Source organism: Mesoplodon densirostris, chromosome 1 (assembly GCF_025265405.1).
Source record: "Mesoplodon densirostris isolate mMesDen1 chromosome 1, mMesDen1 primary haplotype, whole genome shotgun sequence".
Taxonomy (NCBI): Eukaryota; Metazoa; Chordata; class Mammalia; order Artiodactyla; family Ziphiidae; genus Mesoplodon; species Mesoplodon densirostris.
In genome coordinates this window covers 12,336,362-12,407,970 of record NC_082661.1, presented here as the reverse complement: position 1 = coordinate 12,407,970, position 71,609 = coordinate 12,336,362, and the positions used below count along the sequence as shown (strand labels likewise).

General features: G+C 48.1%; 1 protein-coding gene across 2 annotated transcripts; it reads right to left on the bottom strand.

Moving 5' to 3' along the window:
- Positions 1-18,416: 18,416 nt before the first annotated feature.
- Positions 18,417-56,382, bottom strand: RGS10 (regulator of G protein signaling 10). Of its 2 annotated transcripts, none has more exons than XM_060098416.1 (6): positions 56,209-56,382; positions 55,624-55,722; positions 44,742-44,860; positions 43,254-43,340; positions 32,818-32,961; positions 18,417-18,767 (listed from the first exon to the last, which is right to left on the bottom strand). In XM_060098416.1, exons 2-6 carry the CDS (start codon positions 55,670-55,672, stop codon positions 18,621-18,623), a joined length of 546 nt encoding a protein of 181 aa, XP_059954399.1. In that variant the 5' UTR covers positions 55,673-55,722; positions 56,209-56,382; the 3' UTR covers positions 18,417-18,620. The 2 variants fall into 2 exon arrangements, with proteins under 2 accessions (XP_059954399.1, XP_059954408.1); XM_060098425.1 differs by having other exon boundaries at positions 55,624-55,719.
- Between the last annotated feature and the right edge of the window lie 15,227 nt (positions 56,383-71,609).

The window sequence follows — 71,609 nt, the reverse complement described above, 5'->3', positions numbered from 1 at the left end:
TCTGAGTGAATGGGAAAAGCTTAGGCAATTTAAAGACAATGCAGCAAACAAGGGCAAGGCGATGACGACAGCCTTGGACTCAGTCCCTCGCGGGGCCCCGGCCATAGGCGGTTTTCGGAAAAGGCCTGGTCCTCTCTGTGGCTGGTCTTGAAGTTGGGTGCTGGGACATTTCTAGAGGACTGGGAGGGGGTTAGTGACATCACACCTCTTTGTACCATAGTTTGTGCAAATTCTGAAAGGAGTGAAGGAATGAAAGGAAGAAGGAATACATTTTTTAAATAATCTTTTTGTTCTCTAAAGTATGGATTTGAGCCTTGTCTCTGTCCTCCTGAAGCTGCTTACTAGGTGTTTCTCTGTTCATTTTCCCCCTATGCTTCATGCACCCACTGCCCAGGTCTGAGGTCGCCACTGGCGATTTTTTTCTGTTAGCCCATTGCCCAGTTGAGGATGTGTTTATGGTTTTTTTGAATGACCTCCCCCACCCCGGTCCTATGAATTAAAGAGAGATAGACAGACAGATGAGATAAATATAGAGAGATAGATTGATATTTATATGTATCTCTCTCTATATATATCTGTATCCGTTGATTGACCTATAGACAAAGGAAACGATCAGAGACCAGGAATTGAAGGCTCTGTCACTTACCTGCCCAGAGACCCCTTCTGGTCTTCAGCGATATTAGGGCCCACCCCTGCCTTGGAGTGCTCAGGGGTGTGCTGGAAAATATTTAACAACAGGCTCCTGGGGGAAGGGGCGGGGGGGAAGCCCTGATTGTAGCCTTTGCTGATTTCTGTGGTGTAAACATTCCCACCATGGCTGATGTCACACTACCAATGTGACGTCACTGAGTGTGGAGTTGGGAAGAGATGCACATAACTGGCTCTCACATACCTGGCTGTGTTTGCTGGATCCAGCACACCACACAGGAGATCATTATGGGGTGAATACAGATGGCCTCTGTCCACTGCAGCCATAGGGGTTTGAGGCCCTTTCCTCTCAGCCGGCTCTTACCCTTTCCCCTCAATTCCTGGTCCACCTTTGACCCCTCCTCTTCCTCCAGCAAGTACAGACCAGAGGGTCAACCGTCCTTATCAATCTGCCAAACAGACCACAGCCAGAACAACAGGCCTTTTTTTTTTTTTAAGACAGAACTATAAACCAAACCACGTAAATGTATTATTTTCCCCAGATATGTAAAAAGAAAGTGTATACTTGTTACTGAAAGCAGACAGTGAGGGAAAGGACAGGGTGGCAGCCGCTGAGGGAACAGACCCACGGAGGTGGCCCAGCCCCAGAAGGTCATGGCCTGTAACTTGTGGAGTTTGTGGTTGATGCGGTGGGGTTGCCTCAGGAAAGGAGGATGTGTCAGAGTGGGCGACAGCGGGCCAGCCCAGAGCCCTGGGAGGTCCCACAGGGAAAGGGAGGCCGTCACACGGATGCCAGGCCAGGCTGGGGAAAGGAGCCCCAAGCACAGTCTGAGAGTCTCTGAGTACAAGGAGGTCACATCGGAAGCTCATTTAACATTGAGGTTCAACTCCACGCACTCAAGAGAGAGAAGTGACCTTTTTAATAGTTGAGGCAATTCCACGAACCATCCCATGCAGGAGCATACTCCCTGAGCGAGGGGGACACGTGGGTCTGATCAGCTAGTGTTACTGCCCTACTTGGGGAGATCATCTTGCCCCTGTGTGTAAGTCTGCTGTTTAAAGACGTGCATGTTTCACCCAGCCTGGCCCCTCCATAGAGGCGACTACTGGGCTAGGACCTGTCCTCAGACCCAGGAGTCTGTCTCACCCTGGAGGGAAACCAGACTGGTCTGTCTTCAACACAGTGCCTTTCTGCAGGGGTTTCCAAGGGAAATTTGGACAAAGCACGATTTTCATCTGATGGGAAGGAGCAGAGAGAAGGGGGCAATGAGGCTCATGAACATGAGGGAGGGAGAGGATAGGAGACTGTGGAGTAAAGTCAGTCCCAGCAAAGCCAAAGTCACCACTGTCTGACCTCGCCTTGACCCTTAGGGAGCTGAACAGCCTCCATCTCACCTTCACTGAGACTTTCACCCCTCTCCACTTTATGTGAAATGAGGAGCATAAGGCTCCCCCTTAGAAAAATTGGGGACCCCTGAACCAGATGTGCACTCTTTCCCCAGCATATAAGATGCTTTGGGGTGGTGCTCAGACACAAACAATATTGTCAACGTTCTAGGAGACTGATTTCCTCCCCATTAATTTGTGAATCTTTCTGGCTATCTTACAGGGAAAGCTGCCACACCAAGTCCCATGGAGCAGGGGGCTTAAACAACAGAAATTCATTTTCTCACAGTTCTGGAGACTAGAAGGCCAAGAGCAAGATGTCTGCAGGGTTGGTTCCTTCCTGTCTCCTTGGCTTGCAGACAGTCGTCCCGTCTTCTCCCTGTGTCATCACATGGCCTCCCCTCTGTGCACTCCTGCATCCTAATCGCCTCTTTTTAAAAAGACACCAGTCAGATTGGACTAGGGTCCCCCCCAATGGCCTCATTTTAACTTAATCACGTCTTCGGATTTCAACACATGCATTTCAGGGGGACACAGTTCAGCCCATAACACCCCAGTTTAGTGCTGACATCACTCTCTCCCGACCTTCTCTCCTTTTTAGAAAAGAGAGAGAAGACCTCAGGCTTAGAGACTTGAAGCCAAAAGAACCCGAGTCAGAGCTAATCATGTCATGTTTCCATCAACTGTACATTGTCTTCTAGGACATTTGACACTGATTGGCCACTTACAGCAGTGATTTAATTTAATTTTTTAAAATAAGTACACTTGACAAGTGAGTGAACTCTTCAGTATTATGAAGTGCATTATGAAGCTGGTACACAGAGGATTAAAGTTTGGGGAAATGTGATCTAGCCTAAGAGGCTTAGCAAATGGGATTGGATTGATGCCCAGTGGCTGGCTGTGTTAGAGCAAGAACTGGAACCCAGGGCCCTACCCCCAAGCCCAGATCCTTTGCAGCAGACCCAGTGCTATGCCAATGGGCATTTGGTGTCATGCTCTGGGGGAGTGGAGCTCTGTGGTTTGGTGTCTTAGTCCGTTTAGGCTGCTATAACAAAATACCATAGACTGGGTGGTTTGTAAACAACAAACACTGGGCTTCCCTGGTGGCATAGTGGTTAAGAATCCGCTTGCCAATGCAGGGGACATGGGTTCAAGCACTGATCTGGGAAGATCCCACACGCTGCGGAGCAACCAATCTCATGAGCCACAACTGCTGAGCCTGCATGCCGCAACTACTGAAGCCCACACGCCTAGAGCCCGTGCTCCGCAACAAAGAGAAGCCACCACAATGAGAAGCCCGTGCACAGCAACGAAGACCCAACACAGCCAAAAATAAATAAAATAAATAAATTTTAAAAAACAACAACAAACATTTATTTCTCACGGTTCTGGAGGCTGGAAATCCAAGATCAGTCTGCCAGCAGCCTTCTTCTGGGTTACAGATTACTGACTTCTCACTGTTACCACATGGCAGAAGGGGCTCAGGTTCTCTCTGGGTCCCTTGCATAAGGGCACTAATTATTGATGAGGGTCCCACCTTCATGACCTAATCACCTCTGGAAGGCCCCCACCTCCTCATACCATCCCCCTTGGGGATTAGGATTTCAACATATGGATTCGAGAGCCGGGAGAACACAAACATTCAGACCATAGCATTTAGAGAGAATGGTCTTACAGGTGAGCCCACCATGTCCAGGCTGCAACACACTGGACACATTCCTTAAACTCTCTGTGCCACTGTGTCTTTATCCACAGGGCTGTGGTAGAATTTAAAATGCTAATATACATATGTGCTTAGCCTAGTACCTGGTCTGCAGCGAGGCCTTGATTAATATTAGCTATTGATCACGACCATAAAAAGAATCATGCAACATCCTCTGAAAAAACTGAACCCCAAGTGTGTGTGTTTATTTTTTAAAGAAAAAAATCTAGAAACAAACATCCTGTGAGCACTTCCCATACATGTACTCAAGCACAGGTAAGCACCCGCTCTGGGCAATGAATGGAACCAGTGAACCGTGAATGAGTAATCTGTTTCCATCTGATGCTCCTGGGGCACATGTTAAAATGCAGATCCCTGGACCCAGAACAGGGACTCTAGGAGGAGGGCTTGGGAATCTGTTTTAACAAGTGCCCTGCATCATTCTGATGTGCTCTATGTGTCAGAACCACTGACCTAGAGCCAAACTTGTCTGCCTGTATGGCCTGTGGGCTGGTCAGCCTTTTGACAAGGCCCATTGTGGGCCCTCCTAGCTACAAGATGAAAAACCACCTTTCTCAAAAATGTACATTGTTGGAAGTATTCTCCCATAATTGACTGTAATATGGAGATACGGGGTGGGGGGTTGTTTTTGCTTTGTTTGTTTCTTTTTTTTTTTTTTTTGCGGTATATGGACCTCTCACTGTTGTGGCCTCTCCCGTTGCGGAGCACAGGCTCCGCATGCACAGGCTCAGCGGCCATGGCTCACGGGCCCAGCTGCTCCGCAGCATGTGGGATCTTCCTGGACCAGGGCACGAACCCGTGTCCCCTGCATCGGCAGGCGGACTCTCAACCACTGCACCACCAGGGAAGCCCTGTTTCTTTTTTTAAGTGAAGTCTTTTATTTTGAGAGAACTGTAGCTTCACACACAGTGGTAAATAATAGAGAGAGAGAAAGAGAGACCCCATGTACCCTTCATCCAGCTTCCCCTAGCAGTGACGTCTTACAAAACTCTAGTACAGCACCACAACCAGGACAGTGACATGGATGCTGTCAACTTACAGGACACACCCATCAGCACAAGGATCCTTCATGCTTCCACTCCTGCCCCACCAGATCCTTGACCCCTGACAGCCACAAAATAGAAAGGGAGGCCACTGCAGAGGGCACACAATGCAAAGCCACCAGCTCAGCAGTAGGAAGGAGAACCAATGGGCTGAGGGCATGGCAGCCTGAGCCAAGGGGGCTCAATTTTTTAGGAAAATGCTTCAGAGACAAATCTGTTTAAGGGGAAGCCTTAAACAAGGTGTGCGTGAAATTGAAATCTATAAAGACCCAAGGGTGAGGTAGAAAGGATGCGGGAATGGGCATCAGGGTCCCATGCTTTCTGCCGGCCTCTACCTGGGGGAACGGCAGGGGGAGACAGGGGTGTGGGGGGGGAGTGGAGGCGGGGGCTGGGTGGAAACCCAGGGGGAGGTCAGATGATTTCTGCTTCTCAACATCCGAAACGAAGGAATCAAGAGATCAGCCAGCCCCTTCCCTCTCTAGACCGCTGTGATAAACTTTTGCCCAATGAGTAGCATCTTGGAACCTGTTTTTTCTACAGTTAAAGAAAAAAAAACAGTCCAGTGAACTGGTTTCACCTCTGAAGAAACTCTGTGGTTTCTACAGCTTGAACTTGAGCAAAACTGGAACATCAGAAAATTCTTTCCTTCTGTGGCATCTCTTAAAATCTTCCAGTGAGATGCCTGATCTGTTCCCTCACCCTGTTTCCATAAAGAAAGCTGGGTGAATGAGGTTGTCTCAAAAAATATATTTTATTGTCCCTCTTTCTGCTCCCTCTGCCCCCTTCCACCACCCTTGCCTCCTCTGGGACCCACAGAAGGAGGGTTCCTGCTGGAGGGGGTGACCTTCAAGCCAGTCTCTTCTTGAGATGAGCTGCCCAGCAGTTTGTTTGCTTTTCTTTTTCATCTAAACTCCAAATACCACAGAACCAGCACCTGCAATTTTCCCTAACACATCCTTTGAACTTGCTGCAAGTTAAACCATAGAAGGTTTCATTTCTCAGCTGCAATGTATGTCGCCTTCCCTCACCCAATTTGCTTCCAAGAAACACCCCGTGTTCCTCCTTTCCTACCCCGCCTCCCAACAACAACAACAAAATGGAAATACAAACTTCAACAGCGCCCTTGCTTGACTCTATGTAAACAGCATAGCGAGAATAAAGCCCAGGCTCCCTCTCCCTTCTTCCTCTCACTTCTGAGCCGGGAACACCATAAATAGGGACCTCGCTGAGGGGCAGATAAGGTACATCCAGGCGGGAGAGATGTAATTAGCGGCATCGTTCCTTTGTGTGTGCAGAAGACAGCAGAATGCCGCCACCCACATGATGCTTTGGCAAATGTACTGTCACTCATTTTCACAAACAATTCAATGGGTTTTTAAAAAGTGCCTACAACAGGCAAAGAAAGGCAGGGGGAAAAAAAACAGAATGACAACTTAGCCAGTGTTCCAAAGTTACTTGAGCGTTGCTTTGGGGACAGCGAAGCCAAACTGACTTGATGACTCCTCAAGCCAAAGTTCAGATGGTCAGAGAGCCTGGGGTTCACGGGACAGGCAGGGGGCAAAGCGCCAGATTCACAGTCAGAAAAATTAAGCTTGAATACCCCTGTGTTCTTCATGCGGCTGTCACATGCCTCTGAGTCTTACTTTTCCCATCTGCTTAATGGGCATATTGATACCAGTGTTTTACCTCTAGACTTCTGGTGAGGCTCAAAGGAGATCACTTGGAAGAGTGAGTGCTTTGGGATCTCTAGCATAGGTACTGTTGTTTAAGGAAGCCAGAATGGCAAATCACCCTGCAACACTGAGCATTAACTCTTCCACAGGGGCAACCCCTCTGGCGTCCCTTCATTAAGAACAAGGGTTAATAAAGTAACCCAGAACCTACACGCTCCAGTCTCAAAGCAGCTGCACGGTTGACGAGGCACAGCCCAATGTGTTTTCCTTTTATTTCCTCCAAACCCTGAAGGAGATCCAAATACCAAGTTCTGGGAACTTGTTAAAATCCCTGTTTCTCTCCCACCCTCTCCGCTCACCCCCGGCAGTCGCCCTGGCACCCCTCCATGCTCCTCTCTCCCCTCTTCCCCACCTGTCTGTAGGATGGAGCTCCATCTAGCCTCTCTGGCCTAGAAAGAATCCTTTTTACGTGTGAGGTGGTGATCTAGCTGGCAGTGATGGGATTCTTGAGGGCAGCTGGTTACAGAGGAAGACTCCGGGGTTAATATTTATTTTTTATACCAAGGCGACTGTTTCTTTTGATGGTGTCCTCAAAGCTCTCCGGGGCCCAGACTTAAGAGTTTGTGCAAATGTTGAAAGCAAATTATGCCTTTGGGGATTTTTTTTCTCTTAAATCTCCCTTTTAAGCTCATTTCCTGCTTTCCCTCAGGGTGAACATGAAGATTTGAGTTCCTGCTTTTCTTGAGAAGCATCTTCCAGAACATAAACCCGCAGCCTCTCAGAGCTGAAAGAGGCTTCAGGGTTCAGCTAGTCCAATCGCAGGTGATGTCTGAAGGCCCTGTCCCATGCCCCACAGGAGGGTGCCCAGCCTCTGCTTGGATGCCTCCAGGGAGGGGGTATTCTCCTCCTACTTGAGGCTCAGCAGATGATGTCTGACTTCTTCCCAAGTAAGCCCTCCCTGAGGGGTACTCTGGCCTCTGTGTCCAGGCTCCACACTTTCCCACCCGACACACCCAGCTCCCAGGGGAGGTTGTAGGAAGGAAATGACCCAGAAATACCCACGTCTCCTGTACAGGAGATGCCCCAAATGTCTGAGGAGATGCAAGTTTTGAAGGAGAATGATTTAACCTTGATCAACCAGAATTCCAGTGGCTTCTTCTCAGATTCACAGCTGAAGTTGTTTCCGAGAAGGGAATTGGAAAAGCCCTGAAGTCAAGAGCATGGGCCGCAGCCGGGACTGCTGAGAGAGGCCAGCTCCCAGCATTTCAATTGAGACGTTTAAATATTCACCAAGGAAATATTGATATTCTCATGGGGAAAAAGCACTCAACTCCCCTTGCCTACTGAGATTGAGGGAAATGGCCTCTTTGGTGTGGAATGGGAGGGGAGAGTCAATATCCCTGGAAAACTGCAGTGACAGGGTTTAAATACACCCTGATGTTAAGTCATGCCTTGGAGATACATTATTTATGTCCCTTTCCTCTCAGTGGCTGGAGAAACTCAAGGGCAGGGCTGGCCTTGTTCATCTCTGGGTCCCACACTGCCTGGAGCTCAGGGACTGTCACATGAGATGTATTCAACCAGCACCTATTCAAGAGAACAGGTTTTCTAGAGAGGGGCCTTCACAAGGCCACTGAATCACTCTATTGGCTGGATTAAGACCCAGGCCTTGTTCCTTGAAACTTTATATTGTCTTTTTCCATTTTCTTCTCTGAGAGTGAACTCTGAGTCAGAGATGACCTCAGAGGACTTGTCCTAACACAGTGTCTTTGGGTTACTTACACCACCAGGGATGCTCCCCCTTTTTTTTTTTTGCAGTACGCGGGCCTCTCACTGTTGTGGCCTCTCCCGTTGCGAAGCACAGGCTCCGGACGCACAGGCTCAGCGGCCATGGCTCACGGGCCCAGCCGCTCCGCGGCACGTGGGATCCTCCCGGACCGGGGCACGAACCCGTGTCCCCTGCATCAGCAGGCGGACTCTCAACCACTGCGCCACCAGGGAAGCCTGGATGCTCCCTTTTTAAACAGGTACCTGAAACCCCCCAGGTCAGTTTCCCTGGGGCGGGGCTCAGGAGTGTTCTTTGTAGTAAGGTTCCCAGATGTTTCTGATGAGGTTAGGAAGCACTGCTCTAGGTAAGGAGCTGGTGTTCTCTGTTGAGACAAACCTGTGCTCGTTCACTTTGTCTTCTGGCCGCTTGTAATCCTTGCAGCTGAAGTTAGCAGATGCTGGATTCATACTGTGGTTCCCAAACTGCCCACCTAGGCACCCAGAGGCCACCGCAAACTGACAGGAGTGCCAGAGGATATCTTACACTTTCAAGGGAAACACAGGGATAGCTGACACTGAATTAACTCAAGGTGGTTCATGGTTTCGACACTAGATCATGCTACATTCCTTCTGATGGAGCCATATCTTTCTAAAGCTGGGTTTTTGGTGGTTGCTGTGATAAAAAGGAAGTACCGCATGAAAATCACTATGGGACAGGATCTAAGGGTGGTGGCGTCAATCTGATTCCAAGGTTTGAGAAGCTGGCTGGAGCCCACAGGTGCACACATTCCATTAGTAAGTAATTTTGGTTATTTTTGAATGAAATAGAAATACTCTCTTTAAATTTTGATGTATGTGTGTGATTTTTTAAATCAACTATGAAGTTGTTAGGACACAAATACTTATTAAATTGTTTGGACCTGTTTAATAAATGGAACAGTTAGTTTGGGGTTTGTTTGCTTAACCTAAGAATACTCTGAAAAGATTTATGAGACTCCAAGGGCATCGTGAACTGAGAAAATTCAGGGGCCTCTGGACTAAGGAGAAAGGTCAGCATACATAATGTTAATTTATTCTCAGAAGTGAAGGAAATACAAGCTAAATGACACCATGAAGAAACAATAAAACAAGTCAAGAATGTGGAGCATTTTATACTATACTTAGCCTGGTTTCTTCGTAAAAGGCAATGCCATTAAACAAAAAATAAAAAAGTTTGGGAGACTGGTCTAAATTACAGAGAGACATTACAATGCTAGCTCCTTGATTGGATCCTGGTTGGAAAAAAGGACACTTCAAAACGTCCTGTCGTTTGAGAAGTTTTAATACGGAGTTGGTATTAGATGATATTGAGAATAATTGTTCAGTTTACTAAGTGTAATAAATGTTATTACTTTAGGTGAACCATTACATCTAATTTTCTTTAAAATAGTTTGGCAAAAAAATATGAACATATAGAGGAAACATGGCTAATACTTATTAATAATAATTAGTGGTAATTATTAACAATGATTAAATATAGACAATGGTTTTATTGTAATGGTATTTTTACTTTTCTGAATGTTTTGAAACTCTTCCTATAAGTAGTTTTCATAAAGTAACGGGTTAGTGGTAAACTGAGCAATGCAACTGGTCAGCACTGAAGAAGCAGGGATGTAAAGATATGGACGAATCCACTGAAATCCTTCCCAACTTTGCCACAAAATTGTACAAAGGCAGAATGGCACCTTGGCTGGTAGCTATTTTGCAAAGTAACTAATTTTCTTAATGAAAAAAATCAGAGGGAAGTCTCAAAGAGTTCTGTGCATGAAGGAGGGGCCACTTTATTCTCACTCCACACAGCTGGACAAGGAGCTGGGGACAGGGTACCGAGATCTCCATCCGTGAGAACCGAGACAGGAAATACAGAAGGTAGGATGAAAAGCACAGCTTCTTGAGAAGATGCCCCTTCAAAGCTGTCCCCCAGATGCTGGCATTGTTCTGTAGCTGGATCTGGTAGTGATTCCATGTGTGTAAACAAATGTGGACAGTCACTGAGCTGCCCACTCGAGATCTGTATATTTACTGAACATTAATTATTCCTCAATTTAAAAAATAAAGCCATCCCCTTACCCGTAAAGTAATAATGAAGCCCAGAGAGCTGGGGGGGAAAGAGTGAAATTTTAACCTCTTATCTTGGAGGCTTCAGAACTAACTACATTTCAGAACAAACACCAGAGATAAAAGATAAGGGTTTGGAGATATACTTTTAAAATCCACCGATGAGAAAGAGAGAAATTTAATATCTCAACAATTTTAAAACTTTAAGCCTCTGTGCACAAAGCTAGTCATTTCTTGATCTCTTTGTTAATGCAGCTTTTGTACCAGGCAGTTTAATGTACAAAGTCCTGCAGTTCTTTAATAAACTCACATCAAAACATTGTTTCCAAGTGCTTAAAAGTAAATTAACAGTGACTTTAGAAATGATTGAAATGAACAAAACAGTCCTCTCCTGATGACCTGTCTGGGCCTTTGGGGCCAGCAGAGGCCAAGGTGGGGGGCTGGGGGGAGTGGGGCGGGGGGCGGGGGGAAGAGGCAAAAGAAAACCTCAGTGTAAATGCAGGAAGTGCCTCATCGTCCTGCCTAAACAGCTGTGCGACCGTGGCGGCTAGGGAGAGTGCCCACCTTCCTGCCACTCACACCTAGAAGCCACAGCGATGGCCCTGGTCAGCGGGCATGGACCTGGCAGTTCCAGGGCTGCCCCAACCCCAGACCCGGGCTCTCGGAAGGTGATTAGCACAAAGACCCTTTTACAACTGGACCTGGGGAAGGGGCACCGCAGGGCGCCTCTGGGGGGGACCCCTCCCCGGGGGTGGGTGTGGTGCCCAGGGCCTGGTAGGGTCTCCCCCCCGCTGCCGGCCCCTCCCCGCAGAGAGCCCAGCTGCGCCCTCTCTCCATGGCTCAGCAGCTCCCCCGTGAGCCCGAGCCGGGAACTTCAGGAAAGCTGTCCCTGTACCGGGTTCCCTCCTCTCGCAGAAGCAGAGTCGGTGACATCCTGGGAAGCACGAGGGCAGCTCGTACCCGGGGAAACCATTCTCGCAGGCTGAGGGAAAGTCGCCTAGGATACGAGCAGCTCCCCAGAGGACATCTAGTGGATTCCCTTCCCTTTCCTTCAGACGCAAAAGGGCTCCAGAAGAGAGCACCAGTTCCCTGTTTTCACTGTTTTTCCCTGGTCAGAAGCCAACCCCTTCTGTCAGAGACCCTCTCTCAGACTTCCTGCCCTTTAACTTGGCCACTTGGCTGAACTAGGAACCTGGCTCCAGGTTGGCAACGGAGCCCCCTCCCGGCCTTGATACCCAAACCCAGGCCCATCCTGGTCTCCCCTCCCCACCCCACCAGCTGCCTTCCATGTCCTCTGGTGCTGACCCTCTCCTGCTCTGAGACCCACTCACTTTCTACATCAATCATTTGAGCAGTATTCAGATCCAGCTCCCTCACCCTGGGGCTCTTCCTGTGTTCACTCAAATGACATAGAGGAAGAGCCCCAGCCAAGGAGTCAGAAATTAGCCCAGATTAGGAATCTGCTACATCTTTCCTGTGTGACCTTGAACAGACTACATGACTCTGGATCATCAATATTTATTGACCCCCCCCCCCCATGGGCCAGGAACAGTGCTGTGTACATTATATGTATTATCTCATTAAATCTCATTGAGTCAATGCTATCCCCATCTAACAGGTGAGGAAATTTAGGCTTGGAAAGATATGTGACTTGCCCAAGATCACACAGCTAATAAACGTTGGAGCTGGGTTAGAATTTAGGCAGTCAAACTCCATGACATGATCTTAATCAAAATTCTCATGCTAGTCAATAGTAAAAAAGTAATAATAATAATAAAAATAATTGAGAGAGATTCTTCCACTGCTAAGATTCTGGGGAAACCTGCAAATTTAGTAGAAGTGGACCCACATTTTCATGTCTCCAGATGGGCCATGACCTTAACCACCTAAGAAAATTCAGAGAAATACTGCCTCCAGGAGGGGAAGAACAGCCCTCCTGGGAAACCAGGGTCTCACCTCTGTAATCACCAGGATCTGTAAATACAGATATTTACAAGGCAGCCAGTGGCACTATATTTCTTCCCCCATTCTTCTTACGAGGGTAAGAAGGGTGACATGTGGACCAAAAGCCACATACTTGCAAAGGCATCCTTCCTCTGAAGACCAAGAAGCAGCAAATTCTTTTCCTGGGAACATCTCCATCAAGCAGACATCTGTTACTCTTAGGCGATCTGTATGCCATAACAGTTTAAAAAACAGAGTTTAAAGGCTTAAATAAGAAGGAAACAGTTTGCCCACGTTGCAAAATAGCATATAAACTGTGCTGGAATTAGCACAAGGGAAACATTTATCTTCCCTAGATAATCTTGAAACTGGACTTCTTTTTTTTTTTGGATGGTGTATAATTATGTTTACTGGCATGGAAATATGGTCATGATATATCACTAACTGGGGAAAAAAACTGGTTGCAAATACCAAACCAGACTTTTTAAAGGAGCATTTGACTCCACCTCCCCTGCTGAGGCAAAGCACTCTCTGCATATCCTGCGAGGGAAAAAGAAGAATGGGTCAAGACCAGCCGGGTGGTGGCCTTGTCCCTGAGCCAGCAGAAAGAGAGTCCCATATTTTAGCTGGAATGGCCAAAGATTTGTCTGAGCTGAAATCTGGCCCAGCCTGGTATAGAGAAAGATGGTGGGCTGGGAGGGGCTGTGCGGAGGGGTCTAAAAGACCTGGGTTCCAATCCTGGCAGCACCAACCATGAGCCATGGTGACCTGGTGCAGGTTCAATGCCTCCAAAGTCAGCCCCCTTTGACAGAGTGGAAGCCACACCCACTGCCCAAATTTGACACCGTCTGCAGTGCGCCTTGCCCAATGCCTGGGATGGGGGAGGTGCTCAGGAAGTGGCGGGCCTCCCAATTCTGCAATCACAAGGGTTGACCATTACCAAAGGGCAACACTGGCGTGCCAGGCTGTGAACGAGACCAACCAAACTTTGAGATCCTGACCCACTTGACATTCCTTTGCTCACTCAAGGAGCATTTATGGAGGGCCTACCACGTGGCTGCTCGGGGCCAGGCAGTAGACTCACCTCTGGGAACTCAGTGAAACACATCCCGTCCCTGTCTTTGGGGAGAGAGGTCATGAGCTGGTAACAGAGAAATAGCCACGTGCCAGGGCTCTGAAAGCGCTGGGAAGCGGGCAGGGGGATGCTTAGTGGGGTCCTCGGGAAAGACCTCTCCCAGGAGCTGACATTTGGCCTGAGACAGGAAGGAGCCAAGGTCAGGAGGAGGCAGCCTTCCTGCAGAGGCTGCAGGAGGCAGCGTCTGTGCCCTGCTCACATCTGAAGTGAGCTGTAGAGGGACAGAAAGTGAGCCGGGGCGGGGCTCAGCTCTCCTGGCTTTGCAGTCCTGAGGCCGTGGTCATGATCTGAGCTTTCATTCTGAGTACAAAGAAAAGCCCAGAAAGGGTTTATCCAGGTGAGCAACCTGGTCGGGGTTTTGCTTTTAAAAGGTGGATGCTGGCTGAAGATGGGGAGGGGGTGTGCAGTGAGGAGGACTGACCTGTGCGGAGGCTCCGTCGGGCAACACACGAGAGGCAGCTCGGTCAGGACCCAGGGCCGTGGAGGTGGGAAGGATGGATGCATTCAAGACAGATTTTGGAGCAGAATTTAGAGGACTTGCTGATGGATCAGACTAGAAGTCAGGAAAGGGGAGACCCTCGGGCCACTTCCAGGTCTCTCGACCCAGTGGCTTTCTGGGAGTTGGGAAAAGGTCCCCCCTTTCTCCAGGTGGATGCAACACTGTGAATGCCCGTGCAAGCACCCAGCCAGTGTACCCTGCAAGACCCTCGCTCAGAGGCCCCAAGGAGGGACGCCCAGGTTTCTGCTTCAGCAACTTTGAACTTGCAAAGTTTGCAGTGCCTGTGGGAATCCAAGGAGAACCATTTGGGGACCATTTCGACAGAGTTTCTACCTCTGCCCCCATTTGTGTGTGAGGTATCACCCCTCCCCGCCCAGGCATCAGCCCTTTCACAGTGCTCACTGCAGTCAGTGTATGAGAAGAAACACAGTTTTAAAACCCTGGAAGCTAATGGTACAACAAGACCATTTAGCACTTAAATAAATGCAAGTTCTAGAACATCCGCAGCCAGAATGAAAGTAAATAATGACAGAATGCGAGTCATGACTGCGCTTGCTTGCACTTGCCAAGTGTATAAACAGTGTGCTCACAAATTCAGAGCGGGGACCTGGGAGTTGGGTACCAGTTCATCAGCTCCCGACTCTAACACATGAAAGGACATATGAGCAAAATCGTAATGGGAAATGTAGTTATCTAATTCTTCATTCTCTGGAGTTAACCTGAGACTGGAATTTAAAAAGCTTATCCCCATAAGAACACAGAGTACTCATTCTCATGTTTTTCGAATGAAATCACTTCACCGCCAGTGTCAACATGAAGCTTAATTAACCCCCTGATATTTAGGGAAAAAGCAAAACGACTGAGCGTGTAAACTTAAGAGAAGAACACAACCAGCCAGTCCTGTCCCCTCAGTCTCTATCCCAGGGGCTGGTCACTTTCCTTCTTACAGAGGAGTTTTTGGTTAAAAACCCCATCTCATCTCCCAACCAGCTGCTGGCAGGGTTGATGCTCCATTCTTCATTTTTTCTTGAACTGTGTATAGTATGACTTTTGTCTGTTTTATGGCTGCACGTCACAGCCTGTGGGATCTTAGTTCCCTGACCAGGGATCGAACCCATGCCTGCTACAGTGGAAGTGCAGAGTCCTAGCCACGGGACTGCCAGGGAATTCTCCATGCTTCACTCTTTAATCCCCCTACATTCCTATAGCTAGTATTCGGCCTGGGATGTAGTAGGTGCTCATTAAGCATCTGTTGTACGAGTAAAGGAGCATCTTTACCAAAATGCCAGTATTCACCCCAGCCCCGGGTCTCCCTGGGGCCCTGTCCAGGCAGAGGATGAACCAAAAAGGGAGCTGGGGTCGGGAGATGGAAGGTTTGGTTCCAGCCTCAGACTCCACCACTCACAAGCACGTGTGAGTCATGTCCTTTGTTTTGGTTTTCCCATCTCTAAAATGGGAAAAATAGATGTTCTCCCACCTTTTAAGGTTTTGTGTATGAAGCAATGGGAAAGAAGCCTTTGGAAAGGTGTTCTTCAAGTGTGAGGTGACCCCCGCCCTGCCTTGGAGGGGAGTTCTGTGATTGAGAAGCCAAGATGGTGCAGGAGTGTGAACCGCAACTGACTCTGAGAAAGCTGGGCGGGTCAGCAGGGTGGATCTGGAGGTATCATTAATGACTGAAAAGTCACAGAGGAAAATGCCACCAAGGCCGTGCTCTGCATACAGGAGATGGAGATCGGGGCACAAACCGTAGAGCCAGCAGAAAATGTAAAATGTGAATGGCCTGTTAGAAGGCAATAGGGAATGATGGGGCCTGTAGCCAACTGGAGATTACATTTGCGCTCTGCCCAAGGCAATTGCACTGAAAGCTTTCAGACACAAGCCCCATCAAACACAACATCTATGGCCTGTGGGTTGAGAGTTTGAGACCCTGCAGACTGTTGTCATAAGCGTGTTTTACTCTGATGCTTTGACCTCTGGGTCCTGGCTGGCACTCAGGGACTTCCCCTCTCAATGCTAGCTGATTCTTAGAGACAGAAAACAACTGACAGATGCAGAGCTCACATCCCCAGGTCCCTTCTTTATGGGGCTCTCACACTCTGGGCCACCTGCCCTAATGACTCAGGCCCAGGTACCAGTTAGGGACAGTCCCTAAGCCCCAGAGCCCACAGAAATGATACAAACTAGCCAAACCTACCCTTTGCCCTGCCTTTTCCAAGGAAACCACAATAAAGGCTTTTGTCTACGTTTCCCTCACTCTCTCCACCTTCTGACCGACCCGGGTGATTCCCCATGTGGCCCTGCATGGTGTGACCTGCTCCTTTCTCTTAGAAACTATCCTTTCAATGATAGTCGTCTCCTGATCTGCTGGGCTCACCGTACCTGAATAATAATAAAACCTACGTTTTAGAACACCTGTGAACTGGAGCATGAATCGTCATGGCTGCTATACTACTCCCATTGAACCTTGGCACCTAACACAATCCCTAGCACACTGCAGACACAATTTAAATATTAATCAATAAACGGACGGATGGACAGACAAAGGGTGAAAGTGAAAAGCTGGGTAGAAGCATCGGTCTGGCCACACAGATTCCCTACACTTCTGTCTCACTTCTGCAATGGCTTTAGGAAGCTGAATTCTGTACCTGCCTCAGGTCCGCGATTGGCAGGGATGCAGGCAGCCTGGCCAGAGCAAGCTGGGGGAAGTGCTGTGAGAAGTAAGCCGTGGCTGAACATAAGCAGCTCACCCTCCCACCCGCATTCAGCTTTTCAGGCAGCTCCTAAGCCAGAGGCTTTCTTCTGGCAGACAGTCCTCCAGCTAACTCTGGCTGTTTCCTTTATGTGCTTATGAAGAGCTCACCACCTCAAAGGGCCTCTGAACCCAGGGGTAAAAGGGTAAAAGCCAGAAAGAGGGTTCCCAGCCCACCTGCAGTCTCTGGGGCCCGCCCAGCACAGGCTCTCAAAAGAGAGCACCAAGCAGCTCGCTCAGTTCCCTGGCACCTTGAAATTATCCTGCATCTGCGACAGTGCAGTGGGGGTGTGGGTCTGCATCCCTGCACTTTTCTGGCAGGTAAACTGCAAGTTGAGCTAGAGAACCCACGTTGTTTTTATTCTTTACTCTTTCAAGTGCATCAATCTGCTCTGCTTGAAGATGGACTGAATTTCCCAGATGACAGGGCCCTTGGGTGTCATTCTCAGGATTACTATCTCATCCCAGGCAGAGAGAAGGCATGTCGGGGATGACCTGGCGGAGGCAGAAAGACCCCTGTCGGGGGGATCAAGCATTTGCTGTTTCTGATGAATGCTCAGTTGGGTGGTTTGGTTGGCAGCAGTGAATGGCTTCCTAAGACCATCCCTTCCCCAGGTCCAAGATGGAAGGGCAGGGGGCATTCGACCACAGCGAATAGACAATGAGAATCCAGGGACCTGCCCAAGTGGTCGCCCTAGGAGAGGGTGGTCAGCAGGGTGACTGTGCAAACTGGTTTCACCGAGAACAGAACCAGCTGAGGCCTATTATCCCGGCATGATGATTAAGCTCACTCCCCTTCTCTCTCAAGTGTCCCGGTTTGATTGATAAATCATACAGTCATGCTCACCAGCAGGGAATTTTGCAAATGGGAACGTCTGACTTGGAAGGCTCTCAAGTAAGAGTCTGGTTGCTTTGTTTGTACAAACAGGAGCTTAAGGTTTGGCAAACGTGCTGGAGAAGGTCTGGCAGCAGCAGATGCAGGAACAATGAGCAGAAGGGGACTGTGCCTGACCTCGGGCTCTGCGGGGGGTACCTGGGCCCAGCAGGATTTCACTCACAGCCTCTTCACCCAAGAGGGGACTTCCAAAGACAGCATTTCCTTCCTCTGGTTGAAGTCTCAAGCCCAGAGTTAACAAGTCTAGCAAGGGGTAGGCATCAAGAAGAAAGGGTTTCACCAAATGGGCTGCAAGAGAAGGGAACATCCCCCCAACTCCATCATCAGCACGGGCCGGTGCCACCATCCCATTCAGCACCACCTTGCATCACCATGGGGACCCTGAACAGTCTCCCATTTGTCTTTCTTCCTGGTTGAGATCGTGTTTCTGTCAAAATGAACTATTTATCTTTGTTGCATGAAATGTCACGGATTATGGGCCAAACCAGGACAAACCCACGTGCGAGAAATAAGAGCCCTCTGATGATAGCCACACGCAGCTCCCCAGATCTTTAGAGGCTGTGATGAATTTTCTTTTCCCAGCACTGCACTTACTCCCTAGAAGTATTTAACCCGAGAGGCACCTGACAGACAAACCCCCAGTGACCTGAGTTTGTCAGATCAATTCATTCTTGAGCTGATTCACCCAGTGGACGCATGTGACCCACCCACAGAGGCAGGACAAAGACTTCAGAGGTAAGAGGTGGCTGTAAGTTCACCTGGTGGCCCCCCATGAAGTTTAATCAAGCTGTAAAATACTCAGACTGTCCAGTGTTTTAAGGACTATTTTCCCTTTGTGTGTGTGTGAGAACTAAAACTTCAAAGCTATTTGTCTTTTTATGTAAGATTAGCCATCATGCAAAACTTACTGGTCAAGCAGGTAATAAAATACACATATTCCATGGAAGGGTTTTGCACATTTCAGTCCTTGCAGATAACAAAGAGGTTATAAACCCTGCATGGTCCTGAGAGTGAGTTCCTTCACTTCTGAAAGCTGCCAGTCCTGCCAGTGTCTTGAGGGCTCATGTATTATAAATTCTCGAAGCTCTTTTAGCTGCAGTCTGGGCATCGGGTGGATCTTCGTCCTCTTCCTCAGTTTGCTTGTGTTTTAAGAACAGGTCAGACTTTAAGAAGCGGCTGTAGCTGTCATACTTCATAAGGTTGAAGATCTAAGGGGAAAAGGAAGAAAATCTGAAGGGTGAGGCTAATCAGGCTATGAATCATCCAATCAAATATTTATTAAACACCTATCATGTGCTGAGGAAAATACATGCCAAACACACAAAGAAAGTTAAGTAATTCGTGTGCTAGACAAGCTGGATTTCCTGGATGTTTTGGGTCATTATGAAATTATCTCAATGGAATATAAGAGCTTAGAGAGTCACACGAAGCAAACCTATCTGCCTCTTCCACGGAAGTATAGGTTCGCACAGCACTGAGTTATACCCTTGTATCAAGAGGTCCTTTAAGAATTTCCACGTTATTTGGGTAGATAATACAGGGATGTATTGCTCCAGGAACTTGAGATAGCAGAAGAGAAACCATTTCTGTAGAGACGACAGTGTAAAGGCCACTGTCACTGTCATATCAGACAACGTCAACATTGCTAAGACCCTCGGAAGTCTGGCATCCAAGATCTCAAACACACCTATTATTATGCCCAGAAACAAAATGGGGCTTATTCAATGCAGGTCAGGGAAGTGAAACAGTAGTCCTGGCGAGCAGAGGCTTTGGGAACAGGCCTTAATTAAAGAAAATAGTGGTCAGCTGCGGAATGCAAACACCTGCTTACTCACACAGTTCCAGGAGTGCATCTCTGGGAAAGAAATTATTCCAAGGTATGCTCATCAGATGCAAGGGGAGAAACCCTGACAGCTTAGAGGGCTGCCGCCTGCCTCACCCCAAGTCCTCAGAGAGTTGCCCCCTCTCTTCTCAGCCACGGTCCCTCTTCCCAGCATCCCCTCTCCTCCCACCCCATCTTTTGCCACCACCCTCCTCCTTTGCCCTGCAAAGGGGTGGGAAGAGGAGAAGCAAAAGGGAAGCGCTTTCTGGTGGTCGAGGGATACAGTCTCTTTCAAGACATCTCTCTCCATCCCTCTCAGACCTTTCAACCGAACTTTCAGGGCATTCTGCAGACCGAAAATCCGCCCTGCGCACCCTGGTGCCTTCACTTATTGCACTACCAATGGGCTCAACAAGTGGAAAGTTCCAGAGGCGTCTAGAATGTTCCTCACTGCCAGGCAGGGTTCTCAGGTGGGCGGTAAAACGTCTTTTAAATCTGTCCTCTCTCAACAGGCACACAAACTGCTTTGTAAATGAAATGTCTGATGGTGTCCAGGGACTCAGAACATCTACCTGAGGGCTGGGAGAGCTGGACCTCAGCCTTGACGGCTTCATTTTCCCAAGACGGCTTCCACCATAGGAGAACCGCTTAAATCATTTTGCTTTCAGCAGAGTTTGGGTTTTCTTTAAACTCTTAAGCTACTGCATGCCCTTCCCTGGGTGTCCTTCCAGTCTCATCTCACTGCTCAGAAAGACCACGCCTCTGTAAGCTCCCACCTTGTGCCTCTCCATGGCAGCCATCTATTTTGTGGCCATCTTGTAATCCTAGACTGATTTGCTAAGGTTTGGAGAAATTATTCATTAAAAACAACAACAACAACAAAAAACCTCCCGGAAAATACAAGAATCATAGCCAGCGTTGAGGCGGGGGATGAGGAATGCCATTATCATTTCGTGCAGGTGTCGTCATCCCTCACCACCTGCATTATTCGGCCCTTCCAGGCACAAGAGCCCCCAGAGGGAACTCTGAGATGCCCAGCAAGTTCACAGTTTGGAACGATGCTCGAAAAGTGACTAATGAAACCAGCCTCGTGAGTGCCCCTCCTGGCCCCCAGCCCCGCACCCCATCCCGACCAGGTCCGCAGCGGGTGGGACCCAGCTCCGCCAGCAGGATGCGGTTCGACCCAAGTGTCTCGTCTGAGTCTCCACGTGTGGGAGTGGAACATCCTGTTTGCCTGCTGTGGCTCTTCAAAGAAGAGAAGCAAAAAGGCTGGGGCTGGAGGCACCTGGGCCAGGCCGGAGGCAGTGGGGGAGGGAGGGGGGAGGTGGCTTCAGCCGAGCGGCTGGCAGGACTCACTGGGCCTCCAGGAGATGCCAGGACACCGCAGGCTCGGCTGCCCCTTTGGCACTCCTGGCGTCAGCAGGCGTGAGGGGAGGGGGCTGCGAGCTATTTAACAAGAGCAGACGGGCTGCTCCCTGCCATGGGCTGGCGTGAGATGACCATGAAGGCCTTCAGGCTGGGGCTGCCCTCTCCACGAGCCCTCACCTGCTTCCAGGTGCAGCTCCTGGTGCCGCCGAGTCAGGGGGTGGCGGCTGCAGCCATCAGACTGGGACAGATTTGAAGAAGAAAAGGGATGCTGATTCCAAGAGTCTCATTTTCTGGGGCTGTGAGCTGCCTGGTATCTCTGCACGGGGTCTTCACTGCCACCGGCAAAGGGTCTCCTGGGCACTGGCCTAGGAGCTCGTGGCAATAGGCAGCTCCCATCCCAGGGCCCCTCGTGGTTGGCGCCCAGTGAAGATGGCTTAGAGGATAGAGAATGTCCTCAAAATCTCTTTCAAGAAAGTGGCCAGGACTTCCCTGGTGGTGCAGTGCTTAAGAATCCGCCTGCCAATGCAAGGGACACGGGTCCGAGCCCTGGTCCGGGAAGATCCCACATGCCGCGGAGCAACTAAGCCCGTGCGCCACAACTACTGAGCCTGCGAGCCACAACTACTGAGATCGCGTTGCCACAGCGACTGAAGCCCGCGCGCCTAGAGCCCATGCTCCACAACAAGAGAAACCACCGCAATGAGAAACCCATGCACCGCAACAAAGAGTAGCCCCTGATCGCCGCAACTAGAGAAAGCCCACGCTGCAAAGAAGACCCAACACAGCCAAAAATAAAAATAAATAAAAGTTTAAAAAACAAAGTGATTGATAAATTTAAAAAAGAAAAGAAAAGAAAGAAAGTGGCCAAAGACCAGGTACCCAGCTGCTGACCACAGCCTTCTTTATCACGGGGCAAATGGCCATGACGGAGGTCCAACGAACATTCACCCAGTGGATGAATAGACGCCACCCACCGAGCAATGACAGAGGGCTGGCAAAACAATTCAGGGTGGTACCAGCGCCACTAAGAGCACCTTCAAACCACACGCCAGGCAATGCATGGAGCACCCTCTCTAATCCTCACCGAACCTGAGGACCCCAGTCACACAGGGGAAGGACGGAGGACTTGGAGATTTGGTGTTTTGCCCCAGTGGCTGGTATATTGTCAGCTCAGCTGCCATGACAAGTACTAAGGACTGGGTGGCTTGCAAATCAAAACTTTCTTTCCTCAGAGTCCTGGAGGCTGGAAGTCCAAGACCAAGGTGATGGCAGCGCTGGTTTCTCCTGGCTTGTACGTGGCCATCTTCCCCAGGGTCACCCGGCCTCTGCTCTGTGTGTGTCTGTGTCCTAATCTCCACTCCTTATAAAGACACTGGTCAGGCTGGAGTAGGGCCCACCCCAAGGACCTCATTTAACGTTAGTCACCTCTTTAGAGACCCCCATCTCCCAACACAGTCACATCCTGAGGTACTGGGGCTTAGGAGTCTGACACATGAATTTGAGGGGAGACACAATTCAGCCCATAACAGTGAGTAAAAGAGAATGTAAAAAGGATGCAGGATGCAAACTCTGGCCATCCGGCTCTCGAGCCCACACTCCTAACCTCCAGGCTATCCTGCCACTCATACGGCAGAGCAAGAGGCCGTCGTTAAAAATGAAGATTGCATAGGAGTTTAACATGGAAAAGTGTACGTGAGTGTTAAGCGGCTGAACACAGAATTTTTAAAATGCACGTAAACTAAAGATAATGATCCCCAATATGTCCTTTAACGAGTGCTTGTGTGCCTAAGTGGGAAATAAACATCCCCAAAGGTCAGTATAGTAGGCTGAATGGTGCGCCCCCCCAAATGTAGGTCCACCTGGAACTTCAGAATGTGACTTTCTTTGGGAATAGGGTTAGCGGAGGATCTCAAGATGACATCATCCTGGACTTAGGGTGGGCCTAAATCCAAGGAGAGTTGTCATAAGAAAAGGAGAGAACACACAGAGAGACACACGGAGAGAGGAAGGCCACGTGAAGGAAGAGGCAGAGACAGAGACTGGAGTGATGCAGCCACAAGCCAAGGAACACCAAGGACTGCCAGGGGCCACGAGCAGCTGGAAGAGGCCAGGAAAGAGTCTTCCCTCCAGCCTTTAGAAGGAGCACAGCCCTGCCGACACCTCAGTTTCAGGCTTCTGGCCTCCTGAGCTGTGAGAGAAAAAAATGTCTGTTGTTTTAAGCCACTCAGTTTACAATAATCTATTACGACAGCCCTTGGAAATGAACACAGTCACATTACTGATTTCACCTCACTCCTGCTTGAGCACAGAAAATGAGATGGCCCTAGGGGTTCCAGAAGGTTCCACAAAACCAGGACTCTGATGGGGAGGACTGGCCTCACCGGGGCTGGACTGTGATCATCCCCTGACCATGCGCCTCTAGTTGTGTGCAGGGAAGCGAAAGAAGAAGGTGGAGACCCAGGTGGGCAGGGGGCGGGCCTGCAGGCAGCCGAGCAACACCCCTTCGGGGAGACAGGCAGCCTTCGGAGCAGAAAACTCAAGTTGGCAGCTAAGTTGCATTCCCTACCTTTTTTTTTTTTTTTTGCCATCACAGCTGGGGCCCAGCAGGTTTCAGGTTTCAGCAGCCCCACATCTGGGGGCTGGACGCCAGGACTGTAAATTGCTTAATGTCGTGACCTTGGGAGCCAACCCTCAGGCTGCTGGCGGTGGGACTCGAAGTGAAAACAGAGAAGGGGGTCTTCCTGCCAGGTCTCCCCAACTCAAAGTCGTTATACAAGACGCCCCGCCCTCCCCAGATCCCAGACCGTGTGACTGATTAGCGTTCCCCTTTCTGCAAAGGAAAATATCCACATGGTGCTTCAATTTGAGACTATTCCGAGTCTGCTGATCCAGAAAAGGACTCCCTCACAGACGCATATTCATCCATATAGACAATGAGAAACTTAACCAGCCTTGAGGGCCCCTCCGTGAAGGTTTCATCCCTGTCTCGATCAAGTGCATTTCAAGCCTAATAAATCTTTTAACCCGTCTTAGGGGACAAGGCCATTAAAGCCCTAAATTAACATGCATCCGACCTCCTCTTCAAAGCCCTCCACCATGTTATTTCAATTGGGTACCAGGAGGAAAAAACATGAATCCTTTACTGCAACAGAACATTTTATTAATGGGATTTCATATTTGCTTCAAGAACCTGGTTTAGTTCCTACATGAAAAGGACTGAAAGAACACATAACTGTCCATGAATTGCAGTTCTAGAATGCAACTGCACACATAGACCTCAGACATGCTTTCACACCACACGGACAGACACAAAGAGTGAAGAAAACCAGCCTCCACCTCCAGCCCTCAGGCAAGGATCAGCGGGGCGCCGCAGAGGCTGCTGGGGCCAGGCACAGATGGGGACGTCCCCACCCCTGATGGAAGATCACCTCCCCTTCTGGGGATGGGGGGATGGGGTGCGCTCCCCCCAGGGGATAGGGGAGAAGACCTGAGGGCAGCTGGCAGAGAGCAAGCAAGAAGATAAAGCTCAGGTCAGCCCTTGTCCCAAAGCACCAGGGAAGGCCACACAGAAGGTTCTGTCACCTGGACAGTGCTCCTGCTTCCTGGACAGGCCCCCCACCGAGGTGGACGCCGTGCCAGGGTGAGAGCAGAAATCCAGAAAGAGCCCGAACACGGACAGAGACAGGGACCCGCCCGGCGAGCAATCCCCTCGCACACCCACGGGTTAGGTGCTGTGTCACTGCCGGGGGGGTGGCGGGGGGGTGATTTGTCCACATGTTCCTGGAGTCCTTAAGACTCAGATCCAAAGCTGAAATGACATGCTTTCTACGTGGGGTGAAGGCGTTTTATTTTCGCCTTTGGCCATCAGGGAGAAAGTTCAATGCTCTCTGGCACCCGTCCCCCACTCCCTCTTCTTCCCCTAAACTCCATTTTAAAGTTGTAAAAAAAAAAAAAAAAGTATTTCCAATGCTGTCCTTCCCTCCCCACCCTCAGAAGCCTGAGGGCCATGGCAAAGGCCAGGATCCAAGGCTCCTTCCACTTGAATGAAAACCCACGGACCGCTCTTTCTGGCTTTGCCCGATGGAACATGTCATTCTCTGGACTGGGCTTGACCGTTGAGAGCAAAAGGCAGCTGGCACCAAGACCGAGGTGCCCAGTAAGTCCAGCTCCAGTTCCCACTGCAGGCAGACTTGGAGAAGCGGGGGGCTCGGGGAGGGAGTGGGCTCCTAGACAACCCCGGTAGGCGTGGCAGCCCCTCCCCCCCACCCCTGGGTCCTCACCAGCTGGCCCAACCCTTCTTACTGAGGTCTACAAAGGAAGCGCTTCTCATTTCTTGGGTTCTGGGGAAATTCAAAGAAACGACACTGCTAAAAAGGGGCCTGGGGCATGGTTCCTTTCGCTGTCAAGGATGTGGCTGGGAGTGCTGACATCTCACTGAAGTCTTTTGATTTTTTTTAAACATCAGAGGTTGAGGACTTCCTTTTCAGTGGAGAAAACCACCTCCACTCTGCCCTCCCCAGACCAGACTTAGCACCAACCCTGAAGCCTGGGTGAGGGCATCCTGGCAACACGCAAAATCTGCAGTAAGTGTAGGCACTGGGGTCCCTAAGATTTATGGAAGAAGAATGAGTACCCCTGCCCCCCTCAAACCTGCAGGCTTCTCTTTCATGGTCCGAGCGAGCAATGACCTTGACCCTTCCCTCTTCTCCAATCTCCCTGCTATTCCAGGGAACCCATCATTCTACGCTGTGGAATTCAAACCAGAGGCTTCAGAGCAAGAAAGGTGTGTGAATTGGCGCCCAGAAACTTGCAGGAGCAGAATTCTGTTTTAAATCTTTCATATGGCACAACCTCAAGTCACTGAGCAGATTTGAAAGTGTTCCGTTTTCAGACCTTCGGGGAAGGGTCTGGAAGGATACACAACATAAGGCAGAAAGTGAGAGGGAAGAGGCAGGAACTGGGGGATTTTAGCTTTTCATTTCATCTCCTCCTGGATTATGTGAATTTTCTTCTCTTCATCTTAACAATGCATGTAGTAATTTAACAATTAAAAATAATTTTAAAAATTAACTTGTCCAGAATTCTGAGCAAGGCAGTAACAGGATGTGCTCGTGGCTAGTGCTGGCTTAGCGGGTTCCTGTGTTGGCCTTCCTCCCTGGAGTTCTAGCCATGTAGCTGAGCAGGACACATGTGTCCAGGCCACCAAGCTGACAGGGCCAGAACAGACCGGCATTGTCATTTCTTGTACATGTTAGGTTGCTGTGACTAATTTGATCCCTTCATGTCGTGGGTGACTCTCAGTGCCTTACTTAGTGACTGATGGGAATATTCTAGAATCAGCCAGGGCTGGAGGTACAGGAGAGCACAACTGAGCAAGGGAGGCGAAGGTGGGAAAGGAGAAGAAGCTAAGAGTGTTGGTTGGTCTTTAATCGCCAAAGACCATGCCGCTGTACCAGCGCCCAGGAAAGGAAGATGGTGGCACAGACCAGAAGAACAGTAAGAAAAAACACCACTGCTTCCCGTGGAACATGGGCCTCAGTGTGGCAGGAAGAGTCCGGCTGAACCAGAAGCGCTGGGTTCTCGCCCCGTTTCCCCTCTTCCAGCTCTGGGACCTCAGGCCATTCAGGTCACCTTCCCCTCAAGGAAACTTTCTCCCGTAAAGTGAGGTGCCAGGTTCCACCTTCCCCAAGACTACTTGATAGTCAGATAAGATGCACACACAAAAGCACGGTGTAAACTGTGAAGAGGTTCCGCCTTAATGTTTTCCCAGAATTCACTGAAGTGTAGAAAACTGACAGACATTATTTGGTGCTTTTTTGAAAGGTGGGGACCTAGCGAGGGTAAGGCACATGGATTCTGCTACATTTCTGAAAGTTATGTTAAGCCAGGGTTTCTCCACCTGGGCACCACTGACGTTCTGGACCAGATATGTGTGTGTGTAGGGGGTCTTGGGGTGGGGGCTCAGGGCTGTCCTGTGCATTGCAGGGTGTTTTGACAGCAACCTGGCCTCTGCCCATTAGGTGCCAGGAGCGCCCCCCCCCACTCCGATCATGACAACCGAGAATGTCTGCAGACACTGCCCCATGTCCCACGAGGGGCAAAATCACCCCCAGTTAAGAACTACTGCATTAAGACAATTTAAAGGACATGCACAGTTAGCACCTGTGGAGGGCTGGCTGCACGCCAGGTGCTGCACCAAGTCAGTGTTTCACAGACATGAGTGCATTTCATCCTCAAAACTGCCTTATCATAACCTGCATTTCACAAATGAGGAAACTGAGGCTCAGGGAGGGATGGCATCTTAGCCAAAGTTTCAAAGCTGCTAAATTCTAAAGTCAAAGAAAAGTCGGCTCTATGGAAACAACGTTGTGGCCATCAGGGAGCAACTCTTTAAAATGGGGCATTGGGACTTCCCTGGTGGCGCAGTGGTTAAGAATCCGCCTGCCAGTGCAGGGGACATGTGTTCGAGCCCTGGTCCAGGAAGTTCCCACATGCCACGGAGCAACTAACCCCGTGCGCCACAACTACTGAGCCTGCGCTCTAGAGCCTGCGAGCCACAACTACTGAAACCCGTGCTCCCCAACAAGAGAAGCCACCGCAATGAGAAGCCCACGTACCACAACGAAGAGTAGCCCCCGCTCACCGCAACTAGAGAAAGCCTGTGCACAGCAACGAAGACCCAACGCAGCCAAAAATAAATAAGGTAATTAATTAATTAATTAACTAAATGGGGCGTTGAAGGCTTGTGGACTGCTTTGCTGCTTGGAGAGGTAGCCGTGTTTGCCGAAAGCCCCCACATTACCGATGAGGCCACAGAAGCCACACCAGGAAACAGGACCCACCAGGGGTCAGATGGAGGCAGTCCTGGAACATGAGCTCCCACCTCCCCCTCCAGCCTAACTTAACATACAGTGACAATGACAGTAAATCTGAGCTCGGCGTCCAGGAAGTGATGGGCAGGGAGGGGTAAGGGAGGGGGCAGGGGGTTAGGTCATCAGGGTACAAACAGTGAGCCATGGTCAGGAGACTGCGGGTTCGCAGCTGAGTTTCTAGTAACAGAGATGGCTCTGCACCGAGTCATCTGCATTCTCTTGACTGGCTGATGAGGGACGGGCACAGCCGGAGCTGGGGATCAGAGCCAAAGTGCCTGGCTTGCAAGAGAACCAAACCTTATGAGCCCAGCCGGCACATTCTATAAATAGTCACCGTTGAAATTAAACTGGTTTCCATGGCCTCAGGATCTAACCCCGGCCAGTCCCTCCCAGCTTAGCTTCTTCATCTCCCTCCCTCACTCCACTGCAGGCACAGACACAGTGGATTCCTGCCCCAGGGCCTTTGCAACTGCCATTGGCTTCCCTGGAAGGTCCTGCCCCCAAGTCTTCTCACCCAGCTCCCCCTTGCCACTCAGATCTCAGGCATCTCTTCAAGGAGTCCTCCCTGACCACTAGACCCAAAATAGGTCCCTCTCGGTCACTCTTAACCCGTCATCTGTTGTATCTCCTTCTTAGCATTTATCTCTGTCTGTCCTCTTGGGTGGACAGGTGCTGATTTCCTCACTGCGCACCCAGTTCCTAGCACAGTCCCTGGTACATAGGAGGCCCTGCATCAATATTTATAGCATAAAGGAATGAAAGAAAAAACAAGTTCACGCACCAGCAAACCAACCAGAACTGAACTAGACCTCCCAGGGGAGTTTTTAAGATTAAAAAGTCACTGCAGTGAAGTGCGATTCACTGAAGAAATCAGCTCTCTGTAAGATCACCTCCTCCTTCCTGCTTCCCACAACTTAAAATTGTCCAACAGCAGCCTTTGACTGTAGGCTAAAGTTCCAGGGAGACGCCCCCAGTACTACCCTCACCTCTCCTGGCTTTACCTACACGTGCCGGGCACACAACTGGGCCACGTTGGCAGAGCAGGATTAAATCAGAGAACAGTCTCTCTAACTATGAATTTTCCAGGTAACAAAGTTTTACGCCCCCCAACTTTTCTTAAGATATCATTTATGGGGACTTCCCTGATGGTCCAGCTTTGAGACTCCACGCTCCCAATGCAGGGGGCCCGGGTTCGATCCCTGGTCAGGGAACTAGATCCCTCAGGCTGCAATTAAAGGTCCCGCATGCTGCAATGCAGATCCCACGTGCCTCAACTAAGACCCGGCGCAGCCAAATAAATAAATAAACAAATAAATAAATAATTTTTAAAAAAATATATCATTTATGATGAAATTCTTATTAAAACGCCTAACACATTCTTCAGTGAACACGCTGACCACAATTTAAGTTTTGCTTTATAATCTGGGGTCATTAGGATCACTAAGTGCATCACCATCCTGTAGCACAGGGATGCCCCCAGTGTGGTGTGTGGGGGCTGTGAGATTCCCCACGCTCAGTGGTTCCCAATCAATGCGCTGTGGTTTTGTGTTTAGTATCACTTTTCTGCTTCCTCCCTGGTTGTCAGCCATCACTTCTTGCTTCCCCTCACTCCACAGCCTCTACCAGCACTTCAAGTGGGCTGTGAACTGAAAAACCAGAACCTGTTAGAACTGTGTGTAAACCAAGAATCAACAGGACCTGAATGAAGACCCGAGAAGCTCTCCTTTAAATGAGATTCGTGGGTGTCAGGTCATCTCATCTGATGCTCAGGGAAGATCTTCCCATCCTTCCAGGCTCCAGCTGTGCCCCAAAGTCCACGCTGCCCTCTCTGCAGCCTCCGGGGCTCAGGGCACTGCCTGCCGTGGGAAGGGGCTGAGGCCTCTGGAGTTTCCTGGTGAGCTGGTGCTGAAAGCAGCCTGCCCAGACAGCTCGGCGATAAAGCCAAGCGGTGCTCGACGAAGCCAAAGCCGCTGAGGAGGTTTTTAAGTTACGTGAAATCTTGTGGTTCCAGACATGCTCTCCTCAGCTTCACTCTCCTTCACTTAGGAAAGCAGGGCTCTTGTGAGGGCCTCTGGAGAGCAGAGACCCATAGACTCTGCTGAGCATACATTTTGACAGTTGCCAGCAAGGGCCCCAACAGGCAGAGGTTTCTGAAGTGAAACAGAACCCAGAGGCCTTCGCAGGGACTCACTGTGGACTCAGCTCAGATTCCAAATATGTTCTCTCCACCCAATTATGCCCGAGGAAGATAGTTAGTGCCACTGTCCCCCGCTCAAATAAATGACTTTTTTTTTTTTTTTGCGTTACGCGGGCCTCTCACCGTTGTGGCCTCTCCCGTTGAGGAGCACAGGCTCCGGACGCGCAGGCTCAGGGGCCATGGCTCACGGGCCCAGCTGCTCCGCGGCATGTGGGATCTTCCCGGACCGGGGCACGAACCTGTGTCCCCTGCATCGGCAGGCGGACTCTCAACCACTGCGCCACCAGGGAAGCCCCAAATAAATAAATGACTTTTAACAACAGGGTATAAAAGTATTTTCTTTATAGTAAGTAGTTTGAACTGCATTGTGCCACATTTGTTAGATGTGTGTGCACATGCATATTTATAGGAAAAAAATGATGGAAAGTCTAGACATTAAATGCTATCTCCAGGCATAAAATTATGAATTGTTTTTAACTTTATATTTTGGCTTCCCAAGTTTCTTTTGTTGAGCATGTATGATTTTTCTAGTTAGGTCAATAAAAGCTTTTCTTAATAAAAGTTATTTTTAGGGCTTCCCTGGTGGCGCAGTGGTTGAGAGTCCGCCTGCCGATGCAGGGGACACGGGTTCATGCCCCGGTCCGGGAGGCTCCCACATGCCGCGGAGCGGCTGGGCCCGTGAGCCATGGCTGCTGAGCCTGCGCGTCCGGAGCCTGTGCTCCGCAACGGGAGAGGCCACAACAGTGAGAGGCCCGCGTACCGCAAAAAAAAAAAAGTTATTTTAAAAATATTTTGTCACTTAAAAAAATTGTCCTTGGTCCCTTTTATTTCCTCCTTTCTGCACCAGCTAAACCTCCCACAGTCTGAATCCAGCGGGGGTGCCCTGGTCACAGAGGCCTAGCTCCATTTTGAGACGTGTCGCAGGCCTAACACGAGGAGAGCTGGCGGGGCAGGAGAGCTGTCCCACCGCATGGAGAGCCAGCAGGCCCACCTCAGTCCGTGCGGCTGCCTCGCCTTCTGCGATCCCAGAAAAGGATTGTATTCGCGTGGCAATCCCTCTGCCCCAACCGGTCTCATGCGGCTTTGAGGAGCCATGAGGGGCTGCCCACGAGGCCGGGACAGCTGCACAGGCTGTGAGTGTGTGCAGAGTACAGTCTTTGAAGGCAGGTGCATCGGCCTCCAGCACGCCCTGCACCTATGGGACTTTGTGCTAACAAACCACTTAGTCTCCCGGAACCTTGCTTTTCTCATCATCAAAATGGGAATACTACTACTCACTGGAGATTAAATGAGATAATATATGCCAAGGGGGCACAGAAGGGCACCCCTGAAGGGTAGATATTGTTCTTTTCTTTTTTTTTTTTTTGCAGTACGCGGGCCTCTCACCGTCGCGGCCTCTCCCCTTGTGGAGCACAGGCTCCGGATGCACAGGCTCAGGGGCCATGGCTCACGGGCCCAGCCGCTCCGCGGCATGTGGGATCCTCCCGGACCGGGGCACGAACCCGTGTCCCCTGCATCGGCAGGCGGGCGCTCAACCACTGCGCCACCAGGGAAGCCCCAGTAGGTATTGTTCTTATTGAGAATACCTAGAACACAGGGGCTTCAGTGCAGGTTCTCAGTCCTGGCTGCATTTCAGAGTACCCTAGGAAGTTTGTAAAAGATTCTGAGGTCCGGGTGGGGCAGATACCCCTGTGTGGCTACAGACACAAGAACTGCCTTTAACCATGCATCCCTTTCCCTCCACAAATCCATGTCCATGGCATCCCTCCCATTGGCTCAACATCACTGCCTCCAGGAAGCCCTCAGCAAGTCTCCCGTGCTGACTGGAGTCCCTTCAACACTCAAATTTGACTTAGAATCCGTGTGGAATTTGCACTTGCCACTGTACCAACTGGAAAACGTTCTCAAGCTAATATTTGTATTTTCTACCTATTTGTTTTCTATCTGACGCTGAGCAAATGAGGCCTTCTGCATGCTGGGACATGGCTCTGGGCTCTGTGCATACTCCAGGTGATCAGAAAAATGCCATCTGATGCCGTGGGCCAGTGGTTTTCAAAGTGTAGTTCCAGGACCTGCAGCATGAGCATCACCTGGGGACTTGTTAGGACGGCAAAGTCTCAACCCACCTGGGAACCATCAAGTCCACTGGTTAACTCTGGGGGTGGGGCCCAGCTTCTGTTTTAACAACAGGTGGCTCTAGGCTTGCTCATGTTGGAGGAGTGCTGAATTAAGCTAAGAGCTGGTCTCCACTTGTGGGCCAAGTAAGGCCTTTGCTTCCCCAATAAGAACAAGGCCAGCAGAAGTTTGAAATCTGTCAGTGTTCCATGGTCCACATGTGTGCATACAACGTTTCATAAGAACAGAGCATGCTATGAATAGTCACATCTGCAAATTCATGCCTAAAAAAATCTCTGCAGTGCAGTTTCACCCCTCTTGCCTATTTTACTGCTGGCGTTCCTCATACAAAAATTGGCCAGAACACTAAAGTTTACCCCTTCTAGGTCCATTTTTTTAAGCCTAACTTTTGCTGCTTTAAGTGGACTACATTGGCAAAGTGGACTATGGGGCCAACTGAAGTACGATGTTTGCACAAAAGCCCCAGGTTCCCCGCCACTCCGAGTCCACGTGCTTCTGCTTTTCTAGATTTTTCTGGCTGCTCCTACCTTCAGCGGTTACCACTCGTTGCTTCCTCAGTGTGGGTTCCTCAAAGAGCTCCAGCCTCCCTTCTCATCTGGTTGAGAAGACAGATAACCCTGCTCCATCAAACTATGTGTAGACCAAGAGGAACAAGGCCTGAGGGCGGCTCCAATGGGTCAAACCCTGGGCCTGGCAGGCCAGCCTGCCCTTTCACCAACCACGGCCCCTTCACATGCCACAGCCTGCCCAGTCGGGTGGGACGGCTTCTAGGGTGTTGAACATTTGGTTTTAACTGAATTTTTCCAGGCTGGGAAAAAAATGCCAGTTTTCAAATCAAGGTGCATGTAGGGAAGTCAGGTTACCTGGTCCTGGAGCTTCTGGAACATCAGTGGGTGCGGTTCCTCCAGTATCGTCTCATTGAGCCGGGACTGGCCCTCGACGTTGACTTGTGAAGAGGCCTTGCTGGACAGAAAGGTCATGTAGATCTCCTTTGCCTTTTCCTGCATCTGGGGGAGACACGGAGAGCCTGTCTGGTATCGGCAAGCACAGCCCTTCCCGGCCTGAGCCCAGAAGGAGCGCTGCTGTAAAAGCCCTGGGGGATTTGGCTGTGACTCCAGAGATGAACTGGATGGGAGGTCGGCGGGCGGGGGGGCTCATGGTCAGCCTGGCCCCTTCCCCTCCTCTTCCATGCATCTGGCAGGCCAGCCTGCCCTTTCACCAACCACCGCCCCTTCACATGCCACAGCCTGCCCAGTCGGGTAGGCCACATCTCCTGTCTCAAAACCGCTACACTATCCATTCCGAAAAGATGTCGGAAAGAATCCCAGCCCAGAGTGAGGGACATTCAGTAGCGTTCACAGCCATCCCGTGACTGCTCCAAATCAAGGCCTCGTGGGAACATTATTCAGCAGTAAAAAGGAATAAAGTACCGACACATTCTACAACATGGATGAACCCCGAAAGCATTATGCTCAGTGAAGGAAGCCAGACATGAAAGGCCACACGTTACATGATTCTATTTCTATGAAATATTCAGAAATGGCAACTCCATAGAGACAGAGACATGAGTGGTCGGCTGGGGGAGGGGGAAACGGGGAGTGGCTGCTTAATGGGTAAGGGGGTCTCTGTTTGGGGTGATGAAAAGGTTCTGGAACTGGATAGTGGTGATAGCTGTATAACACTGTGAATGTATTTAATGCCACTGAACTGTACACTTTAAAATGGTTAAAATGGTAAACATGAGAGACCTAAAAAATGGTCAGCGTGGTAAGATGTATGTTGTGTCTACTTTACCACAATACAAAAAAATCAAGTTAAACCATGAACACATATCCCAACCAGTGATCAAGCCCCTACTATGTGCCAGACACATGTTAGGTGTTTTACAACTATGGTCCCATTTCCTTAATCCCTTGGGCGCCCATAAAGTGCCATTTTTCCTGTTAGTGCCACATCCCTGATGAGGACACAGAGGCCAGGAGAGGTGACGTGGCTTATCCAGGGAGCCTACAGGGAGACATAGGACCACCTGACTCCAAAGCCTGGCATTTCTGCTCAGTTCCACGCCTGCGCAATACATTATCCTCCCAGCAGGCGATGCATTGTCAGCCTTCCAGGGCTGGGGGTTGTTTTCAGGGAAGGAGGTATGAGAATTAGCAAGAGAGAGAACACTTGCTGCCTGCCCAAGTGCCGTCGGGCTGGAAGGCATCAACCCTACGGAGGCACTGCCCTGGGAGGGCTTGTCAGTGGGGTTCGAAAAGCTGTGCACATCTGCACTTAGGTTGCACCAAAACCCAGCAGTGGCTGGTACAGGAACGCTCTCACGGCGAGCGCTGTTAAACACAGCAGGCCTCTGTGCTGGGGTCCTGCAGGGCGTCCCCTGAGGATTCTATGTTCTCTGGCTTCCTGTGCTCGCACCTCACAGGTGGCAAATATGGGGCTTTTCTCCAAACATTAGAGCCTCAGTATTAGCTCACCCTACAGAGGAAGCCAGACAACAAATGCCTCTGACATGGAGCCACGGAGCTATGATTTGTGGGGGGGATGCAAGGAGGCTTTTTGGGGTCTGCCTAGAAACCGCCATTCTCTCCAGAGAGCCCACCTGGGGCCTCACACGTGCTGCAGAGCTTGGCTTAGGAAACCCCAGGCTCTGAAACCCTTTGGCCTCATGGAAACCACCAGAAGGTTTCAATAGCAGGTGCTTGAAAGGAGGCGAAAAGCAGTCCTTTAACTTCTTTAGGTACCGAGACTCGTTGACAAACGACCCCACGAGATGGAGGCCTGACCACCTGCCATCCCCCCAGAAAGAAAGCCTTGGCAAGACGTGCAGGAAGACCGTCCAGGTCGGGGCCTTAATATGGCTACTCCAGAGGACAGGCCTGGAGACCGCTGTGGAGACCGGATGGGGCAGTACTTTGGGGCCACCCAGCTCTTGAAGACCCACTCCCTCCAGGAAGCCATGAGCTTCCCTCCCACCACCCACATCTGTCAGGAAGGAACGTTTTTGGAAAACCACTTCCTGTTTTAACAATACTTCATGAAAGTAGACTTTCAGCCAGATTAGCAAACTCCATGTGAGGCCCTGGAAGCAGAAATCACTTGAGGCCTCCCCTCCTTCTTCCCTCCCCCCTGAACACACACACACACACACACACACACACACACACACACACACACACACACACACACACACACACACACACACACACACACACACACACACACACACACACACACACACACACACACACACACACACACACACACACACACAGTTTTCCATATGGATGTAAGCTGTCTTGGGTGGTTCTGAAAAGAAGAAGTACAATGAGTAGCTCGAGGCTTAGACGTGGGGCGGGAGGGAGAACAGGAAGCAGGTCCCGGGGAGGCGGGGCCTGTAGGTGTATCAGCCTCGGGCCTCTCAGCACCCCCTGCATGTCCCCAACACCCCGAGTCTCTGGGAAGAGTGCAGGGCCCCCGAGGTGCCCAGGCCAGGGCCACCCTCATTTCTGACAGATCAGTCAGAGTGACGCCTTCGTGGGCAGAGCTTATCTGGCTGGGCTGGGAAGCGTGACTGAGAAGGGAAACCCTGAGACTGCCAACCGCAGGCCGGTCATGGGAAGGCCTGGTGTCCACGCCAAGAACACTTAGCAAAAAAGAAGAACCGGGTCTCTTGAGTTATTTTGGTATATTTTCCAGAGCTTAGTTAACCCTATTGCAGCTCCTGTCGGGACAGGTTGAGAACATCCCCCACTGGTGAGGCCACCTGGGTCTGGGACTCTCGGTGTGACCTGGAAAGACGGTCGGCCGCTCTCCTACCAGACTCTACAGACTCTACCAGAGCAGCTGCCCAGCCGTGGACAGCAGCCGTGCCCAGCGCCCAACTCTGCCCCAGACGGTGCTGGAAAAGGATCCCCCCCGGGCTTGTGTGGTGACTCCCGGCATCAACCTGAGGAATGCCTGTGGGAGCGTGTCCACCCCGGTCTGCTTCCCAGACACCCCCCGAGCCCGGGACCTTCCTCCCCGCCGGGCAGTGCATCAGCCACAGCGATGCTCAGCAGAAGTCAGTACTCCAACGCTGCTCCCAGGAAGTGCACGCTTAGGAGAAGCAAATTCACTTTAGTATTAGCCCCAGAAACAAAACTCGACCCAGAACGAAGGCAAAGGCATCGGCAGCCCACGCTCCGACGAGCGTGCCTCTCTACGTTCTGACTCCTCTCCCTCATCCCATAAGCGTGCTTTAAATTTTTCCATTGGGAAAATAAAACAAAACCTTTTACCCACATCCCCCTATAGTCAATGACTTCTTACTGAAACATCTCAAAAGAAAAACAATGTGCCTTTGTGTCTGCACTTTCTCCCTCCCACCTGCTCCCCAGCCCCTGGCTTCTGCCCACCCTGCCAGCCCACTGCCGTCCTTCTCCTGGACTGCTCTCTGGCCCCTGGCCCTGCTCAGTGCCGCTGCCCTCTCAGGATTCCCCCACACCTCCCTGTTTCTGTCTCCTTTGCCAGCTCCTGTCCCTCTGTCGCCCCCATAATCTCTGGGGTTTCCCAAGTTCTGCCCTAGGCTGAACGCTTGCCTAGCCGCATGCTCTCCCAAGATTTCAGCCCATCCCTCTCCCCGAAGCTACTGACCATGTAGCCAACTGATTTCTAGTAATGTGGGCTTGGATGTCCCACAGACACCTCACACCTAACACCAAGGAAAGAAGTGGTCCCCTCCTGGCAGGGGGCTCCTGCCGTCTCTACTCCAGGAAGCCGGGAACAGTGATCCCCCAATGCCTCTCTCACCTCACACCCTGCCTGTCACTGAGTCTCGCTCATCTTGCCAGCCCATTCCTCTCTGTCCCCATCACTCTGCCAGAGATGGACAACGGGACAGGACACATAAGGAAATTAAAGGATCAAGCCACTACCTTCATTACTATCAGCTTCAGAAAGAGAATGAGGCAAAGAAAATGTCAAGTAAACGATTTGAGAATATTTCTGAGAACAGGCTCAGGAAATGGAAAGCAGATGGAGGGACAGCGGATGACTCTGCAGAGAGCAGCAAGGAGAAACCTAGGCGCCTGCAAGGTTGGTGAGGGGAGGCGGCAGGGATGGGGATGCAAAGAACTGTCCCCAAATGGCAGGAACTCAGGGGCATCTGGGGACGCAGGCAGGAGGGATGGAGAGGGCAGCAGAAAGAAGCCGTTAGACCCCCAGGTCCCAACCCCCAGCTCTGAGCAGTTATCCACCCCCCTGGAGTTTTCTTCTCTAAAGAAACTGATGCAGGGAAGCTGCAGACAGAGACACGAAGGAGGGCAAGGAAGAGATGCCAAACCGAACACAAGGGTTAAGTGAAATTCCGCACACAGACGCCCAGCAAATTTCTCCCAACCCAGCTGATTGGAGGTATGTTTAGTTTATAAACACATCGGGGGACTTCCCTGGTGGCGCACTGGTTAAGAATCCACCTACCAGTGCAGGGGACATGGGTTCGAGCCCGTCTGGGAAGATCCCATATGCCACAGAGCAACTAAGCCTGTGCGCCACAACTACTGAACCTGTGCTCTACAGCCTGTGCTCCGCAACAAGAGAAGGCACCACGGTGAGAAGCACATGCACTGCAACGAAGAGTAGCCCCCACTCGCCACAACTAGAGAAAGCCTGCGCGCAGCAACGAAGGCCCAACACAGCCAAAAATAAATAAATAAAATAATTTAAAAAATAAAAATACAATCTGGCTTGTGGCCACCAGGAAGAGACTAGAGGGCCCCAGTCTATAGAAAACAAAAGCAGAAAAATTCCATAGGAAGATTTAAAGATAAAGTTTGAAATCTCCAAAAGAAAAAGTAGGAGCCAAAAGCCACAAAGATGAAAAACTAGGAGGGGAAAAAAGATAAAATTAAGGGCTCAGTCCAGGAGAGGAGGGCCATCACTGGGAAAGAAACCAGAGAAAATGGATGGAAAGAAGTTACTACAAAATAATGATAATAAAAATAACAATATAAGAACATCTCCCAGAACTACAAATTTCCAGATTAAACAGCTCCACAAAATGCCCCATACGATGAATGAACCTCACTCCCACTCTAAGCCTCTGACTGTACAGTTTTAGAATACTGGTGGTGAACAAGCAAAGAAAACAAAACAGCTTACATGTAACATACTGATTCTTAACAAAAATGGAAGATAATGGGACAATGTCTTCAAAATTCTGAGTGAGTTTTAACCTAGAATTCAATTCTATGTTCCATCAGATTATCCATGAAGCAGGAGAAGAGGAAAAAAATAACATTTCACTCAACGTGATTCTTTAAAGGTCTACCTGCCATGTGCCCTTTCTCAAGAAGCTATTGCTGGTCATGCTCCACCAAAATGAGGGAGTGACTCAAGACAGATGAGGATCTGGGTCCAGGAGACAGGGGAGGGACAGAGGGAATGGCCACTGGTGGCAAAGGAAGACCGGGGGGTGCCCCAGTGGGTGGGGTAGTCAGGGGGCCCCGGGAGGAGTCCCCAGGGGAACTCGGACTGCAGAGATGATCTGAGAGACCTGTGTAACACCGTATCGAGAAGCATTTTAAAGGGCTATCCGAGAGTATAAAAATAAGAAAAGCAAAAAATGGTCCAAGAAGAAAAAAATGTAATCGTAGCATCCTCTTTGGCTCAGCAGCAAACAGTAAACAAAAAAGTTTTAATAAGGAAAATGCAGTAGACAGGGATGTAAAGTAAGTGAAACCTTGGTTACAGTAAGAAGACAGTAGGGGATGTCAGAAAATTACACAGTGAGCCAGGAAGGAGTGGAGATGCCGGGCAGGCCCATGGCAGACCCCAGCCCACACCGTGAGCAGCTGAGCTCCTATCCGGTCCCGCCTGGACCTGGCCAAGTCCACGTCAAAGGTCAGAAAGACACAGCCCAAACCAGAGACAGAGTGAAACCTGGAGGGTGCTGAGGGAATGAACCCTTCTTACGGCATCTGCTTGTGAACTGAATGACTTTCATATAAGGAGTACTCATCACTTTTGGATTTTTAAGTAGTTTTTTTTTTTTTTTTTTTTAAATAAAGAAGATGGTGTTTTAGCCTTTCAGGAAAACCTTTACTATTACTTTAAATAAGAACATCAAACACTCTAAAACCTTGGATCAAGTTTTAGTGTTAAATAAATACAATAAAATTAATAAATACCATAGACCCCTCCCCCCATAACTGTTAACTCTAAAACACTATAAAAATGCATGGTACTATTATATTTAAATATCAGTGCAAGTTGCTCTCAGAGTTATGATTATTAGACATCTTGTACCACCCCACCACTTCCCCACCCCCACTCGGTTTGGTTTTTACAAATCTGTACGAGCTGCTGTATCCATCTTAATCCTTGTTACACAGTAAACAGGCCCAATATGCATGTGCAGATGAATGAATGAATGAATGAATGAATTCAGGGATAGCCAAAGAATGAACACCTTCTTGGAGCTTCTTCTGAGGTTTTATAAGACATAAGTGCTGCTTTATGTTAAAAGATAGATGGATCTCACATGCTAATTCATGGGGAAGAGGCTCTTCATAGAAAAATGTTAAACCATAAAGAAATAGCAAAGGGAGAGTACTGCTTTGAAAGCTGATTGTGGAATATGAACATCTGGCAATTACAACCCCAGGGAGGGAGGGTGGGAGGCATCACCCTCCCAACTTCCTATAGCCCCGGCATCCCCACCATAAACACAGAGCGTTGAGACCCTCCCAAACTAAAGGGCTGCTTTCCTGTCTGCCAGCGGGCAAAGCACAGACCAAGGAAGGCTGCAAAAACACAGCACCAATCCACTGTTTGGAGCTTCTGAGAAATGCAAGCCCCAACAGAAAGGATGGCACGCTCCTCTCTCAAGTCCACCCCTAAGGCTGCAACTGCAGCTCAAGGTGAGCGAGAGGGCGGGACCCTACCCACGGCAGATCCTCAGGTGTCAGCTGACCTAAGTGGAAATTGGGAAGGAAACAGCGAGCCTGGCACTGTCCTAGGCACACAGTCCCAGTGGGGGAGAAGGCAAACAAAGATCACAAACCTTATAGAGCCTGCATGATAGAGGGAAAACCAAACTGTACAGAAGATAAATAAATTATACAAGGTACCAGAGATCTGGCTGGATAATTATAGTAAAAAGTTGAAAAAAACCCCAACCAGCACAGGTCTTATTTAAATAGATGCAAAAGTGAGATATGCATCAATCCCACAACTGCCTTAGTTCACTGTAGAGATAAATGGTCCACAAACTTCATGCTGGATCAGACGTAATAAGTCTGATTGCGAAATGCAGTTGGGCGGACTTCTCCCTGTGCTGTGTCCTCTCTGCTTCTTAAAATCAGTGAAACAGAACTTACTTCTGGTTCTACTTCCCCTGCAGCCAGACCCACTACATGGTCTGGAGCGGAGAACTGGGTTGCATCCTGGCTCTGTCTGTACCGAGCTGGACGGCTGTAGGCGAGCCACAGCTTAACCTCCCAGACCACAGACCAGCATCTGGAAGGGTGGGAACTGTCACGATGCTGAGTGTGATGACCCAGACCAAGGTGTGGACCCCACAGGCCTCACACATGCACCTCCCCTTCCCAGCTCTGTCTGCATCCTCAAGCAGCTGACGGCAAGGCAGCATTCATTGCCCAGAAGCAACATCCAGGCCTCAGGACACAAACCTTCAAGCAGTCATATGCTAGGTGTCAGGGCTAGGGGAGCAGAGAGGGGCTGCCAGATTCTGGAAGCTCTGGCTGTAGGATGTGGACGGGACAGTGCAATCCAACCCCGTGGCTTTTCAGTGTTCACCTTGACACCCCGGTTCTCCAGCTGTGGCCCCAGTCTCAGACACAGCAGACCCAGCCTACCCCTCAAGCGCAAGCCTCCCGCCTTCCGGTCTTCCTTCAGCTCTTCTCTCCAGGCCTTCCTCCCCACAGGCTGTCCCCTCTTCCAGGAACACTCCCCCCATCTCCAAACTCCACTTAGATGTCAGCTTAAGAGTCACTTCCCCAGGGACCTTCCTGACACCCACGGCCTCTGCTCCCATGGATCCTGCACTTCCCATTTCTGTTCTCGTCACACTTGCAAAGGCTTGTTTAATAAGCAGCTTCCCCTCTAGAGGCCTGTTCCCTAAAGAGCCTCATCTGTCTTGTCCCTGTGTGTCACCCATGCTTTTCACAAGGCCTGGCCCCGAGCCGGCACGTTGCAAAGATCTGGCAAACTCAACTGAATTGAAGGGCACATCAGCATCACGTGCAGTGAAAACGACTGGGCAGCTCATGGGGCAGGTTCAAGTCCCAGCTCAGCCGCGTGGGTACCTCATCTGCCTGGTTTGTACACTGCAGGGGTGGCTGGCTGACCTGTCTGCCCCTCTAACCTCCAACACGCAAATTAAGGCAGAGAAATGGACATCTGTCTGCCTGCTTGACCCTGAGCTAGGGTTTTAGGGTGAGGCCAGATGAATCCATTGTCCAGGCCAGCATTTATTGACGGTTGTCCCTGGGCCCTGTGCTGGGTGCTGGGGGCAAAGGATTGTGATGGGCAGGCCTGCCTGACGGGGCACAGCCAACACCTGAGACCATTCACCAACCCAAAGGGCTCAGATAAAGTCATCCAGGGTGAAGAAGCAGGAAGGAAGCAAATGCCCAGCATCATGCCCGGGATGGCCTTCTGGGCTGACCTAGGAAATTCAGCTCAAGGGATCTTGGAATCCATCCTTGCCCCGAGAGAGGGGAAGGTGATAGAGCGAAGGTCACACTGCTCCATCTTGGGGAAAGGGTGTCTGAGGTGGAAAAGCCTTTGACTAAACCAATGAGAGACATTTTCTGCAAACGCATAATGGATTTGGGCCTCATGGATTCCAGCTTTTGGAGCCAGAAGCTTAAAAACTGGCAGCCCACAAGCCACATCTGCCCATGGATATGTTTTGTTTGGCAGGCAAGGTTTTACATTTTTAAAAAATTAGTTCCATCATTTATAAAATTGGATGGTTTCACATAAGAATCCAAATGTCCAGCTTCTCTGGAAAAACAGGCAGCATCAGACTAAAGGTGGGAGAAGATGCCTTAGGAAGCAAGGTCCCTCAGGGTTCTGGGGCAAGGGTGGGCAAGCAAAGACCTAGGTGGGTAGAACCCAAAGCAGGGAAAGCTCAGACGGCCACAGACCCCAAAGCGTTCACTGCCAAAGTCAGCTAAACCACCAGCTACAGCCTCTGGAGGCAGGGCAGGCCACCCACTAATGGCCCCAATCCCCACGACTCCCTGAAGCCTCACACAAAAAAACCTCACTCGTGCACATTATTACCGGCCCCTGTAGGCATTTAGCCACTAGCCTCTTAGAAATACACAGACATGAGCTTCGTAAACACACCCAATCCTCCAGCCTCCTTCCCCATGATCTCCTCCACCACCCCAACACCCAACCTCCAGTGGCAGAAAATCTGGCGGGCATTGGAGCTAAAGGCTACCTCCTGCAAAGAGCACACATCCACCTCCACCCAGGAGAACAGTCAGAAACTTTCTATGTGGGATGCCTGCCATCTACAAGGTGTTTCGTAAAGATATACTGAATAATTGACAATCCGTCTGATGCGCATTGTGCTTTTATCACCACACATCTGCTTTACGGTGTCCGTACAAAACACAGACGTCAAACTCTGGGGGAAGCAATCACACAACTTATTCATGAAAAAAGAAATCATACTCGATGAGAAACTCTCAATGACTTAAATCATTATTTTTACTTTAAACATTTGTCCATTTGAACAGCTCCATTTAAAAATAGATTAACAAGGCTTCCCTGGTGGCACAGTGGTTAAGGGACACGGGTTTGAGCCCTGGCCCGGGAAGATCCCACATGCCACGGAGCAACTAAGCCCGTGCACAACAACTACTGAGCCTGAGCTCTAGAGGAGGCAAGCCACAACTACTGAGCCCAAGTGCCACAACTACTGAAGCCCGTGCTCCTACAGCCCGTGCTCCACAACAAGAGAAGCCACCACAATGAGAAGCCCGCGCACCGCAACGAAGAGTGGCCCCCGCTCGCCGCAGCTAGAGAAAGCCCGCGCGCAGCAACGAAGACCCAACGCAACCAAAAATAAATAAATTTTAAAAAATAGATTAACACACTTTTTAAAAAAATTGTTAATATTTGATCAATACCACATAGGCTATTCTGAAGCTTAAATCTTCCCCAAAATCCAATATGGATCAGATTTCCCTAGGCAATTTCAAAATTTATTGGAAAGGCAAATGTAACTTTATAAGGAGAGAAGAAAATTACCAAGAATGTGATTATAGAGTAGAAGTACCTGCTTTTTATCTTGTGTTTTCTTAAAATCTTCACATGCTAGCCAAAATAAAACATTTTCTTCACTGAATTCCTTTTTTAAAAATTCCTATGGATGAAAAGAAGAAAAAATATCAAACAGTATTCTACTTAAAAAACAAATAATGCATTTCCCCTTCAAGAACTAAGTCAAAATTCAACAAATGAGGGTGTTCATTCACCCTGTAAAAGCTCCACCCTGAAAACAAAGTGCATGTTTAACGTTAAAGCTGGAATTTCATATGCATTTTAACTTAATGGGTTTGACACTGTGAAGAGTAAAAATGAAGTAGGAATCTACTCACAATTCTCAACTGAGAATAAATTACCAAAAAGTAAATTAAAGTGGAAGATATATTAGTTCCTTCCAGACAGTGTTTAAACAAAGTACATTCCTCCAAAATCAGGCTCATTTTTTTTAAACAAAAGAAAAGAAAACATACTAAGCATGTCTAAAAGTGCCACAATGAAAACTATTTCAAGCTGGAGGTGTGCTTTCTTTTGGCAGATGTTGGGGGCTTAGTGGCACAGCCAGCTATCCTGCTGTGCACGGAAAAGTTTTCTCCCCGAGATCTAGACGGTGCTCTAGATGGTGGCTCTATGTCCAGAAATGCCTGCTACCCGCTCCTTGGACTCTGCTACAGAGACCAACAGCACCAGGGCTTATCCTGGCCTGACCCAAGACTTAAAAGACAGAAGTCAGTAAGACTCAGGCAGATACAAGTCATTCTTGAAATTCACCTGTGCTTCTTCTGACACTTGGGGTTTCTGCAGGCCATTTCTAGGCAGTCCTGACATTTCCCCACCCACCTGCCCTCCTCTGAGTTCATCTTCACTTTGTCAGCTGATGTCCAGCCTCTTTCACTCTGTTGATATGTATCCTGAAAATCCCCAACATACAAGTGAACAAACCTTCACATCAGAGAGACCCAGACCACCCCTTCCCAGGTGTCACAGAGCTGGAAATTCTTTGTAGATTCTGCCAATGAGCACAGTACCTCTTCCTCATCACCCCACCCCCCCTCCCATCCAGCTATATAAAAACCAGAAAGAGGGACTTCCCTGCTGGCGCAGTGGATAGGACTCTGCGCTCCCAATGCAGGGGGCTCAGGTTCAATCCCTGGTCAGGGAAATAGATCCCACATGTATGCCACAACTAAGAGTTTGCATGTCACAACTAGGGAGCCCATGTGTTAAAACTAAGGAGCCCACCTGCCGCAACTAAGACCCAGTGCAACCAAATAAATAAATTTTTTTAAAAAACCCAGAAAACAGAAACAGTCTGTGCACGCCCCCCCGTGCTGGCCCATGACTACCCGGGAAAGCATTTCCATCTTGGTCATGACAGGTGAGAAGTTCTGCTTCTCAAGTTGGGCCAGACAGTGTTAAAACCTGGCCTGTGTTCCACCCACAGGCTTCTAAACTTCTTTGTATGTGCATCAAGCCTGGTGAACAACGAAAAAAGTCAAACCCTAAATCTTTTCACGCCTTCCGGGTCTTCAAGCAGATTCTCCAGAGAAGCCGCCCATTTGTCTGTGCTCTTGGGATTCTGGTGGCTGCTGCTGGAACTCCCATCACTGCCGTGGATGTCTGCAAAGCAAAGTTTAGATTGTGTATGTGGCCCAAAGATACTGTCATCTTATAACAGGCATTACGATCATCATCACCACCATTATGGCTAAGATGTAATAGTAAGTTATATTCCAGAATCTACTCTCTGCGCTTAACACAGTGAATTCATTCTAGTCCTGACAACAGCCTTATGAAGGGGCTGCTGCTATTCCCTCCATTTTACCGATGCGGAAAACTGTGGCTCCGAGTTAAGAAGGGACTTGTCATTTCCCAACACTCCCCATATATCCTTCCCCCACCCACGTGTCCACTGGCTGACCCACAGGCAGCCTTCAAGGCTTCCTCAAGCCCTCCTCCCAGGGACCTTGACTCAACAGCAACTCTTCCCCATTACATTCTGTGCACAGTCTTATAATTATCCTGCTGTGTTGTGACTGCACGACCGGCTCTCACCAGTCTGAAAGCTCCTCTGCATCTTGATCTTGTATCTCCAGCAGGTAGCTCATTGCCTGGCACATAAATTAAAGTGTGTACCAGGGCCGGGACTAGGGTGGGGAAAGGGAGGCACTGGCCAGAGGTACAAAATTTAAGGGGGTGCCCAAAAAACTCAGGCGTCAGGTAAATGAGGTTTTCATGCAATATTCTGAAAAATCAAAATTAATGCAAAAAATTCCATAATGAGCAAAATACCAAAAATTTAAATAAAGACAGGATCATTATAACTGATTTTTCCTTGTGCCTCTCAGGCTCCAATACGTCTCGGCGGGATGCTGTTACGAAGGGCATAGGCTAAAGGAATCAGTGACTTTGCACCTGTACGTCTGCTGTACTCTCTTACTCTTACCTCTAAAAAGAGCCTCTTGACTAAAGGAAAGGGGACGGGGACCTCCAACTAACACACTCTGGCTACTTGCCTAAAGGAGGAAGTAACAAGACAAACACACCTCATCTACAGAATTTGGCCCCTTCCTGGAGTCAAGGGAAAATCCATGGAATGTCACTTCGGATGGGCCCAGGTTCCAAAGCCAGTTTTGCCAATTCGAAGTATGTGAACATGGGCAAAACTCTGTGTAAGATGAAGATAATCCCCCTATCTCTTGGGGTTATCAGAAGGATTAAAGGAGGAAGCACCTCAGGCACCTAGATGCTCACAGTGTACCCTCAAAAAATATTAGTTCTTCTCTCTGCTTCCTTAAAATAATGATTTATCAAGTGAACGATTTTTATAGCTAATACTTCTTTTCTCCACTGCTTTCTTTTTTTTTCAAAGTAGAGACATGTCTCTCTAAAGAAAAGTTTGAATCTGGGAGAAAATAAACTTATTAAGAAATCAGCAAAACCAATCATTTTAAAAGGATAAATTTTAAAAGTCTTATGAATATTAATTGCTGCAAGTAGCTAGGCGGTCATATGGTTTCAAATGTTTTTGGAGGAAAGTTGTATCAGAATATGTTGAACATGGAAGTAACTCAGCTTCTGTCATCTATTGTATTCTACTGGAGGTCAACAAACATATTAATTTCTCAAGCAGCTGAGACTCGGTCTCCTAGCATCTGGGAAAACTACCTGGGTTCTATACATTGATTGGCTGATTTGGGCTATGCATTGGTGATGGAGCATTGCATCCAATGCATCCAATATGCATTGGTGATGGAGCACATAAGAGAGTTGTTTGGGAGAAATCCGTTCCTTTACTTGAGAGGCAAACTCACTCAAACATCACAAATGGACCTGACACTTCTCTAAAGTGAATCTTCAGTTCGTGGATATTAAATTAGTTCTCTGCTCTCTTTGCAAATGTTAAAATGGCAAGCTTCTGAACACTGCATTTCTTCCCAACGAAGTATAAATCAAATTAAAAGATCATTATCGTAAGAAATTTCTGCAACAGGGTTCATTCTGCCAAACGTTTCACAGATTTACTCCCTGTTCTCTACCCGAAGAATACAGTTTGACAGTTTACTCCACTCCCCTAGCAGATCTTCTCTTAAGTAAATAAATTAGAGACACAAGTTCGCTGTTCCGGAAAAGTCGTTAGGTAGCCAGAAATTTCTCGCCATTGCAGAACAACTGTTTTGGCTATAACTTTTCAACCTTGGCCTGTAGTGATTCCAAAACTCTTGACATTCTTTTCAATAATAAACCAAACCACATTTGGGTTTTCACGGCCTCACTGTCTTGCAAATAAATACTTGGTGGATTCCCATTTAGCCAATAGAGTGTTGTGGTTAACTAGGTCTTCTGGTTAACTGAGAGATAAGATAGCCATCCCCACCGTGAGACAATTGCTCCCTCACTCCCCTCTTTTATTTCATACTCTAGTCACTTTGCATATCAGGTTTCTGTGCTGGCTTTCGTGTGAACAAAAAGTTTTACAACTCAAAACCCACTCATCTGATCTAGTCTCCTTATTTAACAGACTGAGAAATAAAGGTCCAGAGGGTAAGGTGACCCAGCTAAGGAACTGCTGGATGGAACCAGTACTGGGACTTAAATATGTGGGCAATTGTCCCCACCCAGGACCACCTCTATGGAACCCCAGGGTGCCTCGGAACACAGGAGTTTGCAGATGGGTGGCCCTTCCTTTCAGTTCCCTCCTAGGCTACCATTTCCCTTCCGTCGATGTCATGAAATACATCTATGGCTGACACTGTTACAGAAGGCACAGAATTTTCAGGGCTGGCCCAGAAAGCATACCAAGACACAGAAAGTATCTCCATAGCCATGGTTATTAGTTTCGGCTTTGGTGTCATGGCTAAAGAGAAATTTCTTCTTGCCCTTCTGCTCACCTTCTGCCCTAGCAGTCCTTTTACTTCTACTCAAACTCTACTGCCATGTGTTTTCACTTTTCCAGAAATACTGACTTGAATTTTGCCAAGATGTCCTGACTGTCTTTTAATTTTGATTAAGGCCTTTGGCTATGCCTTTTTTTTTTTAATCCTTCTTGATTGGTATCAATATAGATAGATATCTCTAGTTAGAGCAACATTTGCAAACTCCATTCACTTAATGATGTCTCTTTTTTCCAAGTCATTATCCCCAGCCTCCAATGAGACTGGCAGAGGTCCACTCCATTTGGCAATGCCCTAAGAGACTGCCCCCTAACCTGAGGCATTTCCATTTCTCAGGATCCTTGTCAGTACAAGTAGACTTCCACTATTTTCCGATGCATGTAAGTAAGGGCTTCCTAAGACAACTTGGTTCACTTTAAATGTTACAATCAGTCCAATGATGTATAGGAGAAAGAAATAACCTTTCTTCACAGCAAGCAAGTTTACTTCTGAGCTTAAGAATAAAGCAAAAACAAGAGTTCCCAGCTTCCTAACTCCTTCCCAGGTCCTGGCACTCGGAAACACAAAGGTCCAACACTCTTCTTTCCTTTTTCATTGATAAAAGTTTCCATTTTAGATGGATTACACAAGGAGGTAGGTTGGGAATGCACAGCTGGAAAAAGAGTTAAACCTATCTTTCTAGCAGCTTTAAGATCACTCAAGCTAGTAAGGAGCAGTTGGTGATGATATTTGTTTGTTTCCATTTTGTCCAGCTCTGCTCATTTGTTGTTGTCATTTAGATCATCTGTAAAACATTTCTGCAATGAAAAAAATCATTTTTTTTACCTCCTGGGCCCTTCAAAGCATTTTAGATCTTCAGATTTTTGCAGGCACGATACTTACGTTTCAATATACTCATCTTCAGATGAATCTGTCATTGGCTAATAATAACCATTAACACTTACGAATTATTCACAATGTGCTGGGTACTATTCCAAGCTTTTTCCATGGGTTAAATCATTCTGTTCTCACAATGACCCTCAGATGTGGTTAGTATTATCCTCACTTCACAGATGAGGAAACAGAGGCACAGTAACTCACAAGGGGCACCCAGCTAGAAACGGGGAGTCACGGTCCAAGCCCAGGTAGTCCTGCCTCCAGAGCCCAGGCCATCTGCCACAATGGCCTGCCATTGTTAGTTTTGATATCTGCTGATCTTCACACTCACAGAAGCCAGAACATGACGGCCTTGACAAGAATGATAACACGTATGTGTGAGAAGACTGCAAAAACTAAGAGTCCAATTCCTTGCAGACAAAAACCCACCTACAACTGGGCCAGAATCATCCAACACATAAACACAACGGGCATACGCTTTCCATTTACGTTTACACTGTTCTGTGTGGTAAAAGCTGCTATTTCAATGCCGGCACAGCATCCAGGTACAGAGGGCTGAGGCTGACTGCTTGCAGCATATTGTGTGATGCATTATTTATAGACGCTATGATGTCATATCTAACAGAGACCTTCTCCAGACATTAATTCCTTGGAAATCCATACTCAAAAGGCATCTCTAACACTCATCAGAACAAATTCCTGCTATTAGTCTTCAGGAAGGTCTGGCTAATGATCCTGCATAGACAATTTCTCCAAGTCAAAGATTTTAGTAAACTCTCAATATCCAGCTTCCTCAACAGCAGAGTCAACTTACATCCTCAGAGGGTTTGTCAAAGGCACCCCCACAAACGCACAGCACATTAAAGAAAACAGACTAAACATTCAAGCCCAGGAAAAGGCAGAAATGTTAACCCTAAATTCTAATGTGGTTTGGTACCACACACACACACACCATACTCCTTTAAAATACTCAGGGAAAATACACACCCCACAAAACTGATTTAAAACCTCATATCACCTATATCACATCAAACATCACATTTTTTAAAAAAGTCATCCCACTTAGAAGCAGAGAAGCCGTTTTCACAACTAGTGATCCATGTAAGGCTCCAGAGAAACTGGGTCATGGAAACCCTCTATCTAAATATTACTTCAGTGTTTATCAGCTCTAGTATCTAGCTTCTGAGAATAATGACCCTTCAGGCATGCAATTCCCTTGGTAGGGAGGTTTGCATGAACTGTCATTAGCAGAAAATAAAAATAAAAACGTTTTGAAATAATCATACTGATAGCAAGCATCAAAGACCAGAGCAGGCCAACAGGCTGGAGAGGTCAGCTGGGCTCAGAAACGGCCTCATGGCAGTTTTCCCACGAGGTCTGAGGCCTCAGAAAAAGTCAAGTTGCTCCGGCGAGCCCTCCAGAGGCCCCCTGTGCACCTGCATCTGCACCACACACACCCCTACCTCTACCCTGCCCGCCAGCACCCAGCGATGGGTGAGCTGAGGGCATATCTGATAGCCAAAGGGGTGGGGACCCTTCCTTACGTTCCATGCTCTGGGGTCTGCCTGGGGAGGTCCCCGCAGCCCAAAACTCCGCTGCCTTCTCAGAGACACTCTGTGCAAGACAGACGGGGGCTGCGGGGCTCCTGAGCACCCTTTTGGATCCAGAGGAAAAACAAGCCTCAACATCCTCTTCTGAGTGGACTAAACAACAGGTGGCCCCCGGTTTCCACTTTCTACCAGAGGGAAGGAAATAAGAACCCCAGACTGTTATCTGTAGCTTCCCTAGAATCCTTACTTTCTAGGCAAAGGCCCAGAAAAAAAAAAAAAAACTACCCAGGAGCCCAATTCTGGAGGTGAAAGTGAAGACCCCGTCCGTATTTTTTCTCACTTTCCAGAAGCCCCCATGCTTCCTCTGGGACCTGACTTATGAGGAAATGTGCCCTTGCTCTCCCCTGGCCCCCACCTCAGGGCAAATAAGTAACTTTTTCCCTCTGGTGTCAGTCGGGTAGACTGTGTATTTCTTGAGAGTAAGAGCTGTGTCTTCCTCAGGGTCTGCAGTGCCGGGCACTCATGTATAGATTTATAGTGATAGCTGTTTTCTTATAGATTGTCAGGTTGAGAGGGGGACAAAGCAGAGAGGAGGATGACGGTTGCAAAAAGAGATGGCATTTACTGAACACTGACTACATCCCATCTCAACCTCACAGCCCTTGGAGGTTGCTTCCATCGGTGGCCCATTTTACAGATGAGGAAACTAAGGCACAATAAGGTTAAATCACTTGCTCCAAAGGGGAAAGCCAGGAAGTCGATGAGCTGGGACTCAACCCTAGGCTGTCTGGCTGCAGAGGCTGTTAAGGGAAGGGCAGGCAAAGATGCAAGAAATAAAAGGCGGGCCCTTTTTCTCAGGGAAATTAAAATTAATTGAGAAGATGAAGCCAGGCATTCCCAGATGGCATCTGGCTGCAATGCCACACACTGCCATGAAGTTTTCTTCACTGGTCCATGACAGAATGAGAATAAGCAGAAGGAAATATTTACCAAGTGAGCTGTGCTGATCGAGTGGGACAGTCGTGGGTTGTCTTTTTTAAGTAGATAATTACATTTATTTACAGGGTACAAAAGACAAGAGCTACACAAGGGAGCACAGTGGGACAGGTCTTCCTATCACCCCTGTCCTTCAGTGACCCAGAGCCTCTCCCCTAGAAGCAACAGCCTCTGGAAGATTCTTGTGTATCAGGACAAGTTCTTTACATGAGATTATATCTCTCCTACTATTTGGGGTGTTGAAACATCCTTCATTTGTGGGATGATAAAGACAGTTGGGGCTTCCCTGGTGGCGCAGTGGTTGAGAGTCCGCCTACCGGTGCAGGGGACACGGGTTCGTGCCCCGGTCCGGGAAGATCCCACATGAAGCGGAGCGGCTGGGCCCGTGAGCCATGGCCGCTGAGCCTGCGCGTCCGGAGCCTGTGCTCCGCAGCGGGAGAGGCCACAACAGTGAGAGGCCCACGGACTGCAAAAAAAAAAAAAAAAAAAAAAAAAAGACAGTTGATGATGGTATTGTTGGTTTTTAATGTCCCAACTGGAGAGAGAAAGAAAGAAAAGAAAGAAGGAAGGAAGTGGAGCAGAGAAGCAGGGAGGCAAGGAAGGAAAGAGAAAAGCCCACTGCTCCACACTCGCTCTCTAAATACACACGAGCAAGATGACACACTGGATACTGTGTGAGGTCACGCAGGCATTTCTGGGCTCGGTCAGAGATCTGAGTCCCCCGGTCTGTCCTTTCTGAAATGGGCGGCCTCTGCAGCTGTCCGGGGAGAGACAAGATGGGCAGGCTGCATTTCAGGTGCAGAGAGGGAGGCAGGAGGCCTGGAAGAGCGGGCCTCCTGGAGCTTTGGGAGAGGACACAGGACAGAGGTGGGAAGGTCCAGCCACCCAAGGGCGGGGCGGGCAGCGGGGGGAGTGGGCGAGAAGGCAAGCCAGATGAGGGGTCCCTGAGCCCACCACAGAGCGGGGGCAGCAGAGCCGACCCACAGGCACTCAGCAGGGCCCTCGAGAGATGGGAAACTACTGGGAAGGGAAACTGGTCCCCGGAAGTCTGCAAAGGACTGTTTGGCTCCAGTGTGCGCCTCCTGACAGCTCTTATCGAGGAGCTGCTTCTGTCGCCTGCCTGGGCCCCCGCTGCCACCCCCGGGGCTGCTGCCGTGGAGAGCTATCTGGGGGAAGCAGAAGAAACTGGTGAGCGTAAATTTAGTACAATTTAAACAGCAAGTTCCCAGAGCCCAGCGGCAGGGGGCCGAGGGGATTACTCAACCCCAGGGAGGGAAATGACTCAGTTCACCCAGAAAGCCCTAGGAAATGGCCCAGCCAGGCACCTGCCTGGTTTCCACAATTTCTAACAGTGAGTAAAGGAGACATCAGTTCAAATACAGTCTGTGAAGGCAAGTAAAGCACCCCGAGCGCCCGGCATCCACCAATCTGCGAGCTGCCCGTGGTGGTGTTCAGGTCGGCACACGTGTATAAACCACGCCCCTCGCTCAGCCCCGCCTCTCTGTGCCGGCTTCTTTCTCCCTGAATCTGAAGGCTCGGCCCAGTGATGTTCTGCAGGGAAAATTTCCCCCAGCAGCCAAGCCGGCCATTAAATTGTTATGTCAACTGTCATCTTTAAATAAAAACTTAAGCCCTGCCATAAATCTGAAACTGGTCCCAGAGGTTTAATGGGATAATGTATAACAGCCTCGGGGCGGGGGAGCGGGGAATTCCCCTGGCGGTTCAGCCCGTGCTCTGCTCGCAGGGGGCGGTGGAAGGCCGTGGCTCCGGCTTTGCTTTTCAAGCGAAGAGCATCCCATTTACCATCAACAGTGCAAGTCGCTGTGGGGGGCAGGGTGGGTGCACAGAATCCTTGGGGGGGTGCTCACACTTCCGTGGCATAAGAATCGACTGTCAAAGATGCAGCCAACTCTCCCTCCCACCTCGTGTCCGCAGGACTGAATCCGGGACGAGGAGGGGCGGGGTCTGGGGGGAGGCTGGAAAGCTGCATTTTGTCGAGCCCACCTCCACTCCCACCCCCTTGTGGTTCGTGAACACACTTTGAGAAAGCTCAGGAAGGAGAATATTTGCCCTTTGAATCGCACTTCAAAACTTGGAATTAAGCGTTGGCAGCACCAAACCTCAGTTTAAAGACGTTGTCTCCAATAAGATTTTGCAGAAAAGCAAGAAAGGCTTGGAGTAAAAGAGCTGGGAGGCAGGACTGCAGCCAGGCTCAAATCAGGGTCCAGCAGGGATGGATCCGGTTTTTGTGGGGCCAGAAACTTACACAATCTGGAAAGCCACTTTAAGAAAAATAATTCAAAATTACCAAAAAAAAAAAAAAAAAAAAATCAGTCCAGGGTCCCATGGATCACTTGGCTGGCTTCCCAGTGCCTTTGCCTCGGGGCCCACATTCCCCCTTTCTCACTGCTGGGTGGTGATGACCAAACTGGCGGGGGCTCATTTGTCCTTTCCCATCGGGGGTAGACATTAAACCTAAAAATCATAAAGAAATCGGGCTCTTGGATGTCAGGCATTTAATACCAATCCATGATTTTTAGCTACTGATCTTTCTATCAGTGACCTAACCACATTTCATCAGACTTAAAATGTGTTACCCTGAAAGAGGTACACTCCACTGGTGTCCCTAAAACTGCCCCCAGTCTTTCTGGGGTACAACCTGCCCACATGCAACAGCACCCCATGTCCCAAAATTCATCTGTTCTATTTGGAAGACTTCAACCCAAAAGCGAACTGTGCAGGGATGTTCAAAGCAGCTCTATTTATAATAGGAAAAGGCGGAAAAGATAACAGCTAACCATTATTACTCAGTAATGCCACGCACTGTACTAGGGACTTCATAGATATGCTTTCATGTATTTGATTCCACAGCTCTATGGAACCCACTTTACAGATGGGAAAATGGACACAGAGGTGTGCTGGTAAACCAGCTCTCCCAGGGAAAAACAAAAACAAAAAAACTTGATTTTTAGCATCTGCTGATTTCCACGGTGTAAATGGCCACTGGTAGCCAATTTCAAGCTACCTACGGTTTAGCAACCAGCTTCTAAATTTCCCAATAATTTAGCAATTGGCTCAAAGGTAAAGTAACTTGCCCAAGGTAGCTGAATGATAGAGTCATGGTGGGAACCAGAAGTTTAACTTCAGAGTCCAGGCTCTGACCACCACTCCATAGGCCTGTGAATATCTAACAATAAGGAATGGCTAAAATGAACGCTCACAGGGGAATCCTTTGACCCACAGGTAACACAGAAAGGTTTACATGACCACGAACACTAACTCTAATATAAGCAATTTATAACTCTATGAAGTCCTACTTTATTAGAGTTGTCCTAAATATTAAATGCAATAATTTGCAAAATTTGATGGATGAGAAACCAGCTTCGATTTAGTGTTTAAAGAAGGGTATTTTATTCTCATTTTGCAGATCCTTATCCCCACAGAGAGTCTCCACAGCTAGTAGTGGTGGAGGTGGGATTTGGACCCAGCCAACCTACTTTCAGACCATCCTCTTCACCAGTGTCCCTCATAAAATACATTAGGTGAAAAAAAGATACGGGCCAACACGTACAGCCTCGGTACTAGCAGAAGCGTCTCGGCGTGGGAGGCGGTAGAAAAGCCTCTGAACTCCAGAGTCAGGCCGAACTGGGTTTGAAAGATTCTCCATCACCTAAGTGTGACTTGGAACACGTTACCTAATAGCTCCTGGCTTCAGTTCCCTTCTCCGTAAAGTGGAGACAACAATGCCTATCTCAATGGGTTGCCCTAAAGGTGAAGAGAGAATTCACAAAACAGAGTGAACACAGACCCGGGCCCACAATTAGCGCTCAACGGGGCTTAGCTATTAGGAGCAAAAAGGGTAAGATGGTTGGAATCAAGGGCATGGTTTCATCTTCACCATGGGTTCTTTGTCCTATCAAATCGTTCCAAATTGTGGCTGGTCCAGAGTGACAGCCAAACTGTATCCTTTGTCGGCTCTTCCCTGGCGCTAACTGCAGATGCGCCCTTCACCTGGTATTTATTCACCCTCCTTCTCTGCCCCATAGTTCGGCTCCTCGGCGCCGAACAGAAGGCGTCCGGCAGCCAAGGCCTGGCAGCTCTGTTGGATGCCCGGGGTCCAGGCATGCCCTTCCTGGCGCCGCGTGGGCATCATTCGCACCAACGCCCACAGCGGAGGCAGAGGACTCCCGAAGGGAGGGAACTCGCGCGACGTTCTGCTTTCGGAATCTAGAGCCCATACTACCTCCAAAGTTTGGAGATGTTTTGGATCTCCTTTTTCTCCCAGACCATCACTAAAAAGAAAACTGCTGTTGTTCCTCCTTTCAGACAAACTTCCTCCCCAGCGCGCCTCTCCGGGCTCTGCGCTCCCGCCGCGGCTGGGACCACAGGGGCGCTGGACGGAGCAGGGAGAAGTGGCGCGTTCGGCCGGGGCTCCCCGCGGTGCGGCATCGCAGAGCCGCGCCCGAGCCTAGTAAGGATGCCCTGGGCGGGCAGCGCCTGCCCGGGCGGTTCATCGCAGCCCCTGCGGGCGCCCCAATCCCCAGCACGCGGGGTCCCGGGAGCTTACCTGACGGCGGCCGCTTCCTGCTCAGCCGACTCACGGCGCGGTTAAACATAGCCGCGGGCAACCCGGGGAGGAAGGAGGATCCGCTGGGCAGCGCGGCTGCTGAGCCGGAGGAAGGCGAGGAGGAGGAGCCCGCTCAGCACCGCCCCGGAGTGTGCGGCCCCCACCCTGACGCCCTCCTCCCGTCCAGACGCCGCGTGGCGCGCTCCGTGCGCCCTACCGGCCCGCCCAGGAGGGGGCCCTGCGGGCCCGCCCCGGGGTGCCTGGGCGGGCAGGGCGCACCCGGGTGACTCCCAAACGCCGGGACCCGGCCCAGATCCCAGGACGGAGCGCACTCTCTCGGAAGTAGTCCGCGCCGCCCGGGACTTAGGAAGCCTGCCCAGGCGGTTCGCGGGTCCCGGGGACCCTTCGCCGCCCGGCGGGGTTCTCCAGAGAAGCCGCCCGAGCCCCGCCCTACCCTGCCCCCAGCTCCAGCGTCCATCCCTGCCTCCCAACGTCTCCCTGCAGCCCTGGGAAACGGACGCGGCGCCTTCGGCGCACTGCGCTTCGTGGCTCAGCGCGCTTTTCCGGGCGGCCGGCGAGGGTCACCTCCTGGTCCAGAGACCGGGAAGCTGAGGCCTCGTGGTTCTGCAAAACCCAGGTGCGGCCCACGGCCTTCGCCTCCTTGCCCTCGGGTTCCAGGATCCCTGCGCGCCCGGGCTTGCCCGTCCCGCGACTCCGTGGGCGCTGGGCCTTCCCACGGCCGCGAAAGCCAGCAAGGGCGTCGCCAGGACCCGGGCCGCGGTGTCTGCGGGCGGAGCAAGCCGAGCCGGAGCCGGTGGGCGCCCTCTCCCGGGCCGCGCTGCGCGGGCGCCGAAATTTGGGCGCCTTCTGCCCTTGGTCTTGAGGCTCCAAGGGCGGACCTCGGGGGAATTCCGTAGGAACCCCTCAGGTTCCAGCGCGGAGCTATGCCTCTGCCCCGCACACCGGCTGGCCGGAGACACTAACTTTCGGGACACGTGGCGCACCTTTCGGCGGGGCCCTTGCGCTCAACGCTTGGAATCACTGGGGCCGCACTGCGCTCTACTTCTGATTTCTCCTCTCCCGCCGCCAGTCACCTGCTTAGGGCCGCCAGCTCCACTCGAATCTATTACCTCATTTCTTCTGCAAAACAGCCCAAGAGGGGGTATCATTAGCCCCATTTTCTTGAGGATTTGGTTTACGAGGAATTGTCCTTCTGGCGAGTCCTACTTTTTTCCTGTGTGTCTGGCTTTGTCTCTAAATTAGTCTTTATTTTTAGCTGTACTAATTGCTATTTTTCTAAACTGTTCCCCAGTCGTCGGTCCCCCCCTCCACCCATCCTTTCTCAGTATTTTCACTGGTTGGCATTTTCCTTTGTGTCTTCTATTCTGAGCTTCCCATTCCGCTAATTTTTCCTCCCTCCCTCTACCCACCCCTTCAGCCCCAATCCCACCCCCATCTCTGGCCTTCTACGGTTGTTTCTCATTTCTCTCCCTACCTTTCCTTCCCCTCTCAAAGTATTTTACTCAGAGTGTTTCTAAGCACCCTGCCCCTCTGCTGCGGGTTTTCAGCTGCAACTCGAGGAGGCAGGCTATTGTGACCAGGAGCAGAGTTAGAATCAAGCTGAAAAGCTTGGTTTTTAAAGCGTCTCCTGTTGCCGGCCTCCTACGACCCTGGGCTCCTGCCAGCTTCCTCTCCGTTATAACGGGATTGAACGTGATGCTTAAACTCCAGGCAGCATGTTCAGCCATTTTAAGAGTAGGACTTTCAAACTCTACAGAGTCCTGCATACAAATGAGGTAACAATAACCAGGGAATTTGTGCAGCACCTCCCCAGAAAGCGTCTCCAGAGACCAAATTACAAGTAATTCTAACGCAGGAAGTAGGGAGACTGGCACAATGGGTGAAAGTTAGGCACAGCTAAATGTTATGCCACTTTCCAGGTGCACCCCTGCTCTGTCCGGAAAAAAACCTGCTGTGGCCTAGGACATCCTTATGAATCTGTCCTAAGCTAAGACTGCGGCCAGCCTTAGCTGGAACAGCTTTCTGAAATGAAGGGAAAATAGAACAGCTTCAAATCACTTTTACTGTCCTGTTAGCATATCAGATAGTGAGTACAAAAATAAAGGCCCATGGTTTAATGTTCACAGTTTAAAATTTGTTTCGGTGCATGAAAAGACTGTCCTCATGAAATTTCTATAAATACCTGTTTCAAGTGTCTGAAGATCCAAAAGCCAGTTTTCAACATGTGCTGTGCAGACCATGTATAGAAGCATAGAGCCTCACAGTTCCTAAGGCTTGCCAAAAGAAAACACACACACACACATCCCTCCCACGTGATTCAAGTTCTGCCTGTGGTTTGCAATGGCTGAAGGTACTCTCCATCCAAACAGCATGGCTCAGGGGCTTCCCTTGTGGTCCAGTGGCTAAGACCCCGTGCTCCCAATGCAGGGGTCCCGGGTTTGATCCCTGGTCAGGGAACTAGATCCCACATGCCTAAACGAGGATCCCGCATGCCACAGCTAAGACCCGGCGCAGCCAAATAAATGATATAAAAAAGAAAAAATAGCATTGCTCACTTTCTGTAGCTCATCTCAAGCCTTTACAAACACTGGTAGCCAGTCTGAGCAAGAAGAGGACAAGTGGTTTGGCCCCTTCCTACCCCTGCTGGTCTTACCCCTGCTGGTCTCACCTTTGGTTGAATAACTTTCACTGGGGACTAGGATGTCTTCTGGCAAAGCAGAATTTCAGAGTGATCATTGACTCTAGAGTTTGACTTTTTTTTTTTTTTTTTTTTTTTTTTTGCGGTACGCGGGCCTCTCACTGTTGCGGCCTCTCCCGTTGTGGAGCACAGGCTCCGGACACACAGGCTCAGCAGCCATGGCTCACGGGCCCAGCCGCTCCGCGGCATGTGGGATCCTCCCGGACCGGGGCATGAACCCGTGTCCCCTGCATCGGCAGGCGGACTCAACCACTGCGCCACCAGGGAAGCCCGAGTTTGACATTTTTAATCCTCAAAAACTTAAAAAAAAAAACTGGTAAGCTGTGAATACATTTAAGTCTTTTACAATAAAATATATTTTAGTCTCTTATAAAGAATATGCTCAGCCATTTGAAGCAGATGAGATAGAGTAAACTAAGTAAATACATAAGTGCACAGCTTGAAGCCAAGAGACCTGGTTACCAATCCTGGCCATACAGCAGACCAGCTGTGTGTCTTCCCCCACCCCATCCCCCCACCCACCCCCCCACTCCCACCTCGCAGCTTGTGGGATCTTAGTTCCCTGACCAGGGATCGAACCTGCACCCTCAGCAGTGAAAGTGCAGAGTCTTAACCACTGGACTGCCAGGGATTCCCCAGCTGTGTGTCTTTAAACACAGCATCCTTGGATTGGACAAAGAAAGGATGCCACCCACCTTCTAAGGGTGTGCTGTTCACTAGCAATAAACAAGAAAGCACCTGGTATAGTGCCCAGTACATGTAGGCACACAAAAATGTACTGGAATCTGACTTACTCCCTCTACAATGCTGTTTTAATAAATAATAAACTTTAGCTTATATGTGGTGAAAAGTGGCATTTTAAAAAGGAATTATAGGAAGTTGGCAGGGTTAGAACAGCATGATGCAATTGACACACACAGTGAAGGCGGGAAAGTAAATTGTTAACAACCTCTCTGGAAGGCAAGAGAGGCAGATATGTTAAGATGATGTTTGGAAACATGCATAAGAGCCTTCACAATGTTTATACCAATCAGACCAGTGAATAATTCTACAAGTGGTCATTTATGCCAAAGAAAGAATAGAAACACAAAGATTTGTGTGCAAAGTTGAACATCATAACACTTCTTTTATCAGTGCTATTAATGGTAGCTATAAATGTCCATTAATAGAATGACTAAGTTACAGTATACTCCTATGATGGAATATTGAACAGTTGTAAGAACTGAATGAAGAGTATTTGGTGATGTAGGGCAGGGGTCTCCACCCCCCGGGCGGTGGATGGGTACCAGTCCGAGGCCTGTTAGGAGCCAGGCCACACAGCAAGAGGTGAGTGGCGGGTGAGCAAGTGAAGCTTCATCTACTGCTCCCCATCGCTAGCACTACCACCTGAACCAAACCCTCCTGCCCCCGCCCTCCCTCCCCCATCCATGGAAAAACTGTGGTCCACAAAACCGGTCCCTTGTGCCAAAAGGGTCGGGGACTGCTGATGTAGGGAACGTGCTTGTGAAGCTGTCATTGAAAAAAGCAGGATACAACTATAGAGAGTTTTTAGTAGGAGAGGAGAGGAAATATAGTATATTTATGGATAGAAAGCTTTATGGAAACGATTCCCAAATGTTACTAGCATTTACCTCTAGATGATGGGATAATGGGTGATTTTAATTTCCATTATTATATTTTCATGTTTTACAAAATTTCTGCAGTGAATATGCTTTTCAGTGGGGCGGGGGGGAGGGGATCAGTAGTTGGAAACATCAAAATCTCTACTAGGTTTAATCTACAAATATTTAAGCCCACGTCTTTACAACGTTCGTTAGTTGTGCTTTCTTTAATCTCCCGTGGAAGAAGCAAGCAGACATTGACTGCCTTTCCCACCTTTGATCTCCCTTGCTTTTCAAGTCACACATTCATGGCATATCACAGCTGGATGGATCCTTGGAGATCAGCATATTACACTGCAGATCAGGAAACTGAGGCCCAGATGGCTTTGGCTAGGAGTGATGCTAGGTTTCCTGAGTCATAGGAAAGTGGTCTTCCTGGCACAGCACACTCTATCTTGTACCATGCTGCATCCATGAAGATACACCTGAAAAAGGAAGACCTTTATGTATGTTTAGGATTCAAGTCGGGATTCCTGCTAAACAAAGGCAGGTTAATTATTTCAGTATGCCATCATACTTGTATTTCTCCAATCTCAAAGCAAAAAACCCAAAAAACCAAAAACAAAACAAAGCAGTTCTCTATTGCTCTATTTCACTGCAGCACTTCTCAACAAAGGGCCTCAAATGAGTTGTCTGTACTCATCATCTCCCATCCCTCTCCTCCACTCTCCTAAGCCCTCTCCAGTCTGCTTGCTTCTCCACCACCCCACTCAACTGCTCTTGCAAGATCACAGTGGCATCCCCCTTGGGAAATTTAAGTCAGTTCCATCTCTGTCTTACTTGAGCCACTGTCAGCATCGGACCCTGTTGATGCCTTCCTCTCTCGAACCACTTTCCTCCTTTGACTTCCAAGACACCACTCTCTCCTGGTGTTCCTTCCACCACGTTTGCTGTCCCCACCACCACCTCTCCTTCCACTTAAAGGTGAGCACTGCATGCTTAATTTTAGGATCTCTCGTCTTGCACACTTACTCCCTTGACCATCTCATCAAGTCTCATGGCTTCTAATACCATTAAAAAAAAATAGACTTTGGGGACTTCCCTGGCTGCCCAGTGGTTAAGACTCTGCGCTTCCACTGCAGGAGGCTCAGGTTAGATCCCTGATGGAGGAACTAAGATCCCGCAAGTCGCGCAACGCTGCTAAAAATATAAAAAATAAAAATAGACTTTGTTTTTTAGAATAATTTTGGTTCCACAGCAGAATTAAACAGAAAGTACACAGAGTTCCCATGCACCCCTCACTCCCCACCCCCAGTACAGCCTCCCGCACCATCAACCTACCCCACCAGGGTGGTACATTTGCGACAAGTGGCGAACATGTATTGACACATCATTTTCACCCAAGTACGTGTGAAATACCATTTTTAACTTTTTATTTTGGCCGCACCACTTGTCTTGTGGGATCTAAGTTCCCCGACCAGGGATCGAACCCGGGTCCTCAGCAGTGAAAGTGCTAAGTCCTAACCACTGGCCCACCAGGGAATTCCCTGGAATACCATTTTCAGACCACAGAACTCCCACCTTTCCATCTCCAGCCTGGACTTGCCTGTTTGACATCTCCTCTTGGATGCTGACTAAGACATCTCAAACTGAGTGTGTCCAAAACGGATCCGTCTCTTCCTGCCCACAAGTACCCACACTACCCGCAGCCTTCTCCTCTTCCCTGAAGACAGCTCCACTCTTGCAGTTGCTCAGACCAATTATCTCGGAGTCCCTTCTGATCATCCTTCTTCTCACACCTCACATCTAGTGCATCAAGTAACTCTGCAGGTTCCACCTTCAAAATAAATCCAGAAGCCCACGCTTGCACCATCTCCATCTCCACATCAGCCCCGTCCAAGTCACCATCCAGTGCCCTGGTTTACTACAGCATCCTCCTAACAGGTCACTCTGCTTCCAATTGCCATAGTCTATTCTAAACACAGCAACCAGAGTGAGCCTTTAGACACAAGGGAAGTCTCACCATGTCAACCCTCTGTTCAAAGCTGCAGTGGCTCCCCATGTGGCCCCAAGAGAAAGCCCAAGACCTTATAAAGACTGACAAGATCCCCCATGACCGGGACCTCTCTTCCCCTCTGACTTCCTTTCCCGTTCTCCCGCCTCACTCATCTGTTCCAGCGAAACCTCCCCCTATCCCTCAACCCCACCCCCCAACAATCCCACCTCATGACCTTTGCATTGGCTCTTCCCTCTGTCTAGAACACTCTGCCCTGGGTATGCATGGCGTGCGCTCTCAGTTTCTTCAGGTATTTAACCAAATGTCACCTCATCGGTGTTTAAAATGGCAATCCCACGCCTGTACTTCCACGCCCCGTTTTCCTCCACTCCTGCCATGTTTCTCTATAGCGCACACCACCTTCTAACGTACTGGAACTTACTTCCTATGTCTGTGTATTGTCTGTTTCTCTGTACAGTACCTACACTCACTCTACTCTCACTCTCCCTAGAATGTAAGCCCTGCTGTCCCAGCACCTAGAAGAGTGCTTGTCACATAGTGAGCACTCAACAAAAATGTGCTGATGAATCCAGAGGAGAAATACTTATCCCCTCTCTCCCAAAACTCCACTAAGATGACAGAAAAGACCTTACAAATACAGTATATATACATATATATATATATATATATTTTTTTTTTTTCTCCCAGCACCTAGAAGAGTGCTTGTCACATAGTGAGCACTCAACAAAAATGTGCTGATGAATCCAGAGGAGAAATACTTATCCCCTCTCTCCCAAAACTCCACTAAGATGACAGAAAAGACCTTACAAATACAGTATATATACATATATATATATATATTTTTTTTTTTTTTCTTTTTTTTTTTTGCAATACGCGGGCCTCTCACTGTTGTGGCCTCTCCCGTTGCGGAGCACAGGCTCCGGACGCGCAGGCTCAGCGGCCATGGCTCACGGGCCCAGCCGCTCCACGGCATGTGGGATCTTCCCGGACCGGGGCACGAACCCGTGTGCCCTGCATCGGCAGGCGGACTCTCAACCACTGTGCCACCAGGGAAGCCCAATACAGTATATTTTTATAATAAGGTACAAACCTGCCTGGACGAGGGTACTGGAAAGGAGGCAATAATGGAAGAGATATTTCTTCTTTTTTAAATTGAAGGATAGTTGATTTACAATATTATAAAATGTCAACCAATCTGAAAGCAGATGGAGCAGCAGAAACTGCTTTAACAAGATAAAGGAGCTACCACCAGATGCAGGCAGCTGGGCGCTGGTGAGGGGCCAGTGTACACTGCAGAGCCACACATGAGTTCTGGACCACAGGGCAGGCAAGGGCTGAAAACGGGTTTTGGATCAATCTCTGTATAAGGAGGCCTCAGCCTCCCTCCCACCTTAGCCCAGGAAACCAGAAATTGTTGTGGGAAATGTGGAGGCACAGAGGCTGTGGACTTAGGGACCACTGGCCAGGCTGAGGTGCAAATGAGACTCTGGGCTGTATGAGAGTTAAGTGAAGGTCTGCATCCTGAACTGGGAGGCCCCTTCCCCTCCCTGCATCCAGAAAGCCAGCAGCAAGTTGCTGATAAATAAAACAAAACACAATAGATATGAATGTTTGGGGATTCCCCAAAGTTATTACATCTAACTAATCATAAAGAAGTACACCGTCCACAAGCCTCTTTCACACACATACAGCTTCTGAGAGCTTTTGATGCCTCCCTCTCAAATATGAGGGGTATGCGAGGATCACAGACGTTTAAGGAATGCCTCTGACATGAGAGACCAGAACAAACAAGATGAGAATTCAGGGGAAAGACAATAGAGAGAGTAGAATAAATCTTTTTTTAAAAACTGTATTTACCTGAGAGAGAGTGAAGTTATTGCATCCATAAAACAAGAAACAGAGCTTGGAATATAAATATAAAAACAAAATATTTTTTAAAGGGGGTTGGAAGAAAAAGTCAAGGAAATCTCCTAAAAAGTAGAACAAATGAAGAAATGTATAATAGGAGAGAAAGAAAACTAGTAGAGAATCAGTCCAAGTAATAGGAGTTCTAGAAACACATTACAAGGAAAATAGTGGAGAGGAAATTAAAGATACAATTCAAGAAGATTGTCCAGACTAGAGAAAACTCATCTCCAAACTGAAAGAGCCCACAAAATGGGCACAATGACACACCTACAACAAAGTACACCAGCATGGAATTTCAAAACAGACAATTTCCAAAAAACTTACAAAAAGCATACTGCTGGTGGGAATATAAAATGGTATAACCACTTCAGAAAGCAGTTTGGAAGTTTCTTTAAAAGTCAAACATATACCGAGTGTATAATTCAGACATTCCACTTCTATGTATTTACCCAAGAAAAATAAAAGCATATATCTATACAAAGACTTGTACATGAATGTTCACAGCAGCTTTATTTGTAATATCCTCAAACCAGAAACAACCCAAATGTCCATCAACAGCTGAAGAGATGGACATTCTGTGGTATATACATACAACAGAATCAATATTAAAAAATAATGAATTATTGATACATTCAACAGCATGGATGAATCTCAAAACTATTATGCTCAGTAAAAAAGCCAAAAGGGGTACTTACTGTATGATTCCATTTATGTAAAATTCTAGAAAACGCAAACTAAACTATAGTGACAGGAAGTAGATCAGTGGTTGCTCGGGGATAATAGGGAGTGGAATGGGGTGGGGGGTCAGGTGGGAAGGATGGATTTCAAAGGGGCACAAGGAAAGTTTAGAGGTGATGGATATGTTCATTATCTTGATTGTGGTGATGGCTTCACAGGTGTATACGTTTGTCAGAACTTAAATCGCATACTTTATGTATGTGCATTTCATCGTATATCATGTATACGCCAATAAAGCTGTTTGTAAAATCACCTATGAGTTGAGAATGTAAAATGGTGTAGCCCCTTTGGAAATAGTTGGGCAGTTCCTCAAAAAGTTAAACATGAAATTACCGTATAACTCTGAAATTCCACTTCTGTGTATCTACCCAAGAGAAATGAAAACAAATGTCTACACTAAAACTTGTGTGTATGAATGTTCAAAGCAGCATTATTGATAATAGCCAAAAAGTGGAAACCCAAATGTCCATCAACTGATGAAGGGATAAACAGATGTGGTGTATCCATACAACAGAATATTATTAAACAATACAAAGGAATGAAGCCCTGATGTATGCTACACGCATGAACCTGAAAAATATTTCACTAGATGAAAGAACCATCACAGAATACCACATGTTGTATGATCCAATTTAGATAAAGTTCGAAATAAGCAAATCTGTAGAGACAGAAAGTAGATTAGTGGTTACCTAAGCCTGGAGGCAAAGAAGGAATGGGGGGCGGGTGACTGTTAATAGGTACAAGCTTTCTTTTGGGGATGATGAAAAAGTCCTAAAATTAGGTTATGGTGACGGTTGCACAGTTCTGTAAATATACTTAAAATCATGTAATTGTATGCTTTAAATAGGTGAACTCTATGGCAGCTGTCCCCAACATTTTTAGCACCAGGGACCGATTTCGTGGAAGACAATTTTTCCTCGGCGGGGAAGGGGGGGATGTGGTTCAGGCGGTAATGCGAGCGACGGGGAGCTGCAGAGGAAGCTTCACTCGCTCGACCCCCACTCACCTCCTGCTGTGCGGTTCGGTTCCTTACAGGCTGCGGACCAGTAGCGGTCCACGGCTCGGGGTTGGGGACCCTTGCTCTATGGTATATAAATTACATCTCAACAAAATTGTTAAAAATTTTTTTTAATTGCAAAGATCAAAACCAGCTCACATACAAAGGTTCAGAAGTCAAATTTTCATTGGACTTCTTGGAAAACTACTGGAGGATATGGTGCAACAATAAAAGAAAATGCAAAAAGAGGGGAAAACTCAGGCTCCTAGGAACAGGGAACCCAACATCAAAGAGAGGCAAAGTCCCTGTTGGGATGCCGGTGGGCATGTGGTAAAGTCAGGACAGCCAGTCCAGAGGGAAGCATGACCGTGAAGGCTCCAGGTGCCTCATTTGATGAGTTTGAATGTTTTGACATTGTATTGAAAAGCATTTGATACATCTGTGGCTCTATTTGGTTAAAATTAGTGACAAGTTCATAGAAAACTAAGCAAAGAAAAATCAGTCAATTATTAACTCCAGGAAAAACCCCAAAGAGTACAAGAAAGAAAACAACCAAAATATACGACTTGTAATTAGTAATGACAGAGTCATAAATGCTTTTAACTGAAAACGGATACATTTGGGGGAGGGGGATTGAGGAGAACGAAAAGTAAGACAGCGAAATACTCATCTACCGTAATGGCAAGTCAGCAGCAAAATTCTAAGACTGTTGCCTTAAGAGACAGCGGTATTGTATATTGTTCCTGTTATGTGGAGGTAAATATCAGAAGAAACAGTTTAAAAATTTAAACGATGGCCTCTGAGGCGTAAGCTTGGGAGAGGATGGTGAAGGGGAGTGCTCTTTTCCTTGACTTTTTGTACTGTTTGACTTTTTAAGCTATTATACATCACTTTAAAATAAAAATTAATTTTAAAAATTCTAGTAATCATCATGTGTCTAGTACATAACAAAAAAGGTAAGAAGACTTGGTGATATCACCAATAACAATAACAGCTAGATTTCACTGAGCACTTTGTATGTGGCACGGTTCTAAGTATGGTTTTAAATACTGTTCTCATTTAACAACCCCTTGAAGGGGTCTTAATCCAGCTGCAAGTAAAATTGTGGGTCTCCGTGGATTAAACAAGCACATTCACACACATTTTCATTTGATCTTCCCTAAACCTCATGATACAGGAATATAGATGTAGAAAACTGAGTCTCAGAGAGGTCTGGAGAACGGTTCAATGTCACAGGTACAACTGAAAAAAACAGGACTGGAATTCAGGTCTTTGGGCTCCTGGTACTCTTTATACACACGCCTCACATCCACGAAAAAATGATTTTTAAAAATCGCTGTTCCTGGTGTCTACTTTGTAACACTGTTCCCTCATCGTATTTTTATTTTTTGATGTAGACCATTTTTATTTTTTAAACATCTTTATTGGGGTATGATTGCTTTACATTGTTGTGTTAGTTTCTGCTGTATAACAAAGTGAATCAGCTATACGTATACATATATCCCCATATCCCCTCCCTCTTGTGTCTCCCTCCCACCCTCCCTATCCCACTCCTCTAGGTGCTCTCAAAGCACCGAGCTGATCTCCCTGTGCTATGCAGCTGCTTCCCACTAGCTGTTTTACATTTGGTAGTGTATATATGTCACTGCTACTCTCACTTCGTCCCAGCTTACCCTTCCCTCTCCCCGTGTCCTCAAGTCCACCCGCTACATCTGAGTCTTTACTCCTGTCCTTCCCCTAGGTTCTTCAGAACTTTTTTTTTTTAGATTCCATATATATGTTAGCATATGGTATTTGTTTTTTTCTTTCTGACTTACTTCACTCTGTATGACAGACTCTAGGTCCATACACCTCACTACAAATAACTCAATTTCGTTTCTTTTTATGGCTGAGTAATATTTCATTGTATATATGTACCACATCTTCTTTATCCATTCGTCTGTCGATGGACACTTAGGTTGCTTCCATGTCCTGGCTATTGTAAATAGTGCTGTAATGAACATTGTGGTACATGACTCTTTTTGAATTATGGTTTTCTCAGGGTATATGCCTAGTAGTGGGATTGTTGGGTCGTATGGTAGTTCTATTTTTAGTTTTTTAAGGAACCTCCATACTGTTCTCCATAGTGGCTGTATCAATTTACATTCCCACTAACAGTGCAAGAGGGTTCCCTTTTCTCCACACCCTCTCCAGCATTTATTGTAGATTTTTTGATGATGGCCATTCTGACCGGTGTGAGGTGATGATACCTCATTGTAGTTTTGATTTGCATTTCTCTAATGATTAGTGATGTTGAGCATCCTTTCATGTGTTTATTGGCAATCTGTATATCTTCTTTGGAGAAATGTCTATTTAGGTCTTCTGCCCATTTTTGGATTGGGTTGTTTGCTTTTTTGATATTTAGCTGCATGTGCTGCTTGTATATTTTGGAGATTAATCCTTTGTCAGTTGTTTCGTTTGCAAATATTTGCTCCCATTCTGAGGGTTGTTTTTCATCTTGTTTATGGTTTCCTTTGCTGTGCAAAAGCTTTTAAGTTTCATTAGGTCCCAATTGTTTATTTTTGGTTTTATTTCCATTTCTCTAGGAGGTGGGTCAAAAAGGATCTTGCTGTGATTTATGTCATAGAGTGTTCTGCCTATGTTCCTCATCTTATTTTTAAATGTTAAAGGAGGAAAGGGTTTGGCATTTTCAAGTATCTTAACCAGACCTTCCTTAAAATCCAGATGAAAACTGCTCTCTGAAGAGCCAAAAAAAAAAAAAAAAAAGTAAAAAGAAGTGCATTTTTGCACACAAACTCATGCACAAATAAGGAGTGACCATGACATAATAAGTTTTTTTTTCTTGAACAATCGTATTGCAAGACACATCTCCCACTAAGTGTGGTCCATTCTGTGTGATCATGCAGACATTCCTCAGCATTCCTGAGACAACGGGGTGCTGCGACTGCTCAGACCTTACAAAAAAACTTCTCCCTGGGTACGTCTAATGGTGAGCAATATCTTGCGGCCGTAACCAGTTTTGGGAAACTGCTAAAAGCCATTTGATGGAAATCAGCAGAATGACATGGGTGATACAGTGGTGAAATGCTGGTGGGGGGCTGAGAGACACAGCTGTAAAATAGCTGGGCCAATTTACGGGTGTGGCTTATAAACCATAAACCAATCTCAAAAACGACTTGAAAAGAATCAGCATTTGTGAAGAGGATTACAGGTGACTACTTTTTTTTTTTTTTTTGCAGTACGCAGGCCTCTCACTGCTGTGGCCTCTCTCGTTGCGGAGCACAGGCTCCGGACGCGCAGGCTCAGCGGCCATGGCTTACGGGCCCAGCCGCTCCGCGGCATGTGGGGTCTTCCCAGACCAGGGCTCGAACTCGCGTCCCCTGCATCGGCAGGCGGACTCTCAACCACTGCGCCACTAGGGAAGCCCAGGTGACTATTTTTTAAGACAAATATATACTTCACCTTTTGGATATATAAAATCTGGCATGATGAAAAGAAATTCATTTTATAAAAGCAAAAAGTTACATTACTAAAGTTTACGGCCATAATATAACACACCCACAAATGTTCCTTAGTACTTAGTAAAAACAATGGACATTTTGTGAACTAATCAGTTCCATAAGACAGAATTCAATGAACATTTAAAAAATTATTTTTTAACCCAAGCCTAATTGATATTGAAAAATACAAAAGTTTTAACGATTTTAATTAAAGTATCTGGTTATTCATCTATGCTTCTAATCTCCAGAACTCTTTTAAATGCTTTTAAAAATCATAAAACCTAACCAAGGCAGAAAGCAATCTTCAAAAGACAGATCATTTATCAAGATGTTCCCATTTACCATTTCCAAGTACCATTTGATCAGCCATCAAATTTCACCTAAACGCTATTTTATAGCTGTTTCACATGTAGTTGAAGAAAATGTTAAAAATGGTGGTAAACATATAAGAAAATCACCTGACAAAATACAGGGACTGCAGATCATGTCGTTCTTGCCTAAATTTTAGCCAGATAGAAACTTCTCTGAATCACTACTTCTTAGACGTTCATTGACCAGATTCTCAGGAAATGTACTGTGGCTCTCAAGTTTGATATTTTTTATCAGATTTTAAAGGAACATTACATGTGAGTTTTTGCACCTTAAACCAAAAAGAAAAAAAAGCTGAAATAATATACAAAACCATAACTCAGATCTTGAAGATACTTGGGGTGGAAAAATACATGTGTGTATACACAAATGAACATGTATGTACATATTCACCTATAGGCATTCACATGTATGCATATATAGTTAAATGAGTTTGTAAGCAAGCTGAAAAGCAGTGCGTTTTCTTGGCCCAGCAACTGGATAAATGCACTTTAGAAATAGTCTGCACAGCTACACCTCTCAAGAGTAGGCACTAGTTCCACACAGACATCATCTGGCAATCGTCAGATCCGAAGTTTTCAGCCCATAAAAAGGAGTTACCTTTTATGGGAGGCAAATACCACAAATTTCTGTTTATCAGGATTGTTAGATGATCTCTGATGATAAAGACAGGAGAATCCACTAACAGTACTTAGTTTTACATGCTTCCAGTCATAAATACCAAAATACCTTCTTTAATAACTTAATCCCACACATTTACATCATAGGCTATAAAGTGCCATTTTTGATCCAGTCCATATTTTGAAGGGATTTACAGATACAGGTAAAATTTGTAGCCAGGCACTATTTACAACCTTGAACAATCTTTCCAGCTGAGGCCACATCTGTTCTCGGCCAGTACTACCTTCAGACTTTTTCAGTCAGGGTCACCAGAAAGTTTTTTCACCCTTAACATATAAACAGCAGTAAATTCTCCAAGGGCGAACATACCATATTCCTGACTTTATAGGATTAATGGATACGCAGCGGTTGAGGAAGACTGTTATCTGCTACATTTTGCAGGCATTGTTCTCCTAGTGTTGCTGAGGTTGATGGCCTACCTTATTTCTTCATGTCTAATATTTTTATGTCATTAGGTTAAAAAAATGCCAGATTAAAATCACCTTAAGGCAATGTAAGAGGAAATTCACTAATAAGCTGATGACTAGCTGAGATCTTAACTCACCTAATGTCTTAAATAACTAAGTTCTGTCACATAAAATGAAAACTTGACAAAGCAAAGATGTGGAAGAGTACTGTTTCTCAAAAGGAAAAGTTATCTAACAGTCACCTAACAAGAAGAAAGCTGAATAAATTTACATGGAGACTAATTCTGTCAGAGAGAAAATGAGAAGAATTCTGAGAGCAGTTACAAATCTGAAAGGAAAATAGTACCTAGGCCAAAGCAGTAACGATTCTGTTTATTATTTTTTAATGTGAGCTATAAAATTCAAAAGTTGTATACTTTATTGTGTTGAAAATACACAACATAAAGATTTCCATCTTAGCCATTTTTAAGTGTACAGTTCAGTATGGTCACATTGTTGTGAAATAGATCTCCAGAACGTTTTCATCCTGCGAATCTGAAACTACACCCATGAAACAATTCCCTTTTTTCTCTTCCCTTCAGCTCCTGGTAACCTCCCCTTTACCTTCTTTCTCTATGAATTTGACTACTTTAGATACAAGTGGAATTACACAGTAATTTTCTTTTTGTGACAGGCTTATTTCACTTAGCACTTCTTCAAGCTTCATCCAGGTTGCAGCATGCATCAGAATTTCCTTCCTTTTAAAAGGCTGAATAATATTCCATTGTATGTATATGTTTTGTATAATCCATTCATCTGTCGGTGGACATCTGAGTTGCTTCTATCTCTTGGCTATTGTGAACAACACTGCTATAAACATGGGTGTATAAATACCTCTTTGAGAATCTTTCAACTCTTTTGGATATATACCTGGAAGTGGGATTGCTGGGTCATGTGGTAATTCTCTTTTTAATTTTTTGAGGACTCTCCAGATTGTTTTTCATAGCGGTTGCACCATTTTATAATCCTACCAACAGTGCACAAGTGTTTTAATTTCCCCACATCCTCAT

Bases quoted from the DNA above. Each gene is read 5' to 3' on its own strand.
- RGS10 (XM_060098416.1), bottom strand. From the start codon at position 55,672: ATGTTTAACCGCGCCGTGAGTCGGCTGAGCAGGAAGCGGCCGCCGTCA. The intron at 43,341-44,741 runs GTTTGACTTTTT...TTTCATCCATAG, and splicing joins AAGGCGTGAAAAGATTTAGG to GAATTTTTAAAAAAGGAATT. The intron at 32,962-43,253 runs GTACTTCTACTC...TGTCTCCCCCAG, and splicing joins AAACACAAGATAAAAAGCAG to ATGCAGGAAAAGGCAAAGGA.